Here is a 72,089-nt window from a genome sequence, read left to right on the forward strand (position 1 = left end):
AAGTGGCATGAAATAGCCTACCAAATTTGGAAATTTCGCTTGTAATTGTGAGTAAATAATATAATAATCATGTTATAGATACTTCTAGGTCATTATCCATAATAAGATGTTGACTAAGATCACAAATACGCTTGTAAATTCTTGAGAAGAAAACGGGGATCCAAGGTCAGGTTTGACTTAGATGGTCTTAGGACCAATTTTTCATGAGAGCAATCCTTGTAAGAACGTGCACAATGCACTATGTTGAGGCCTCAAAATATGTCCTATGCATCATTGTGGATCATGAAGGGGTAATGATAATCATGCCATTATTCAGTCACTAAACTTCTGGTTCCTGATAAACATACACTACTTCCATAGTTGTGCCATACAATTCATAAGAAAAAATGGGAGCTTTTGTTGAAAAAAAATGAATTGAATGATATACAATTCGATATAGTAATAAATTCAATTAACGAATTCATATTAACATAATAAAAATTGAAATGAACAAATTGAAAAAACACCATACTAAAAAAAGTCTGAGAAGTAAATAAATGAAGAGTCAAACTATTGGGAGATAACTCAACCGTTAATTGCTTACTAATAAGTTCAATGTGCGAGATGAAACTCAACCACTTATATATAATTGGATTGAATTATTTTCCATTTGTATCATAGAACAAGTCTCAAAACTCGACGTGGGTTATACCCACCGAGTTCAAAATTATGGGAGAGTTGTCAATTATCTCAACCATTTTTTGTTTATCTTGAATCGAAATTTGGTGAAGTACACCAAATATTTTGTAGTACGGAGAGTAATGCTCAATGCCTAGAAAGTTAGAAACAGCTGCAAAAAATAGTTTAAGTTGTCTATGCAATAAAAATCGTGGAATTTCAGGCTCTCGATTATTTAGAAGTAAAGAACAATAGGTTCATTTTTTGATATAATAGTCTGTACTCCAAGATGTACAATTTCATTCATATTCAAGAGACAAAATAATTTCTCATCAGTATCAGGAAAAACAGAACACTCAAGATGGGAAGTATCAACCGAGTTCGATATATTCATATAACCATTTAGTTATAGATACAATGAGATATAGGGCTGGTTTGGTATTTCTGTGCTTTGAAAAAAAGCTTCTGCTGTGCTGTGAAAATAAAGTAGCAGAGTGTTTGGTAAACTTTTTTGTAAAAGTGTTTTTGAAAAAAAAAAAAACAGTATTATAGTGTTTGGTAAACTTTTATGTAAAACAGATGTGAAAAAAAACCGATTTTTCAAAGCTGGGTTTTGCAGCTTCTTGTTTTTGGCTTTTTTTTACCCAAAACTGTGAAAAAAAAATGAAGTTGAATGTTTACTAAACACAAAAACATCTCCCAATTTTTTTTATACCAGTTTTTTTTAAAATCACCTCAGTATCAAACCAGGCCTAAGCTCCCAATTGTGTGAATATAAACTTTCTATTCGTATACTTATGGGGCTACATGCCTCTCATTCATATTGGACGGGAATTAAACATTGACGGATTAAGGTCCTATTCTTGCTATAGAGAGAGAGAGAGAGTGCAGGTCCTGATCTCATATAAATTCATCGTCATATATAATATAATGACCATATTGATTAATGCATAACCACTATATAAATAAAAGTAGATAAATTGTCACTTGCATTTAATGAAGATAATAATACAAAATAGACGAAAAGTCATAAACTTTTTTTTTTTTTTTTTTTGGTCAAAAAAGTCATAAACTCGTTTGACAATTAAAGAAAAATGGTGTAACCATTCATAGTGCAAGCCACAGTTTCCACGGAATAGCATGGCCCTGTAAGATACTAGATCTTCCACACATATTCAATACCCATTTAGGTTTATGAACACAATGAGCTTATCAATTGCTTTTCTTTTTTTTGTCAAAGGTTTACTTTATTTATAACACAACATATTACATAAGAGAAGGCTCAAATACAATAAACACACAAACAAAAAAAATGGACGTCCATAGTAACCCAACAACCCAAAACAAAGTTTTGAGCCCTAAACAGGAAGGACACCAAAGCAAACCCTAGCAGCTTCCTACCTCCGCCGTCAACCTACTTGACGAACGAACATCCCCTGCACCCAACTGAAATCCAAATAACTAGAGCCCCAAAGCTGGATGAAAAGAGAGCTACAACAAGACCCCAAAACAGAGCCCCCAAACTCCTCCACAACACACCACAGCAGTAGCCGCCACAAATCGAAGGAAGCCAGCAGGAAAAAACCCTCTAGCAACAGTGCCAACAAAGGCAAACATAAGGAAGGAGGTGGTGTGAACACCCGAGCCGAAGCTCTACTCACCTTTCGGAAGAAACGCTATAAATCGCTTTGAAAAAAAGTGGGAGCCAAATCTGACTGTGGAGCCGAAGAAGGGTGAAGCCGATCTGGAATGGGGAACGTGGGGGGAAAGAGGGGGAAAAGGTGGAAAGAAAAAAGGGGAAAAGGTGGAAAGAAGGAGAATAGGTGGAGAAGGTGGAAGAAAGACGAAAAGAAACAAAGGGTAAAAATGGAAGAAAGGAAGAAATGGGAGAAGGTGTAAAAGGGACTGAAGTCAAAGAAAGCAGATGCACAGGGGGTTAAGTGACAATCAGGCCGCAGGGGAAAATGGAAGATGAAGGAGGAGGAGAAGGAAAGAAAAGGAAAAAGGAGACAAGAGAAGAGAAGGACTGCCACCGACTCTGGCCATAGCTAGGGTCGGCGGCTGCGGGAAGAACGAACGGGAGGACACTCACACACCGGTGAGAAAAGCTCTCAGAATGAGAGAAAGTTTAATGCCTGATCTTTGTTTCTATGACCAGTGAACTTATCAATTGCTTAAACATTGTGGATACGAGGCTTTAAACCGATCACTCATCATTGTATAAGATTTGAAAATCAATAGACTAAAATTCAATCTAATTATATGTTGAGAGTTAGAGGGACTGTAGGTCCTCATCTCTTAAAAACTCATCATCTCATATTATTCATAAATTGAGGACCAACTCTTGTTGGCTCTTTGATCAATTTGATATTCTTTGTGATAACTGAATGGTCTAACAACATAAAATAAGCAGTAAATAAGAAAAATATGCCAATTTTATTTTTTCCGTCAGGAAATCATATGTATTCACAATCATAACAATAGATTGATCAACATATGTTGTAATCCATGGAGATCCATATTTCGTATGCAGTAAAAAACCAAAGAGTTTCGTGCATAAAAGTAGCAACGACAATATTAAAGTAACAACCCTATAGCCACATCACACACCGGTGTTTATAGATAAAAAATTACATCGTCGGAGTTGTGCATATCATTTGGGGTGTTAACTCTCTATTAATAAAGAAAAAAATAATCAAGAGACAGTTGTGTTGATAACGTGTTAGAAATAAAATATACAAAAAAAAAAGAATTAAGAGATAAGAGAGGGATTAAGGGGGAGAAAATCAGAATGTCATTTGCTTCTCATTAGACTGCCTATTTATAAGCATAGAATTTGCATAAAAAATTGTTCACATATTGATATATTATATATTGAATAAGAAAGTGAACAGCCACATATTATTATAACAACTTAAACTTTATTACCAAACCATCAATCCTCCTCTCAAGTAAAGATCCAAAATAATCATAATTTAATTACCCCCGTAACTTGGAAACTAAGACAATGTTTGAATGTGGGTATCATATATTACTACGTTTTTATTTTCTTTTAATTTTTATTAAGTTGAGCCAAACATAAGTTCAAGCACATTTAAAGAATAAGTTGAGTCAAGTCATTTAAAGGCTCAAGTTCGCTTTTAAACGTGTCGAGCTTAAAAACAAACTTGAGCTTGAGCTAGCGTCGATTACGAACTTTTGTTTGAGATTGAGCATGAAAATTTTTTCTAAAGTGTTTTTTATGGTACTTGCATGGATCAAAAGAGTTCGATATTATGATCACGTACAAAAAATTAATTTGAGTTCTGACTTTCAGTGTTGAACAAAAGAAATATTTGGTCCCACCTTCTTTCCATAAGCCCAATATCCAGGTATGATTATTTCATATTTCATACACTTCAAATTTGAAACAAGGTTGAGTACCAAATTAAGATGTAAAGAAAATAAAACATTTTTTTGAGATGAAATGGCAACATTTTATTGAAACTTTAAACAGTACAGTTGAGCCAAACATAATTTCAAGATCATTTAGACAACGAATTGAGTCGTTGTTCTGGCCCATTTACCAAAATCCACAAAAATCAAAGGAAAATTAATAAAAACGGTTTGAAAACTTTAAGTTTTAATCATAAGGACAAAATAAAGAGTAAAGTGAATAGTACCATGTTTGAATTTTTAGTGTAAAAATATGATTTTTCATTAAAGTGAACAGTATCACAAATTTTTCGTTAAAACTCCCAAAAATTAATTGCAATCCTCAGAATGTGAATAACCGCTCAATTACGTGGACCTCTACAAGAGCCTTATCCTTTCCTTTCTCTCCAACGTATATAAACGCCCATTTGAAATTTCTCAGCACAACGATACTTAAGAGGGACAATCGCAGTACAACCATGGAAAGCTTGAAGCTTTCACAGCCTTTGTGCAGTAGCCATGGCTGGAAATCTCTCGTTCCACTTCCCACTTCAAGAGTTTTGCCCAAATCAACTTTCCACATCTACCCAAATCGTAAATTGGGCCTTTCCACCGGTACTTTCTTCTCCAACTCTGCTTACTCTTTTGCTTTCAACTCACAGATTTCTTTATGCAATTACTGAGATTTCTGCTGTTATTTAGTTCTTACCAGAAAACCCAATTGGTTGAAATTTTCAATTCTTTATTTTTGTAGCTCGATTTGTGGTGCTACAAGCTCTCTTACTATGAATGTTTTCTTTTCTTTTTTTGTTAGTATTTTCTGGGTGCAAGACTGTCTTTTGACGTAAGATTTCTTTTTTGCACCCACTTAGTTTTTATTTGAAGTTCCTTTTGATTGAAATTTCCGATCAGATTTTACTTTTTCGTTTCGTTCAAAATCCCCTGATTGTTCATGGGTTTTGGTTGCCGCAAATTAGTTCTTGTTATACACCTTTAGATCCGCTACATTGGTTCGGGATGCTGTTTAACTTATGTCAACCATTGTATTTTCTTGACTTTCTTTTACATAAATATTTTGGATTTCGTATATGGAGAATTTTTGTTTTGTTAATTCGTTCGCATGAGATAACCCGGAAGCAAATTGGAATGACAATGAGTTGTTAGAATTGTTATAGTTATACAATTTTGGTATTAGGAGTGAATGTTACTCATATGGACCTGAATGTTGTAAACTGAAAACAATCCTTGTTCATCCATGATGAGAGGTCTCACTTTTATCTGGTTCTCTAGCAAGCCTTCTTGCAGCTTCACATCATAATTGTGCCAGATTTCGCTAATTTTATTTTGTTTTTATTGCATGATGTTAACTTGGCTGGTTCAGTGCTCTACATTGACTTCATGTTCATGCACTAGTTTCTGAACAGCCATGATTTTGGGAACTTTTTTTTACAGTCTTCATTACCACAGCAAACGTAGCCCTCTTCTCTTCCAATGTATTTCCCAGCAGGCATTGTGTTGTAACACAAGTTCGGAGCATGAAGTTTAGTACTAAAAGTACATCAGGTTGCTGTAACTAATTGGATACGTTTTGGTTGAAGAGCTTATTGATTATTGTTGAGATTTTATCTTCATAGGATATTGTTTTACTTGCATTACTTTTCAGCATCTGTTCAGTCTGCAACTGATGAACTGGTGGAGGGTAAGTCCAAAGATCTCTCTGTGAGTGGGGATTCCATACGCCGTCGGTTTCTTGATTTTTATGCTGCCCGTGGTCATAAGGTTCTTCCAAGTGCTTCTCTTGTGCCAGATGATCCCACAGTTCTACTAACGATTGCGGGAATGCTCCAATTTAAGCCCATATTCCTTGGTCAGGTATGATGCAGACTTTCTAGAAACCTGTCATGAGATAGTTATTTTATCCATTGAAATCATTACAGCGTCAATTGTGAAGGTAAAATTATCCATGAAGTAATTAAGGTGTTTATGAATATATTGTCTACACTCAAAATACATTTTAATGGCATCAAGGTCATTTAGAACCCCAAAGTTAGGGTAATTTTGACCTGCTATATTGTGATAGACATCATACACTACATCGGTTCATATTAGGTTTGTTTTTCTGTTATGTGGATTTTTTTTTTTTTTTTTTTTTTTTTCATTCTGATCATGCTGCTTTCCTTACATTTTTAAGGCGAAACCCTAGCTTTTCTAATGGTGCTCGCAGATTCTGTTCAGGTTCCTAGACAAGTTCCTCGTGCTACAACTGCACAGAGGTGCATACGTACAAATGATGTGGAGAATGTAGGCCGAACAACTCGACATCATACGTTCTTTGAGATGCTTGGAAATTTCAGTTTTGGGGATTACTTCAAGAAGGAGGCAATCCAATGGGCATGGGAGCTTTCAACTGTAGAGTATGCAAGAACTTAATGTTGTTTATTGCTCATTAATGTGAATTTATAAGTTCTGGTTATTGTTTTTAAGGATGATTGCTGTTCTCATTCTTTGAGTAGTAGTTAGCCATGATATTCTCACCTAATTCACTTTGTACATAATATATATATATATATATATATATATATATATATATATGGCAAAGACAACCTTACTGTTTTGCATATGAAAGCTCCAAAGAATCTTATCTAAACTCCTTGTCGTAAAAATTATCTTTCTTATTTGAGAAGGATATCCCTTTCGTGCTCTATAAAATAAGCCCAGTCCCATAAGAAACCGTACTTATCCCCTTTTCTTTTTAGTAGTAGTCCTATGGTTTCTTTTGTATTTCATTGATGCTTTACTTTTCATGGTTATGAATATTTTTATCAATCTATATTCTTGCTATTTTTGAAAATATAACTTCTGCAAAACCTGTTTATTTCTCTCAGATTTGGGTTACCAGCTGACAGATTGTGGATTAGTGTCTTTGAAGATGATAATGAAGCTTTTGAAATCTGGCATGACGAGGTTAGCCATTAATGAGGTCCCCCAATAATTGCTTTTACTTTTACAAATAACATTGTTTGGTTTTTTCTGCTCATCCATTCTCTCTTTTTTCGCTATACTTCCATGTGCATATTGCATTTATCTTAAACTGAGCCAGTGACAAATCTCCTACTGACTTTCAACATTTCACTGTTTGTGGCTGGCCTTTGTAATGTACACATGCATTTTTCACCTTTATGCCTACATCCAGTATCTTCTGATGAAATGGACATATTTCTGTCTCTGCAATATGCTTTTAGTATCAGAATCACAAATACCATATGAGACTTAGTGTTTTTTTGTTCTCTACTAACTGTTAAAGTGTATCTCTAGTTGTATAATTGATGTTACATCAAACAAATGTAAGAACATACAGTAATATATCATGGCTTTTGGTTCAGGTGGGCGTTCCTGTAGAGCGTATAAAGAGAATGGGTGAAGAGGACAACTTTTGGACTAGTGGAGTTACTGGTCCATGTGGTCCATGTTCTGAGATTTATTATGATTTCCATCCTGAGAGGGGCTATGCTGCCATTGTATGTATTTGGTTTTCAAAAATTTTCTTTGCAGGGGGGAAGTTTTAAATACTGAACTACTTTACAGCGGTGATTTTTCCTTCATTTACATTGCCATGACTTTATTTTTCAGGATCTGAATGATGATACGAGGTTTATAGAGTTTTACAATTTAGTTTTTATGGAATTCAACAAGAAGGATAATGGCTCGCTTGAACCCTTGAAACAGAAGAATATAGATACTGGGCTTGGCTTGGAGCGTATGGCTCGCATTCTGCAGAAGGTATCGGTTGATTTGCCGGTTTTGCATGATAATGTATATAAATTTCTTTGCAAAATTGGTACTTCTACTGTTGTGCAAGAAAACTAAAGGAGCAAGTCGTTAACCACAGCATGCATTGATTGCAACACCAGTATCAAATGAATTGGTTCAATATTTATCAATTAAGTCATGTTTTTCTTGCAGGTTTCAAACAACTATGAAACCGACTTGATCTATCCAATTATAGAGAAAACCTCAGAATTGGCAAAAGTACCGTATGGTCTAGCTGATGATCAATCAAAACTGAACCTCAAAGTATGCCCTAGTTTAGGAAACCATGTTCTGTTAAGTTTTTATTTCATCAAACACATTGGTAGGAATTCTCATGTAAGTTTTCTTATTTCAGATTATAGGAGATCACATGCGTGCAGTTGTATATCTCATATCAGATGGGGTTGTTCCATCAAATATTGGAAGAGGTTATGTCGTTCGACGGCTTATTAGAAGAGCCGTTCGTACTGGTAGGATGCTGGGTATAAAGGGAGATGGTCAGGGAAACCTTGAAGGAGCATTTTTACCAACCATTGCAGGAAAAGTAATCGAGTTGAGCACCTACATATATCCAGATTTGAAAAATAGAATACCCCGCATTCTTGAGGAGTTGAAAAGGGAAGAACTTAAATTTGTGCAGACATTGGAGAGAGGGGAAAAATATCTTGACCAAATGCTAGTTGACTCACTGTTAAGTGCAAGAGAAAGTGGGACTGCACCTTGCTTGTCAGGAAAAGATGCATTTCTTTTGTACGATACGTATGGATTTCCTGTTGAAATAACAGCAGAAGTGGCTGAAGAACGTGGTGTAAGTATAGATATGAATGGTTTTGATATTGAAATGGAAAACCAAAGGCGTCAATCCCAGGCTGCACATAGTGCTGTTAAACTTTCCATGGGAAATAGTGCAGATGTTACAAAAGATGTTGGGGACACCAAATTTCTTGGATACGAAACCCTTTCTGCAACAGCCGTAGTGGAAAGTCTTATAGTGAATGGGAGCCCTGTCCTACAGGTTTCTGAAGGAAGTGAAGTAGAAGTGTTGCTGAACCGGACACCATTTTATGCAGAATCAGGAGGTCAAATTGGAGATCATGGATTTTTATATATTCCACAAGGTGAAAACCAGTACAAGGCTGTTATGGAGATAATAGATGTCCAAAAATCTATGGGTAACATATTTGTTCATAAGGGTACGATCAAAGAGGGAGCTTTAGAAGTTGGCAGAGAAGTGGAAGCCGCAGTGGATGCAAGACTAAGACAGCGGGCTAAGGTACAAACCTACATGCAGGATTGGTTTTCCCTTTAATTATGAACTTTAAGCAAGCTTCAAAACTATAAGAGCTATCTATATATTCTGAGCTGAATTAATTGTAACTACGAAAGTCAAAATATATGGTATCTATTATTGGCATGCTCTAATCAATTAGAATAAATTCTATCAAAGCATTTTAGCTTGCAAACTGAGCTATGCTTAGCTCCCTACAGGTTCATCATACTGCTACTCATTTGCTGCAATCTGCACTCAAGAAAGTTATAGGTCAGGAGACATCACAAGCTGGTTCGTTGGTGGCTTTTGAGCGTCTAAGGTTTGATTTCAACTTCCACCGACCACTTACTGACAGCGAGCTTGCGGAAATTGAAAGTCTGGTTAATAAATGGGTTGGGGATGCAACACCGCTTCAAACTAAAGTGATGCCTCTTGCTGATGCCAAAGGAGCTGGGGCTATAGCAATGTTTGGTGAAAAATATGGTGAAGAGGTACGAAATCTGCTTCACACCTTCTCTTGATCCCTTAAACAGTGTGTTTATTCCAATACGTTGCAAAGTGAAATTTATTGGTGAGTTTGACCTGCTGCAGGTTCGTGTTGTAGAGGTTCCTGGAGTATCCATGGAACTTTGTGGTGGGACTCATGTGAGCAATACTTCTGAAATACGTGGATTCAAAATAATTTCAGAACAGGGTATTGCATCTGGAATCAGGCGTATAGAAGCTGTGGCAGGTGATGCCTTTATTGAATATGTCAATGCCAGAGATTATTACATGAAACAACTATGTTCCACCCTCAAAGTATGTTTCGTTTTATTTTTTTTAAATCTCGTTTTTGTCTCTTTTTTCTTTCCCTCACTTCTCTTTTACAATTTTCTAATGCTTTTTGGTCCTTAATAGCCCTTACGAATGGAGCAAGAATTTTTATTATGTAATGTTGCTTTTCTGAAGGTGAAAGCTGAAGAAGTAACAAACAGAGTAGATAATCTATTAGAGGAGTTACGGATGACAAGAAATGAAGCTTCTACCTTGCGGGAAAAAGCAGCAGTTTACAAAGCATCGATCATGGCAAGCAAAGCGATTTCTGTGGGAACTTCACAAAAAGTCAGGTACATATATGGGACGAATTTACTTGGGCATTGCAACTATATCTCCATTTATCTAATAAGCTCTATCTTTCTCAGGGACTTTAACTACTATTTTTATAGCTCTTTAACCTATTGGAATCACCAAACTTTAAACGTTCAGAAACTCGTGAATTAAACACTGCAATTTGCATTATAGCCTAAGAAATTTCATAATCCTGGGATTCTTAACATGTAAAAGTTCCTAAATAATTGAGTCCCCTCATTGGATTATTTACATATATTTCTTCCTCTTCATACTGGATATCCATGTGTTTTTTCAGATTATTTATTTATTTTGATCCTTGTTCTTTTGTGGAAATTTCATATCACAGTGTACTGGTTGAATCCATGGAAGACACTGATGCTGATTCACTAAAAAAAGCAGCCGAATATCTGATAGAGACGCTAGAAGATCCGGCAGCTGTCATTCTGGGCTCTTGTCCAGGTGATGAGAAGGTAAGCCTGGTTGCCGCATTCACCCCAGGAGTTGTCAATTTGGGAATACAGGCGGGGAAGTTCATAGGGCCCATAGCTAAGTTGTGTGGTGGTGGAGGGGGCGGAAGACCCAACTTTGCTCAGGCAGGAGGGCGGAAGCCTGAGAATTTGTCCAGTGCACTTGAAAAAGCTCGGTCCGAGATCATCTCAGTTCTATCTGAAAAGGCAAGTTAAAAAATCATTCATCAGGGTTCTAGTTGAAGGCTCCAAAGGAATATTGTTTGTCATACTGGTGGGGATATAAATACAGATTTACTGTTTTTTCCTTTCATGGAAAGGGGAAATTGTTAATATTGTAGAGCGTGGATAGCAAATAGGTCCATAAATCTCAGCCATCCAATTCCAGTTGTAAGTTGCACATTTGATTAGGAAATAAAAACCTATCTGAGATCGGCTTGATTTGTAACTTTTTGAGCATTAACGGGAGAGAACACTTTTTAACCGTTGGGTTTTCTCTTGGATCATGCTTACTTACGAGCAATGTTAATAGCATGATACAAAAGTAACCATCCGGTTCTCTCCCGTTATTTAACGTATAGTAACTTACTTTCTTATTTATTTTGTTTCTTCTAATTGATTCAAATATTTTGTTTCTTGGTTTGCACGTCAGAAGTGTGAACGTTAATAACAGACGCATATAACACAAACATAGCAAAAATTAATGTTTTGACATATCAAAAAACCAACTAATCAATTATCTTCTTTTAGATTCTTCAATCTCCCAAGTTACGAATTTCATTACGGTCTAGTTAGTTGTATTCCTCTTCGCTCATAAGTTAAAAATTTTAGATTTAAATTTCGTAAATGGCGAGTTTGATAATAAAAACCCTTTTGTAAATATATCTTTTTTTCCAAAAAATATATAATTTTATTCAAGAAAAAAAAACAAACTTTTAGTGATTTAACTAATAATTTTGTTTCCTGGTCCGCATATCAAAAGTGTTGACTTTTCAAACAAACAAACGAACAATAAAACAAACATTACAGTCTCACACACATATATACGAAGTCTCCCAATTACCAATCAAAACCAGAGTCACTCAGAAACCCTAAAAACAAAACTAACAGATGTGAAAAACCAACTAATCAATTATCTTCTTTTAGATTTTTCAATTTCTCAAGTTACGAATTTCATTACGGTCTAGTAAGTGGTATTCCTCATCACTTATAAGTTAAAGGTTTTAGGTTTGAATCTCGTAAGGTAGGTTCGATACCAATTTATTTTATGGTTTAACTAATAGGATGACCTTGGATAAAGTCCTTGTTTATCAATGTTCTTTGACTAAAACCTTGTTGATTTTCAATTTTTGAAATCTCTGAAATTAATGCAATAATGCATTTCTACGTAGGTTATTATAATTTTTAAATTAAAATTTGATATTTGTAGTTACTAATATTAATGAGATTTTAACTAAAATCCATGATGGTGGGATTGAAAATATTAAAAAATGAATTATACTTATATATAAAAAAGTATAATTTATCTTAATGACATGATTTGTCCTTAAGATCAATTATATTTAAATAAAACCCATGATTTGTCATTACTTATTTTAATGACATTTTACGTACAAAAAATTGGTAATTTGTATACGGTACATTTTACATTAAAAAAAATTGGTAAATACAATGGGTACATTTATATAAAATAACAATAAATACATTTCAGAGTAAAAATAAATAAATAAATAAAAATTCTTACATTAAAAAATGGGTACATTTTACATAAAAGCAAATGGTACTTAAAAAAAAGGGTACATTTTACATATAACAAAGTGGTACATTTTTAAAGACAAATAGGTACATTATTAATAAATAATGGGTACAAATAAAAGGTTAAAAAAAATATGAGTACAAATAAAAGTTTGAAAATATGAACAGAAAAGCAATTAATATATGGGTACAAACTAAAACTGAAAAGAAAATTGGTACAATTTAAAAAAAGGGTTGCAAATAAAAATTGACACACCCCGACTGGAGTCGAGGCATGCTGGGCGACACCTAAAGGTGACGTAACCAAAAAGAAAGTGATATGTAAAAATATGGATAAATTTAAACCAAAGCTAACATTTATTTAAACTAATAAAGAGAGTGCGCAGTAGTGGGAAGAACCTATAAAACATAAGTAGTCAGAGCATAGATGACGGTACAACATAAGTAAAGTAATCGAACTAGTTAAGGTACTTATTACACAACCAGAAATAAGCTCCTACATTTATTTAGGGATATGTCAGAACAGCCAGAGATTTCCTCGTACACCACAAAGAATTCATCTAACTAAGTCCTGGAGGGGCGAAAAACAGAAGGGTGAGTGGGCAAAAACAAAAGTTTATAAAACACAGTTATTTTCTGAACATACTAACCCCTTACCGTAAAACAAGTATAGTTTATAGAAAATCATACTACGTGTAAGTATGAAATCAAATGCAAACCAACAATAAATCTAGAAATACGCCAATCATAATATATCAACCGTAGCATAATAAAATCAAGTGCTCATCAATCTAGGCTAACACATGAGCTCATGCAGATAAGTTCAGCCATGAACAAAACTGGGTGTAATCATAATATACGCTTTAGTACTACAATTACGTGAAGACTGGCGCTAGGAGCATCACATACGAGTCCTAATTGCCTATTGCAACCTAGGACAGGACTGGCACCTACAATGGATCCAAGGTGAGCGTGCGGTGCGATGTGAACATACACGTGAAGCCTAGCCCTGGCTCGGGGCGAGTACTACAGTGGTGCAAGCATGCATAACGAGCAATTATATGGTATATGAACATGCCATGACAATATATAAATCTCAACAATATATTGGCATTTTTAAAATTAAATAAAACATGGCATGATATGCGTAAAATCAATCCAAAAGCATTTGTGGAAATTATAAAACTTTATATGTAATATATATAAAAAAATGCCCACTCACTAATTGACACACCCCGACCGAGATCAGGGCGTGCTGGCCGTAAAAAAAGTAACTTAATGTGCGCGTGCGGAAGCTATGAAGATAGTAATATAAAAGTACGAATAATTAAAAACTAACTAGCATACAAAGTACTAAAACAAGTGCTAGTGTATGTGAGACACAATTCAGAGCAAGTCTACAACAGTCCAAAAGGAAAAGATACGACATAAATACACCCGAAGGTGACCCTACAATGGTGAGTGTCTTTCAGAAATGCCGGGACGCCCTCTGGGAAAAACCACCGAACTTGCTATACCACTAGAACCTGGAAGGGCGCAAAAACAAAAGCGTGAGTGGGCAAAAACAAAGTTCTTTGAAAACTCTTTAGCAAAATACATTCTAACCCCTCGCCGTAAAACCTGTATACTTCCCAGAAAATGAACATATATACGTATGTATAGATATGTCAATCATGCTCCAAAATATGCCATTCATGCTCGAGAATATGCCACAACAGAATCTCACAATAAATGTAAGTGCTCAAGCATAACTCATAACAATAACATATAATCTGGCAGCCGGGAGTCACCTAACGTGACCTGTACGGCTGCATATAGAGCTCCAATCTCAACTCAATAACTGAATCTGCACACGAGTTGGAACCACCTAACGTGGTCTGTACGACAGGCTGGTGTAATATATATATATGTATGCTCTAGTGCTACGATCACGTGAAGCTGGGCGATAAATCGCGGGTCACCTACGAGTCGGAACCACCTAATGTGGTCTGTACGACAAGCCTAGGCACCTATTTTGGATCCAAGGCGAGCATGCGGTGCGGGTGAACATACACGTGAAGGCTATGCCCCAACTCTGGGCGGGAGCACTAACACCGGGGGTGCAGATTATGAGCTCTCTAAGCATCTCAAACTATTACTGCATAACAACATGAATACCGCTTACCTGGCACTTACCTGTGCGTCCACAGCACCAAATACACATATATAAATGTATGCCGCTACTAATGCATATGATGATGCATAAGTGATAATAATAAAGTGCATGACATAAATCAATTACTCTTTTTAATCTATTTCTGGGAATTTAGATGTATATAGGTATATACGGAAAACAAAAGCCCACTCACTGATAAGTGGAAGGGTCGTAGCCCCCCTGCCTCGAGTGTGTACGCTCGTCCTCGGAAAACGAATCACCTATACGCGAAAAAGCTACGAAAACGTTAATTTAAAAGCACATAACCAACTTCTCGTAATAACTTCTCATACATTGCTCAAATTGGACAATTGAATATACCAACGTGCTCTACACAACCTCAGGATCACACCCATATTTTTAAAATAATTTTTGGACCCCGCACGCGCCCCCACGCGCCGTCCTAGGCACGGACCTACGCGCCCCCACGCGCGGCCACGTGCCATGCACACTGACGGCGTCAACTGACGCCGTCAGGAATATTCCGTTAAACTTAACTGACGCCGTCAACTGCCGTTAGGAATATTCCGTTAAACTTAACGGAATATTCCCCTTTCTTCTCCGGCGAGCCTCCGGCGCCGGCGACGGCGCCGGAAAACTGGGAAATTTTCAAACTTAGTTTTCTCCTTCGTTTTTCAACCATTTTTCACGATCTTTATACCAAAATGAAGCTTAGGACTAGTAGAATCACGATAGGCTAGTTTCAAGGCCTAAAAATCACACGATCATACCTGCAACAACGATCCAAGTTCGGCCAACTTTACATCCAACGATCGTGACGTCCAAATTCACCCAACGAGCTCCTCCCAAGCTCCTGGGAACCTCACAAACACAACTACAAACTTAGAAATTCCAAAAACACACTAGTTTAAGTTTGCATGAACAGTGTTCAAAACGGATTACTTCGAATTTACGTGAAAACGGCTACATCCTTACCTGAAAATGGTACCACTGGACTCCTCTCAGCCTCACGAGCACAACTACACCCTTGGTTTCCTCGATTTGCTATGGTTTGAGTATGTTTGTGTGTGGTCCGTATGTTGAAGGAAGAAGAAGAAGAACTCGAGGAGAGATAGAGAGAGAGGGAGACAGAGAAGAGACAGGAAATGAGGGAATCAGGGAGAAAAAAAGAGGGTATGAGTGTGTGTGGTCCTACCACACCACACAACACAACACTAATGTGATAAAAACGAACTAGGGGTAAAATCGTAAATTCACATGTACGTTTCGTTAGTTTCGGGACGGGATGTTACAACCTACCCACCTTAATAGAATTTCGTCCCGAAATTCAAAACAACTAAATACACCCCTAATGGTCAAAGAACAATCTAGGATACAAATCCCTCATCCTATTTTCTGTCTCCCATGTCGTTTCTTCAACCGAGTGATTCCTCCACAAAACTTTCACCAAATTCACCGTTTTGTTCCTCAGAACCTTCTCTTTCCAATCTAAGATCGTTAACGGTTCCTCATCATACGTTAAATCTGGATTTATCTCTAACGGTTGAGGAGGTATCACATGCGACGAATCAGCAACATAATGTCGGAGCATAGACACGTGAAAAACGTTATGCACTTTAGCCAACTCCGGAGGTAACTCCAACCTGTAAGCTACCTCACCAACTCGTTCTGTGACTATGTACGGTCCGATGTACCTGGGACTCAACTTCCCCTTCTTTCCAAACCGCACAACACCTCTCCACGGTGAAAGCTTCAAAAATACCCAATCTCCGACCTCATACACTCTGTCCGTAGCATGCTGATCTGCTAAACTTTTCTGCCTGTCCTGAGCTGCTTTCAGGTTAGACCTAATTACTTGAACATTTTGAGTAGTCTCCTCGACAATCTCCGGACCCACTAAGACTCTTTCTCCAACCTCGGACCAACACAACGGAGTGCGACAAGATCTACCATACAAGGCTTCAAATGGCGTCATGCCAATGCTCGAATGGAAACTGTTGTTGTAAGCAAATTCCATCAAATCTAACCGCTGGTGCCAAGCATCACTGAACTGTAACACCGAAGCTCGCAGCATATCTTCCAAGGTCTGAATAGTTCTCTCTGACTGTCCGTCTGTCTGTGGATGATATGCTGTACTGTAAAGTAATCTCGTACCCAAAGCTTCTTGAAAAGCTACCCAAAACTTCGATGTGAATCGTGGATCACGATCCGAGACAATACTTACAGGGACACCATGGTACTTCACAACCTTTGAGATAAACAATTCCGCTAACCGGCTCAAAGAGTACTTCTCTCTCACTGGAATAAAATGTGCCGACTTAGTGAGCCGATCAACGATCACCCAAATGCCATCAAAGCCATTATGTGTACGCGGCAACTTGTACACAAAATCCATAGTGATATTTTCCCATTTCCACTCTGGAACGGGAAGCGGCTGCAACAATCCAAACGGCTTCTTTCTTTCTGCTTTAACCTGCTGACAAACAGCACAATTGCTCACATACTCAGCTATCTCCCTTTTTATACCCGGCCAATAGTAAAATGGTCGAATGGTATGATACATTTTAGTTGCCCCTGGGTGCATGGCATAAGCCGAGATATGTGCTTCATCGAGAATTTCCTTCTTCAAATCCGCACTACTAGGCACGAACATTCTACCCTCTAACATCAACATGCCATCAGAATCACGAACTCTGAGATCTCGCCTCCTTCCTTGATCTCGAGCTCGAATTAGTTCTTGAATCTGTTCATCAGCTACTTGAGCTTCAAGCACCCGATCAACCAAGATTGGCCTAACTTGAAAATTAGCAAGTAACGCCACTTCTCAATCTTCTGCTTCTAACCTTACTCCCGTAGCATGCAAGTCCACCAAAAGAGGAATACGACTAGCGTACAACGCATTGATACGGCCCTGTGACTTCATGCTAAGTGCGTCGGCCACTACGTTCGCACGACCAGGGTGATAATCAATCGTGCAATCATAATCACTGAGCAACTCCAACCACCTCCGTTGACGAAGATTAAGTTCCTTCTGGGTGAAGAGATACTGAAGACTCTTGTGATCTGTAAAGATCCTACACTTCTCTCCGTAAAGATAATGTCTCCACAACTTCAACGCAAAGATGATAGCAGCCAACTCCAAATCATGTGTAGGGTAATTCATCTCATGGGGTTTCAACTGCCGCGAAGCATAAGCAATCACCCTACCATGCTGCATCAATACACATCCCAGACCATTCAAGGAAGCATCGCTATAAACCTCGAAATCACCACTATCGTCCGGGAGTGCCAAAACAGGTGCATTAGTAAGACAATGCTTCAACTGCTGGAAACTCTGCTCACACTTATCATTCCACTCAAACTTAACGTCTTTCCTTGTTAACCTCGTCAGTGGCAAGGCAATTACCGAAAAATCCTTAACGAATCTCCGATAATATCCCGCCAAACCAATGAAACTTCTCACCTCAGTGACGGTTCGTGGTTGCTCCCAACTCTCCACAGCTGCAACCTTCTGAGGGTCAACCAGAATACCTTGAGCAGAAATGATGTGCCCCAAAAACGCGACTTGATCTAACCAGAATTGGCACTTGCTAAACTTAGCATACAATTGGTGTTCCCTCAACCTCTTCAACACCAAGGTAAGATGTCGGACATGCTCCGCTTTGGACTTAGAATACACCAGCATATCGTCAATGAAGACAATAACAAATCTATCCAAGTAAGGCTGGAATACCCGGTTCATTAAATCCATAAAAGCTGCTGGTGCATTCGTCAACCCAAACGGCATAACCAGAAACTCGTAATGACCGTAACGAGTCCTGAACGCCGTCTTAGGAACATCATCCCTACTAATCTTCAGCTGATAGTACCCTGACCTCAAGTCTATCTTAGAAAATACACAAGCACCTCTCAGTTGATCAAACAAATCGTCGATACGAGGCAATGGATAACGGTTTTTAATCGTCACCCGATTCAATTGCCTGTAGTCGATACACAGCCTCAAAGTCCCATCTTTCTTCCTCACAAACAACACTGGAGCGCCCCAAGGCGAAGTACTAGGCTGAATGAATCCCTTATCCACTAATTCCTGTAACTGCACTTTCAATTCCCTTAACTCAGCGGGAGCCATACGATAAGGAGTTAATGAAATAGGATTAGTACCTGGAAGTAACTCAATAGTGAACTCCACATCTCGATCTGGGGGTAAACCAGGTAAATCCTCAGGAAAAACATCAGGGAAGTGTCTGACCACTCTCACATCCTCAATTCTGCTAGGAACGGTCTCCTCTAGCACCACATGAGCTAGATATCCCTGACAACCTTTAGACAACAACTTCTTCGCTCGCAAAGCCGAAATAACGCCGTGTCTTACCCCACTCTGCTCACCCACAAAAGTAACCTCAGGTAATCCAGGACGGTGAAACGTAACTACTTTCCCGTAACAATCAATGTTGGCACGATAGAAGTGCAACCAATCTGTGCCCAAAATCACATCAAAATCGACAATATCTAACGGGATAAGATCAGCGGGCATAACAACACCCTCTACTATCACTGGACATCCTGGGTACATACAATCTACAACACATCTCTCTCCTCTAGGCATAGCGAATTCTAAATCGTACCCTAGAGGTGTGGGGCGAGGTTGCGTTACTTGAGCAAATGTATGAGAAATAAAGGAATGTGTAGCTCCACAATCAATTAAGACTCTAGCAAAATAACCAAGAATGTTTAACGTACCCATAATCAAGTCCGGGTTGTTCTGAGCATCCTGCAGGGAAATATTGTGAATACGCCCCTGGCCCTGCTGTCGTCCGCCGCGACCTCTGCTCGCTTGAACACCGCGACCTTGAGCTCCACGCCCCTGACTGGGCTGACCCAACTGTCTCGAAGACCCTGCACTACTAGTAGCATTCTCACCCTGCTGATACTGTCCTCCCTGGTACCACTGAGAACCACCTACTGGAGCTGGAGGATACGGCATGTAATTGCTGGGATACGGGGGATAACCACCCTGTGAATACGGGTCCTGGGGGTGCTGATACTGTCCCGGAGCATAAGGAATAGCATCACCCTGATAGTGGTAAGCACCACCTCTACCTGCTTGACCATAATTACTCGGACCCTGGATTTGCAGAATCGGTGCAGGTGGCGGCATAAAGGTCTGCTGCGGCTTCTGCTGCGGCTTCTGCTGCTGACCCTGGGGACAATTCACCGCTTTATGTCCCATCTGTCCACACGTGAAACAACCACCACTGCCATGTCTGCACTCGCCGAAATGTCGGTTATTACATCTACGGCAAAATGGAATTCGGTTTCGACCACCATCACCTTGTCTCTGGCCTCGAGCACCTCCATAAAACCTGCCTCCTCGTCCCTGTCCAGAGGTACTGAAACCACCACTAGACGAACTTGAACTAATACCACCCCTCTTGAAGTTTTGAGTCTGGCGAGGCCCAAGCGACACTTGACCTTTCCCTTTGTCATCTTTCTTTTCATCACTGTCGCTCGACATATTCTCAGAGTCCTCTATCCTCAATAGTATCTCGTAAAAATCCTGGTAGGACTCACAGTGAGTAGTAGTCGCCATAGAACGCCATCTCTTCCTAGTGCCTAAGCGGAAACGACGAAGCATCTCCGCCGGATTACCAGCGACATCAGGATAGTAACGAGACAAATCAGTGAACTTACGATAATACTCGTTAGCCGTCATCTTTCGCTGTTTCAACTCGGTGAATTCCTGTTTCTTACGATCAATATACTCAGGGGGTACAAACCTCCTTTGAAACACATCCTTGAAAACATTCCAATCAGTCCTCTGAGCTGGAGTCAACCTACGAAGCTCCTGTTCCCACCAGGCTGCAGACTCCATCTCCAGAAACCATGAGGTTGTCTCGACCCACCTCTCCATAGGAAGGTTCCCCTGGTTATGCAACACACGGAAAGTCTTCTCTATGTGTTCCAACCACCGTTCTGCGCCTTCGTGACCCTCACTACCTTTAAACTTATCCAACTTCAGATTATACATAGTCTCCAGAGGAGTCCTCTGGGGAGGGCGCATCACTGTCTGAAGGGCTGTAGCAATAACTTCCCCCAACTGAGTAAGATCGGGGAAACTAGGCTCATCAGAGCGACGTGGTTCCCGACGAGGCGGCATGATTCTGACAGAAGACACCAACTATTAGAATACTCACAAAGACACAGGACTGCCAAACCTAGGCTCGGGGCGAGTACTACAGTGGTGCAAGCATGCATAACGAGCAATTATATGGTATATGAACATGCCATGACAATATATAAATCTCAACAATATATTGGCAATTTTAAAATTAAATAAAACATGGCATGATATGCGTAAAATCAATCCAAAAGCATTTGTGGAAATTATAAAACTTTATATGTAATATATATAACAAAATGCCCACTCACTAATTGACACACCCCGACCGAGATCAGGGCGTGCTGGCCGTCACCCGAAGGTGACGTAGCCATGTGCGCGTGCGGAAGCTATGAAGATAGTAATATAAAAGTACGAATAATTAAAAACTAACTAGCATACAAAGTACTAAAACAAGTGCTAGTGTATGTGAGACACAATTCAGAGCAAGTCTACAACAGTCCAAAAGGAAAAGATACGACATAAATACACCCGAAGGTGACCCTACAATGGTGAGTGTCTGTCAGAAATGCCGGGACGCCCTCTGGGAAAAACCACCGAACTTGCTATACCACTAGAACCTGGAGGGGCGCAAAAACAAAAGCGTGAGTGGGCAAAAACAAAGTTCTTTGAAAACTCTTTAGCAAAATACATTCTAACCCCTCGCCGTAAAACCTGTATACTTCCCAGAAAATGAACATATATACGTATGTATAGATATGTCAATCATGCTCCAAAATATGCCATTCATGCTCGAGAATATGCCACAACAGAATCTCATAATAAATGTAAGTGCTCAAGCATAACTCATAACAATAACATATAATCTGGCAGCCGGGAGTCACCTAACGTGACATGTACGGCTGCATATAGAGCTCCAATCTCAACTCAATAACTGAATCTGCACACGAGTCGGAACCACCTAACGTGGTCTGTACGACAGGCTGGTGTAATATATATATATATATGTATGCTCTAGTGCTACGATCACGTGAAGCTGGGCGATAAATCGCGGGTCACCTACGAGTCGGAACCACCTAATGTGGTCTGTACGACAAGCCTAGGCACCTATCTTGGATCCAAGGCGAGCATGCGGTGCGGGTGAACATACACGTGAAGGCTATGCCCCAACTCTGGGCGGGAGCACTAACACCGGGGGTGCAGATTATGAGCTCTCTAAGCATCTCAAACTATTACTGCATAACAACATGAATACCGCTTACCTGGCACTTACCTGTGCGTCCACAGCACCAAATACACATATATAAATGTATGCCGCTACTAATGCATATGATGATGCATAAGTGATAATAATAAAGTGCATGGCATAAATCAATTACTCTTTTTAATCTATTTCTGGGAATTTAGATGTATATAGGTATATACGGAAAACAAAAGCCCACTCACTGATAAGTGGAAGGGTCGTAGCCCCCCTGCCTCGAGTGTGTACGCTCGTCCTCGGAAAACGAATCACCTATACGCGAAAAAGCTACGAAAACGTTAATTTAAAAGCACATAACCAACTTCTCGTAATAACTTCTCATACATTGCTCAAATTGGACAATTGAATATACCAACGTGCTCTACACAACCTCAGGATCACACCCATATTTTTAAAATAATTTTTGGACCCCGCACGCGCCCCCACGCGCCGTCCTAGGCACGGACCTACGCGCCCCCACGCGCGGCCACGTGCCATGCACACTGACGGCGTCAACTGACGCCGTCAGGAATATTCCGTTAAACTGACGGAATATTCTGTTAAACTTAACTGACGCCGTCAACTGCCGTTAGGAATATTTCGTTAAACTTAACGGAATATTCCCCTTTCTTCTCCGGCGAGCCTCCGGCGCCGGCGACGGCGCCGGAAAACTGGGAAATTTTCAAACTTAGTTTTCTCCTTCGTTTTTCAACCATTTTTCACGATCTTTATACCAAACTGAAGCTTAGGACTAGTAGAATCACGATAGGCTAGTTTCAAGGCCTAAAAATCACACGATCATACCTGCAACAACGATCCAAGTTCGGCCAACTTTACATCCAACGATCGTGACGTCCAAATTCACCCAACGAGCTACTCCCAAGCTCCTGGGAACCTCACAAACACAACTACAAGCTTAGAAATTCCAAAAACACACTAGTTTAAGTTTGCATGAACAGTGTTCAAAACGGATTACTTCGAATTTACGTGAAAACGGCTACATCCTTACCTGAAAATGGTACCACTGGACTCCTCTCAGCCTCACGAGCACAACTACACCCTTGGTTTCCTCGATTTGCTATGGTTTGAGTATGTTTGTGTGTGGTCCGTATGTTGAAGGAAGAAGAAGAAGAACTCGGGGAGAGAGAGAGAGAGACAGAGACAGAGAAGAGACAGGAAATGAGGGAATCAGGGAGAAAAAGAGAGGGTATGAGTATGTGTGGTCCTACCACACCACACAACACAACACTAATGTGATAAAAACGAACTACGGGTAAAATCGTAAATTCACATGTACATTTCGTTAGTTTCGGGACGGGATGTTACACTAATACCTAGTCGGATCGTAGCCTCCCTTGCTTGTCCTCGTACCTCCTCGGGGTAATTCTCTCCTATATGAGAAACAACCATACTAATTAATTAATTAGGACATACACTAAAAGGCTAGGAAAATCCCCCATAGTTTGCTCAAATGAAGGGTTTAAATATACGAAAGCATTCTACACGACGTCACGAACCCATGCACAATAACCACTTGCCGCCACGAGGTCGGACGCACCCTCACATGCTGCCAGGTCCCAGCCACACTTCAACGTCCCAAAACCGTGCTTCTACACGTTAGCTTGACTTCCAACTTAGGTTAGTGGCCACAAGGAGTTGAGTAGCTGCCTCCAAATCTCCTAAAACCTTGTAATACGAACTGGAAATCATCGGAGATTCCACCCCAGAGTCGGAGGTCCAAGTTGCTTCGAGTTAGAAACTCAAAACTCAACCATTCTAGGATTGGTTTGTACGGATAGACTCGTGGGATGAGAGAAGTACAATGATGGTGGTTTGAGGTCTGATCTATTAGATTTGATGATGGTGTTTATGTTGGAGAGAGAAAAGAGAGACTCGGCGTGAAGGAGAGAAGACGAAGATAGAAAGAGGGAAGACTTATGATTGGACAGAAGGAGGTCTTTAATTAGGTGAGAAGAAATGGGGAAAAATCTAAGTGGTAGTGAAGGTCACGAGACAAATTTTAAAGAGATGAGGTGATAAGATTTGGTACAATTTAAAATTACACAATCCGGCTCACCTTATCAAAAACAGTAGTTCTAACACTAAATAATTAATACACACATACACAATTCTACCTATCGTTAACGCACTTTAACTAAGCGTAACTTTTTCGTTACAAATCTGATTTGGGTCTAACTCGCGCTCACGCATTTGTAACAAGAGTACTATTTAATTATGATGATAAGAAAAATAAATTAAAGGCCGAATAACTACGTCCACATCAGGTTCCACTTTGCCAATAAGGGCATAATCGTCATTTTACACACTCGGGAAGAAAATTACATGGAAAATTAGAGACGGGTTGTCATACCGACCCGAAGTGTCTACTTGGACTCTGAATCAAGTCGTACTGGCCAACACCCAAAGGGTGATGAAGCCATAAAGTATAGTGATGTGGAAAATGTGAGTAAATTTAAACCTAATAGTGCCTAAATGTAAGAATACGCCAGTGAGCGGGAATGAACGCTCCACACACAACGTCAGAGCATAAGTAAAGTAAGGGCTAGTTTGGTATTGTTGTGCTTTAAAAAAAACTGCTTCTGCTGTGCTGTGAGAATAAGCAGCTGTGAAATGAAGCAGCAGAGTGTTTAGTAAACTTTTTTGTAAAAGTGCTTTTGAAAAAAAAAAAAAAAAAAAAAAAAATCATTATTATAGTGTTTGGTAAACTTTTATGTAAAAAAGATGTGAAAAAAAACCAGTTTTTCAAAGCTTGGTTTTGCAGCTTCTTGTTTTTGGCTTTTTTTCACCCAAAAATGTGAAAAAAAACTGAAGCTAAATGTTTACCAAACACAAAAACAACTCCCAGCTTTTTTTTATACCAGCTTTTTTCATAATCACCTCAGTACCAAACTAGGCCTAAGTATAATGGATTGAGAATTATATCATCGAAGGTAGCCTCCAATACCAAGATTTGACAAGAATCCTTGTCGATACGAAAGCTCAGCTACTAAAACTTGGAGGGGCGAAAACAACGGTGAGTGGGCCTAAAAATAAATTTTTGTAAAAGCCTTTTCGAAAACATAATAACCCCTCATTGTAAAAAAAGTATAGTTTCCAAAATATACATACTACGTATAGTATGAAATTACTTACCGTAGCCTACAATATCTCAAGAATTAGGTACGTCACAATGTTTCGTAAATAAACATCTAACGTTCGGTAATCACATAATCTTTCATAAACAAATAGATCATATTGAGTGCTCATCAACATATGCTGACACATGAGTTCATGCAAAGATATTCTGACATGAACAGGACTGGGTGTAATAATGATTTACACTATTGTACTACAATCAAGTGAAGACTGACGTTATGCACATCACATACGAGTCCTAATTGCCTATAACAATCTAGGACAGGGCTGGCACCTACAATGGATCCAAAGTGAGTGTGCAGTGTGATGTTAACATACACGTGAAGCCTGGCCTTGGCCCTGGCGAGTACTGACACCAGTGTAGCACACGATGAGCAGATAATATAAATATGATTGTGCAACGGTAAATTGATAATTCTAGTTGACATAATACTATTCATTAAATTGTTAATCATGGCCCTAACTGAGATCCCAAAATAGTTCGCATACATATGCATCCCGTAAAATTTAACATAATTTCATAAACTCTGTCATTTCGCTAATTCTTATAAATGATAGTATAATTTAGGTATACCTAGAAAATTCTTTATTAAGTATATATGTGGAAACTAAATAAATATATAATATTCAAAAGCAAAGATCCACTCACAGGTATTCGCGAGATCACATATGTTCGAGCTAGGAAAACCGGAGCATCCGATAGAAGTCGCATCTAAGCATAATATATTGGGACCTATTAGTAAAAACTCCACTAAAGAAATTAAATTTTAGGAAAAAAAAAAAAAAAAGGAGTGCAAATTTGGAATCAAGACGTCAAAATATGCTAAGGAGGGTCCCGGGCAAATTTTGTAAAAAGTCAACGATCAACCCTAAAAAGTCAACCGAGACACCTCGGTGGTCAACTACGTTAAACTTTGAAATTTCACTAAATGGATGTCAAAAACGGACTTGGGGCATCGAAATTAGCTTACGAGGGTTTATGAGAAATTTTCGAAAAAGTCAACAAAAGTCAATTAACATTCAACAATTAACTTTAACGAAATATTCCCTCCTCAAAAGGAATATTCTATTAAAGTTAACTGAATATTCTCGATCGCCGATTTGTGGAAAAATATGGACGAAAAGCTTCCACAACTTCGATTAGTCCGATTTCACAACTATTTTCAACACAAAATATATGGATTTGAAGCTCAGAGAGAGAAGAATAATTATATACCAAAATCACATCAAGCCGTGGTCGGGATCGACCTGAAATAGGCCTTCAACTCATGGCATCCCTTGCCAAAAAACTGGGTTTGTTAACCTCGCATCCTTTTTGCATCTAATCACGCCAAAACACTCGTGAAATGAGTTAATCTTCATCAAAAGGCAAGGGGAAGACAATTCGAATGGTCTAGAACTTTACCTTCTGTCAAGAATGGCGATAATTCGCTATGATTCGTTGGGAAAGACGATGAACAGTGACTATCACTGTTCACAGAGAAAGAGAAGTCAACCCTAGGTACGGCCCTTCGTTTCTAGTCATATGAGTAGATGATGATGATGGGGTGTGGACGTTGAACCGAAATATTTATTTTCGGGATATAATTTCCATGATAGGCCAAAATAAACTCTTGTTTATTTACTACCATTAATCACAATTCTTTATCTAAATTTATTAGTCACTCACAAAATCCATAACCAAAATTTGGTTACCAAAACATAAGATTTAAATTTTCAATTAAACACCAAATTTCTTTTCATCAATTCAATTTCCCAACAAAAGATTAATCTCAATTATGTAAGGCTGCATCTAACTCGTGTTAGACTGCCTACGTATCCTTGATGCGAGATCAAGCCTTTTGTAGTTCACCTTTCATTTATAATCCATTTCCAAAGACATTAAAGTAATGGAAATAACCAACATTGGGTTTAACAATTGAAACACATCAATTGGATACCAAATTCATATTTAGAATATCAAAATTTGCACAAAATGACAGCAATGGTCCACTGGCCATCGTCGTCGTGGCTGGCGATTTCTGGCGAACGGAAACCCCTAAATTCCGACCAACTCTAAAAATTACCAAATTTTACAGGAAAGTAGGGTTCAATGAGAGGAACAACTTTAATACTTGGGCTGAAGTCCAATTCGGTCGAGAAACACCTCAAATCGTCCTCGAACGACCGGAAACCCTTAAATTAGGTGTTCTTAATTCGACTCCAAAACAACTCTGACGTCCAAACCAATACTTGGGCTTTGTTCTTGGGGTTGAGGGGAGTATTGGTGGTGGTTTTTGAAGGACTTTGTTTCAAAAACGGCGGATCACCGCCAAGGAACCTTGGTGGCTCTGAAGGTTTCATAGTGAAAAGGGACCAAAACTCGTTTGTGTTTGGGTGTAATTGATGGACGGATCAATTGAGTTCGAAGAGAGGAGTAATTTGACACCGGCTCTGTCGTCAATGGTGGTCGAAATCGGAAAATCTGGCCGGTCGAGTCGGCAGGTCATAGAGGATCCGGTTCTCTCTCTTCCCTTTCCCCCTCGTTTCCCCTCATTTCCCCTTCCTAATTCGTCTATGTCCCTCCTTTTGCTCTCCTTTCTCTTATATCACAGCCGTCTATCTCTTCTTTTCTTCTCATCTCAGCCACACACGTGGCATAATCTCAATGCCCCAGAAATCTGGAGCCTTCTATATGAGGGCTAAATTACAAAAATATCTTTTTTTACGAAATTACAAAAATATCCCTAACTTTATGCGTTAATAACTCTTTCGTTAAAATTTTGTTTCACGAACTGTTTTCGCCCACGCGCTCGTAAGATCATCCTCTATCCAAAAATGTCAAGAAATCTGATAAAATATATGAGGATAAAATATGTCCTCGTATAATTACGTTAAGCCAACTAGGACCATTTTCGTCCTTTCCACTTATTGATATAATTTACGACTTAATATTTTTCTGAAACAAAACTTCAAAAAGTTCTCAATTAAATTTTTTATAACCATGAATCGATTTATTTTTTATTTTCTCCACATAACCATAAATTTAAATTTTCAGGGTATTACACGTCTCATTGGAGACAGCGGCAATGTGGTGGGTGTGTTTCCCGGAGAGGAAGGGTGAGTGAGAAAGTAACACAGAGCTGAGAGAAAGAGAGAGCCCAAGAGAGGTTTCCAGAGAGATCAAGGAGAAGGACACGCGGCAAGAAGGAAGTGGAGAGTTGTGAGGTGTGGGCCCCACAAGCCAAAATAAATTACTAAATTATTAAAATATCCACCAAAATAATTATATTATAATAGAATATTGATATAGAAGTAATATAATAATTATGAAAAATATATAAAATAATAAATAGTATTTTTACAAAAGTATTTTTCGGATTCGTAGTTTTGTAAAATCTCCACGTAACTCCGATTTCGATTCCACTTGCACCTACGCATTCATACTGTCGAGTACTTCGAGAATACGGTAAAATAGTAGCTCGTACACATCACAAAAAGATGGTCAACGAAAGTCAACAATCTCGCCTATAGGGGCATTTTCGTTAATTCACTTCTTTAAAAATATTAAAATGGTAAAATTAGGGATGAGTTGTTACAAAAATGGGTGCAAACTAAAAATAAAAATAAATGATACAAATTTAATCATAAATATAAATATATAAAATGTAACGTTTCTAACACTAAATGAATATATTTAGAAATAAAATTTAATTATATTGACATGTAGAATATTTTATTATTGAAATAATTAATGACGTTTATTAAAAATAAGGGACCTTGATTAAAAAAAAAATTGAAAAGAAATAAGGTTTTAATCAATGAGGTTGAAAAAAGAGGGTGAGAATCTAATTTCTCCTAACTAATAATTTTGTTTCTTGGTCCACAAGTCAATTTATTTTACTAATCCCTTTGTTATAAACATATCTTTGTATTTTTTTTTTCCAAAAATATATCTTTTTATTCAGGTAAAAACAAGCAAACAAACTTTTATCATATAACTAATAATTTTGTTTCTTGGTCCACAAGTCCGAAGTGACGATGTTTCAAACAGAGAGACATATAAAACAAACATAACAGGCACACACAGTGACACAGAGACACACATACTAAGTCTCCCAATTACCAATCAGAACCAGAGTCACTCAAACCCCAAACTCAAAACTAAACAGAGCAGAGAGCTGAAATTAAATGGAGGAGGATCTCCATCACCGTGTGAGTGGTGATTCCATACGACGCCGTTTCATATATATATATATATATGTGTGTGTGTGTGTGTGTGTGTGTGTGTGTGTGTGTGTGTATCCTTCAAATTTGATATCATAATAAAGTTATCATATGAGCTCTTCTATTTGTCGGAAATGTCATCCTATATTTTCCGGCGTAGTTTGTTCCTCCTTGTATCTTTGGGTTGTTCAAATTCATTTCTTGTTTTCAGATTTGGTCAACTAAAAGATACCATATCTTTTCTTTATTTATATTTCAATTTGTCTAAGCTGGTCAAGTCACGGACACCTCATAGATTAATAAAAATTTGACAAAAATATTACTAAATGAATTCATACTGACTAGTTCTTAATCAAGTGATATTTTTCTTATTAATGTGTAAGTTGAAATACTCTAAAATTTGTATATCTTCTGAAACTTTGTTTCAAAGGTTCCTAGACAAGTACCTCGTGCAGTAACTGCGCAAAGGTGCATACGCACAAACGATGTGGAGAACGTTTGTAGAACAGCTCGGCATCATACACTCTTTGAGATGCTTTGGGAATTTCAGTTTTGGAGATTACTTCAAGGAGGAAGCAATACCTTAGGCATGGGAGCTTTCAACTAAAGAGTATGCAACAAATTTTAATGTCTCCTTACACTGCATATTTTCATTTATTTATTTATTTGTCTAACTATAATTACTTACATGTACATTCTGCTTTGATCTTAAGCTCTGCCTTTCTTTTTCAAGTTAATACGCCTGTTTAATGTGAATAAGATTCTTGATCTTCAGGTGGGTGTTCCGGTTGAGCGTATAAAAAGAATGGGCGAAGATGACAACTTTTGGACTAGTGGAGTCACTGGTGTATTTTGATTTCCAACCAGAGAGGGGACATTCAGATGCTGTATGTAATTGGTTTTCCGTAAAATTTTGTTTTCGTTGGAAGGAAAGGTTTAAACTCTGAACTACTTTAAAGGCTTTTTTGTTTACTTACATTTTGGATGAATTTGTTTTTCAGGATCTCAATGATGACACCAGAGTTTTAGGGTTCTACAATCTAGTTTTCATGGAATTCAACAAGAAGGATGATGGTTCACTAGAGCCCTTAAACCAGAAGAATATAGATACCGGGCTTGGCCTCGAGCGTATGCCTCACATCCTTCAGGAGCTTCCGAACTACTATGAAACTGACTTGATCAGACCAATATAGAGAAGACCTCAGAAATTGTAAATGTGTCATATGACACAGCTGATGACTGCTCAAAATTGAATTTCAAAGTAAGCTCTCGTGTAAGATGCTGCAATTTCTATTAAATTTGTGTCAATAAACACATCGCCTCTCAAAATAAAATGTGGTTGATCATATAAATTTTTGTTTCAGATTGTAGGAGATCATTTACGCACAATTGTAAACCTGATATCAGATGGAGTTGTTCCATCAAATACTGGAAGAGGTTATGTCCCTCAATTCCTAATCAGAAGGTCTGTTCGCCGTGCTCGGTGGCTTGTTAAAAAGGGGGGTTCTCAGGGCAGCCTCAAAGGAGCAATTTTACCCGCCATTGCAGCAAAAGCAATAGAGATGAGCACCAACATCAATCCGGATGTAAAAGATAGAGCACCCCATAATCTTGAGGAGTTGAAAAGGGAAGAATTTAAATTTGTGAAGACATTGGAGAGAGGAGAAAAATTTCTTGAGCAAATGCTAGTTGAGGCATTATTAAATGCAAGAGAAAGTGGGACTATACCTTGCTTGTCCGGCAAGGATGCTTTTCTTTTGTATGATACATATGGGTTTCCTGTTGAAATAACAGCAGAAGTGGCTGAAGAACGTGGTGTAAGTATAGATATGAATGGTTTTCATACTGAAATGGAAAACCAACGTCGCCAATCTCAGGCTGCACATACTGATGTCAAACTTTCCATGGGAAATAGTGCTGATCTTACGAAAAATGTTCCTAACGCTGAATTTCTTGGCTACAATACGCTTTCTACAGCAGCAATAGTGGAAGGCCTTATAGTGAATGGGAACAAGGTCATGCAGGTTTCCGAAGGAAGTGATGCTGATATATGGTTGAACCAGACTCCATTTTATGCAGAATCAGGTAGTCAAATTGGAGATCACAGAACTTTATATATTCCAGAAGGTGAAAACCAACATAAGGTTGTTGTGGAGATAAAAGATGTCCAAAAATTCGGTAACATATTTATTCATAAGGGTACAATCAGAGAGGGAGTTCTACAGGTTGGTGAAGAAGTGGAAGCAACAGTTGATGCAAAACTAAGGCAACATGCTAAGGTATATACAAGATTTAACACTAGAAATTTCAGTGTATATGGATGTATTACGTGGTATTAAGCAATCAAGTATATAATATCATAACTGTTAAATTAGCTTGCACACTGAACATTGTTTTGGTATTCTGCAGGTTCATCCTACCGCCACACATTTGCTGCAATCTGCTCTTAAGAAAGTTTTAGGTCATGAAACTTCACAAGTTGGCTCATTGGTGGCTTTTGACCGTTTAAGATTCGATTTCAACTTCTGCCGGCTGCTTACTGACAGTGAGCTTGCTGAAATTGAAAGACTAGTAAATAACCGGGTTGCGGAAGCAATACTGCTTCAAACGAAAGTGATGCCTCTTTCTGAAGCAAAAGGTGCAGTGGGCATTGCAATGTTTGGAGGAAAATATGGTGAAGAGGTACGAGTAGATAGATGTATTCAAAGCATTTGATGAGACATTCTATATATTGCATACTTGATATTTCAAACTAAATTGGTTGATGAGTTTTTCGCTTAAGTGCGACATGTTGTATTGTAGGTACGTGTTGTAGAGGTTCCTGGTATATCCATGGAATTTTGCGGTGGGACTCATGTGAGCAACACTTCTGAAATATGCGGGTTTAAAATACTTTCTGAACTAGGTAAAGCATCCGGAATCAGGCGCATAGAAGCTGTGGCTGGTGAATCGTTTATGGAATATATCGATTCCAGAGATTATCATATGAAGCAGCTGTGCTCCACCCTCAATGTATGTTTTCTTTTACTGTTCTATGTTCTGTGAAGGGAAATGTTATTTTTTTTCTTTGTTTAGTTTACCATTGTGCATGCAAACAAGGTTTTGACCTTGAGAAAGCAACAAAGTGTTTACTATTGTGTATGTTGCCTTTGTGAAGGTGAAAGCTGAAGAAGCAAAAAATAGGGTAGAAAACCTCTTGGAGGAGTTACAGATGAGCAAAAATGAAGTTTCTACTTTGCGAGAAAAGATAGCAGTTCAGAAAGCATCAGTAATGGCAATCAAGGGAATTTCTGTGGGGAGTTCAAAAACAGTCGGGTAACTTATCTGCCTCCTCGTTTACCTTTTCTTTTTTTTTTCTTTTTTTTTTTCAATTAAATTGGAGGGAACCAATTCATGAACCTAGTCTAATTCTAACCCTATACCCCACCCTCCCTCACCGCATCAGTTAACCTTAAGACCATTTGCAACGGTTAGGTTAAAATCTAAATTTTAAATTTTAAATCCCCCAAGGCTTTTTAAATCATTGGGCTAAACTTTGGGTAAACCAAAAACTTGTGTTTTGGGCTAAATTCCGCCCAAAATACTAGCCAAGGTTATGCGGCTAGCTCACCAGTATGCATGAACGTGCCTGCGTGAAGACCATGCTCGGTGCACTAATGAACCCAACTCAAGTGCACGAGACAAAGCTGACAAAGCTACAGTGGGTGGGACCCATCACTGACAGCTTTGTCAGCAACCCAAACCGAGCCAAATGGCTAGTTTTGGTTGATCCAACGATCCATATCAAGTTATTATTTTTGAAACCTAAATTATAAATACATCAAACCATTGTGAAATCGATATATGATAAAATCTAATAGTAAAAAAATCTAACGGACCAAAATTAAATCCAACAGCTAAAACAATTAAAAGATCTAACGGCCTGAATGCGCTTACTCTTTAATAAGAAGCGACACAGGAAGATACAAGAGACCATTTAGTGCAAGAAAGGTTTGATTTTGATGTAATGAGAGAGGACCCAACAAATACACTCCAAATAGAAAGAAGTTCTTATGTGAGAAGCAATTGGAAATTATAAGAAGGAATGCTGCAAAGAATATCTTTAAGGATGATGACCCATCTAATGTCTATTACCCAGGTTCACCATAAATCCACCACCAAGGCAAGGACCAAGTCAACCAAATGATGATGAATATTATTAGTATTAGTAATTGTTGTAATTTTTATGTGGTAGTTTAATTATCATTCATAAATCTTTATTTAGTGTTTTAATTATCGTTCGTATTAGCAATTGTTGTAGTATTTAGTGCCATGACTTTCATGTTTCCTGAGGTAGGTTTAGTATTTTTCATTATTTATTGGAAATATATTAGGTTGTTCATAAAAATAAATTAGGAACATAAATTTTATTTATTGAAAAGTTACTGAAAAAATTATACTAAAATCATTCTTCAATAATCTCGACCTAACTTTCTAGGCTAAAAATTTGGGAATTTTAACGAAAAGCTCCTGGTACTGTTCACTTTAACGAAAAACCACATTTTTACACTAAAAAGTCAATCCTGGCACTATTCACTTTATCCTTTATTTTGTTCTTATCGTTGAAACTCAAAGTTTTCAAACCATTTTCATTAGTTTTCCTTAAATATTTAGGTGTAAACCCACACCATTGCACATGGTCTAAGACGGATTCGGATTCTCTGAGCTTATCTATATGGATCCAGCGGACTACATAATTGTGACCGTTGATCCAAATCGTCATGAATCCAAGTTTCTTTCCCAAATCAAAGTTATTTTCTTAGCTTCTTCTTTTGGTATTTCATTTCCTTCTCTTCACTTCTTTCTCTCTTTCCTGTTCGCCGTCTTTCTCCCATATGGAATGCTCCTCCGTCTCGAACTTCAACACCGTGTTCCAGCCGCCCAAGTGGTCTATAAGCCCCAAAACCCCCTCAACTGATTTTGAACGCGACTGCCTCATTGGCTCTAAGCCTCCGACGACTAGCTGCGCCAAGTCACTGGCCCATGCTTTCTAATTCGCCACCATGGTTGAAAAAAAAAAAAAAAAAACATCCATTTCCTCAAGCTCGACCGGGGTTTTTAACAAGAAAAGAAGAATCTCTATTAAAACAAAAATTAAATAATTGGGTTGTTGCATTTGGATCAAAATTCAAATTTTGGGTCATCAATTATTTGTCTTAAATGCTTCCATGTTAAGAGCGTTCTAATACATAGGAATTGTTGTTGTTGTTGAACGCAGACAGCCACATCAGAATTGAAATCTTTTGTGAAGAGCAACTTGTCGAGCAATTTAGCACTTCCAAAGGAAAGAGAAAGAAAAAGGGCCACGATTTGCATATAGAGAACCTTTGGTTTCATGACCGCACGATTTGGATCAATGGCCACGATTATGTGGTCCGCTGGATCCACATATATAAGCTCAGGAGAGGATCTGGATCCGTCTAAAACCATCTCCAAAAAAAAAATGTTAAATTTTAAACCTAAAATTTAAATTTGAACACTTTGACATTTTTTTTAAGTTTTACTCTCTACCCGATATGTCAAATTTTAAAACATAAAATAAAAATTGATATTTATATTTCATTGCATTGGGAATGAAAGAAAATGAATTAAAAGGTATAAAAATATTTAAGTATTACATTGGTAATGAAAAAAAAAAGAGCAATGCTTTAAATCAATAAAATTTAATAAAAAACATTTAATAATTTTTTTTTTTTTTTTGAAGGCGTTGTCAAATTTGGCAACAATGAAGAGAGATGTCTTTTCATGTCATGCCACATCAGATTTAGCTTCTTGGTTAGAAAATATTATTGCTGTCTTTTATTACGGTATTGCTGATTTAAATATTTTGACATCTCATTTGGAGATACTCTAAGAGCTTAATTATATCAAGCATATGTATCTTGAGCTTAAAAGTGCACATAGTTTTTTTTTTCAGATTTTTTTTTTTTTTTTTTTTTGCTGATATTGATTGTTTTTGCTTTTGGGGAAAAAAAAATTGTATCATGTCACAGAGTACTAGTTGAGTCCATGGATGATACGGACGCTGATTCGCTGAAAAAAGCCGCGGAATATCTTGTTGATACATTAGGAGATCCAGCGGCTGTGATTCTAGGCTCTTGTCGAGGGAATGAGAAGGTGAGTTTGGTTGCTGCATTCACCCCAGGGGTTGTCCAGTTGGGAATGCATATTGCTGGGTTTGCTACATATGTATTTACACATAAAACATCAACTATTTCGTATATTCATATAAAATATGTAAATTAATTAATAAAATCTTGTAAGGGTGTGGTTGGCTTGGCACACTCATTCATGGAAGTTTTATATATGTATATTTCTGTCCTTTATTGGCTATTAATTATTCTCTTAAAACAATGTATATAATTATGGGCTTCTCCATTTTCAAATCAAATCTCTTCCCAATCCTCCCATTTTATGGTGGATTGTCTCGTATCCAGAATTTTGGCAGCGCATGGTCCATACGGCATGACTTGACTTTGACTTAATTTTCATATTAATTTTTAGGATAAATTACATAAAACTATTTTAATTATCGATGAAACCACAATTTCATACTTCATGTTTTAAACATTGTAATGAATTTGTTGCAATGTCAGACATTTGTTAAATTTTCCGTTAATTTAACTGTTAAATAATGACGTGGCAGAAACGGAGCCCACTCATTTGCCACCCTGAATAAAAAAATTAATTAATTAATAATAAATTACTAATTCTTATTTAACAAAATAAAAATAAAAACTCTCTTCATTCCCCTAGAAATCGTCTCCTCCCCCACCTCCCTCCTCCGTCCCCCTTCTTCGTAATTCGTCCCCCTCACTCCCTCGTCCTCCTTCGCCCCCCTTCTTCCTCGTCCACCCGCCGCCTTCCAGTCCACCGATTCGGACCAACAAGTTCGTCATATCAGATCGGCACATATTCAATCTGTTCGACGGGAAAGATCCGGTGTTTTGACTCCCTCCCTGGTTCTTGTGGAGGTTGCAACAAAATGATCTGGCTACGACGTCGGCGAGCACATACGTGTCCTCTTCGGCATCAAAATCGGTCCGGTTTTCTTTGAAACGGCAGTGGATCGATTCGAATGATGTTTGGGAGAAATCGAATGGTGGTTGATGGAGAAGCGAACGGACGGAGACGGAAATGAGAAGGTGTAGAGGTTGACACGCATCGGGAAAGCGAATCTGTAGAAGTGGTGATCTTGGTATGAACCCAGAAAATGGGAAAAAGAAAGGAAAAAAGGGGAAAGAAAAAGAAAAAAATTGGACTGTAGTGAACTTCCATTCTTCAATTATTTTTATGGAGGATTTCGAAAATCCAGAGTTCTGGGCGAATTTTCAAATGGCCACTTCTTGAAGTTTTGAAATTTTAATTTCTGTAATTTATAAAAAAAATTCTAATTTCTTGAATTTTCTGGGTTTGCATTTGTGTTTTTCGTTTTGGGTTTTGTTTTTGTGGGGTTCGTTTTGGCTTTCTGGAAGTCTCCCTTTGCAATTTTGTTTGGTGGTTTTTCTTAGAAAAATTGTGAAGAACAAGAAATTGAAGAAATGGCTGTGGGGCGAAAGCCCCAGTCGGTGATGGGATTTGAAGAGAGGCAAAATGATAAGGGGATGGTTTCTAATGCTCAGTTTTGCGAAATCTTAGTGAACTTATGATGAAGAAATCAAATTAGTTTTATGTAAAAACTGTTGGAGCAAGATGAATTGGGTCTGGTTTTGGTTTGCCATCGCAACCCACTTATATGGGGTCTGGTTTTGGTTTGCCATCGAAACCCACCTGCGTTTTGCGATCGGCGGTGTATCAGTTGTTCCCGGAGGAGGATGAAAATTAGCTGTGTTTAAGGAGGACGAGGAACAAGGGGAGCGGAGGAAGGAGTGATGGGAGGAGGAACGGGGACGATTTCCAGAGAACGAGGAGCGCGTCTCAAACCACGTAACTGATCCAAAAAATTTTTTTTTAAGATGGGATATAAAACTGTGACTGACCCAATAATTGAGATAATTTTATATAATTTATCCTAATTTTTTATTCGAGTGAAAGTAATATATATATATAGGTCCAACAAAAAAAAAAATAATTTTATATGTGTTGCAGTCATATTTATAATAGGAATGTGATTGTGTATATCTTAGAAGATATGAGAAAATATCTTATATTCATATTAGGACTAGATTACCTATTAAATGTTGTAATCCCAAAGAGAAAAGTTTTTACCTATCCTACTACTATAAATAAAGGCATAATGAGGGGAATTAAACACACCTCACAATTAAATCAGTATCTCTTCTTTCTTATTGTGGCCGGCTCCCTTCTCTCTATCTAAACCCTAGATCGTTCAATCAAATAGGCCCACAACAATATGAACCTAAATCGTATATTTTTATGGGTTTAATTTTCTTACAACAATTTGATAACATTTGATTCAGCGATTTCCGCCGCATTGTAAATATAAAACCCGCCCATGTAATATGGAGATTTGCTCGGTTTTCTTCACATGGTTTGTGATATTCCGAAGTTGTACCCAAAAATTAGAAGCACCATTTTCTTTCATTTCAAGGTAAATTAAACACTGTTTGGTAACTTACAAGTTATTGCAAGATACGAGTCATATTATTTTTATAAAATTCACGGTGTGAGACGTGCAAAAGCAACTTGTTTTACCCAAAAAAAAAAAGGGTTTTTAAACAGACTAACTACAATTAATCGGTAAGAAAAATTGAACCGTTACATATACAGAGTCATTCTAGTTAGAGCAACTCCAGCTTTGGAGCCCTTCCCCCAGGCTATGCAATATTCAATCCACCTAATGAGCAGTAACTGCCCTTAATGAATAGTAATAGCCCTGGCAATAGCATTTGCATCTTCACCGTTACACTTCAATAGCCCTGGCAATAGGCAATAAAATATTAGTATTTTTTTTTTATAAAATAATACAAAATAATTTTAATTGTAATATCGGATAAGATTTTTAATCGTTCTCGTTGCGCTACGTGTTATTATCTGAAGTATTATTAAATAATACAAAATAATTTTATTTGTAATTTCGGATAAGGTTTTTAATCGTTGTCGTTGCCCCACTTGTCACAAAATCCAAAAAGACAATTATTGGGGATGGATTTCCGATAAATTTTTTAATCGTACTCATTATGCCACGTGTCATTATCCGAAAATACAATTATTGGTGATGGATTTCTGATAAGATTATTAACCAATCACGTTGCGCCACGTGTCATAATCTGTTCACAATCTTTGAGGATAGATTTCCATCAAATTTTTAACGAATGACGGCATGCCACGTGTCAGAATCTGTTCACAATCTTTGAGGATAGATTTCCATCAGATTTGTAACGAATGACGGCATGCCACGTGGCATTATGTACAACCTAATCCTTTCTGAATCCTCCATATAATCCACCATCCATCCTCACAAATCTCACACCAATTTTCTTAAGATCTCTATCATTATTCATAATTTCTGCTTCCTTCTTCAAAAAAATCTGTATCATTATTCATAGTTTCTGTTTCTTTCTTACAATGTCTTCTTTTTCCTCAATGATGATGTGGCAACTCGATCAGGAAGAGGAAGAATTATTTAACCAATTAGAAGCAATGTTCAATCACCAGGGGAAAAAATGAGAGGGAAGAGGATGAGGAGTGTAGAATGAGAGATGACGAAGTAAGAATGGGCAGAGCCTCACATTCCCGTCGAGTCGTCCAAGCTATGGCTCAGATCTGTATACCCAACCGTTCCTAAAACCTTGATAGAAGCAGGCAACGACGAGGTATGGAACTCTTGGATGATTATTTTGTTCCTAATAATGCATTCCCTGATACGTACTTTAGACTTCGTTTTAGAATGGAACAACATTTGTTCAACAAAATCATGATTGCTGTTTACAACCATGATTCTTAGTTTGTGCAAAAGAAAGATGTTTTTGGTGCTATGGGTCTACTGCTTGAGCAAAAAATTACTGCTGCCTTTCGGATGCTTGCATATGAAGCATCAGCAGACCAAGTGGATGAGATAATGAGGATGGGGAAATCAACCATTCTTAAGTCCCTGATGAGGTTTTACGGAGCAATCGAATCTATCTACACCGCTGAGTACCTCCGCAAACCTACAAACATGGACTTGGAACGGCTGTTGAAGAAGGCCGAGATGCGTGGTTTTCCTGGGATGATTGGAAGCATTGATTGTATGCACTGGACGTGGAAAAATTGTCCAAGTGCATGGCAAATCGCTTATAGGGACAAAAAATGAGCAAAAAGTATCATTCTGGAGGCAGTGGCATCTTTTGATACATGGATTTGGCATGCCTTTTTCAGAGTCCTGGGAGCTCAAAATGACATCAACGTCCTTACCCAATCCCAAGTGTTCAACGATGTCCTGCAAGGAAAGGCACCAAAAGTCACGTATGAGGTCAACGAACGTATGTACAACGGGCCATACTACCTAGCTGACGGCATTTACCCGCGATGGTCAACATTTGTCAAAACAGTGCCACTTCCGCGAAGTGCAAAGGAAAAACATTTTGCAAGCTGTCAAGAGGGGTGCAGGAAGGATGTGGAGCATTGTTTCGGTATCCTCCAAGCTCGTTGGGCGATCGTCAGAGGTGCTGCCAGATTGTTTGATATAGAGTCGTTTCGATCCATCATGATGACGTGCATCATTCTTCATAACATGATTGTGGAAGATGAGTACGATTATGAAGCCGTTGATGAATATGAGCCAGACACGATGAACAATTCAAGAACATGTATACATTGTGCTCATGACGCAACCGATGAGCCCGTGCAACATGAGCCATTACAAAGGGATGGACGTTACAATGAAAGGCTCATTCAATGATATACTGCATTTCAAATGCCAAACATGCACAATGCCCGACAAATTGACTTGATAAAGCATCAGTGGGCATTGAAACAAGCTGAAGATAATTAAGTTCATTTAGTGTGTTTTTTTGAATTTGGTATGTTTATGTTATTTTATTTGGTGTGTTTTATTATTTGGTATGTTTATGTAATTTTTTTAATGAGTTTTTAATTAATAATACAAACAATAAATAATAAATTACAACCCAAAGTGATTGGAAAATTATGGGCTCCGATTACAAAAAATACTCTATTCATCATCACTTAACCAATTTGTGGTGCTAGGATGATCTTCTCTTGTGGTACTAGGACCACCTTGGCTTGCTATCGCTTCTCTTGCACGCCTCCTTCGCACCACGTCCGCTTTCTCTGACTTCCAAAAAAATTTAGAATTTGGAGACTTCCCTTCTAAATGCGTGTTCATAATCTCACGATCTCGTTGAGCCCGTCTTTCTTCTCTAACATGTTCCCTTTCTTGCCTAAGTAGCTCTCTTTCTCTCTCATTAGCCTGAAATTCTTTCTTAATAGATGCAGCTTTTGCGTCCTCTCTAACCTTATCAGCCTCATATTTCGCCAGTTCCCTCGCCAAAGTCAATTCACCTTGGCGAGTAAGTTCTTCCATGAACTTTGCATAATCATTCTTGGAAGCACTCCCTTTTCTCTTTGAAGCCTTCTTACCTTGAGGCCTAATTGGATATCGGGTCGAACCCGACGCTTATTCAGGGAGAGGCGTTTTGGGCACTTCTTCTGCATCATCTTCATGAACATGCGAGACATGATCGGGTGTAGAGTGTAGAGGGGTGCTGTTCATGTGCACTTCTGGACCGACTGGCACAACTCTAAATTTAGGACAATCTTTGACAATATTCCAACATTCCCACCGGTTGAATGATTTATTTTTGCTTTTGGTTTTGACAGCATACCAAGCTTGTGCTTGAAGTTTCTACACAATGCGGGAGAATAAATAATTATAATGAAAATAAGTAACAAATAAATAATACAAACAACATAATTATAATGTAAGTAGGTAACAAACAAATAATACAAACAATAAATAATAAATTATGTAGGTAACAAATAAATAATACAAACAATAAATAATAAATTATGTAGGTAACAAATAAATAATACAAACAAATAATTATAATGTAAATTTGGGTATCAAATAAATAATATATTGTTACCTGACATGAGTAATTTTCCCCACTTCAAATATTACTACTAGCTTGTGCCAAGGCGTCTCTCCACGTACTAAACGATTGGCTAAGTAATTTCCAACGACTGGACATCGATTCTTTGGTTCTTTTCCTACCAATTTTCTCAAGATAATTGGTATGAATAAGACTCTACATTTCTCGCAACTGCATCTCATTACCCGTAAGCGAACTATGAGTAACTTCAACCTAGCTAGTATACAACGCAACATCTTCAATAAGCGACCAATTCGTACCTGCACCAGTGGTCATTTTGTTGAAAAAAAATGGATTCAAACTTTGAGACAAAGAAAGGAATGTGATTGAAAGTAGTTGAGAAAATATGAAATTGTTGTGTAAGGTAGATGATAACGATAAGGTATTTATAGAAAAGTAAAAACAATTTTTTTTTTTGAATTTTTTTGAATTTTTTACAATTTTTTTTTTAATTTTTATTCAATTAATTAATCTCTGCCGTTGGATATAAAAAAAATTTGAATTCCAACACTCCAGATTGTGCCACGTGCCACAACGGTAACTTTTCTTAATTTTAAAACTATTTTTTCACAACGGTAACTTTTCTTAATTTTAAAACAATTTTTTCTTTTATTTTTTTATTTATAAAGCATATTAATATCCACCGTTGATCTCAGATCGAACGGTGGATATTAAATAAGACTTTTTTATTTTTTTTGACCATTGAGATCGAACGGTCCAAATTAAATAACCATTGAGATCGAACGGATCGTGGGAAGCCATGTGGCTTCCCAACGGTAACTTAAAAAGTTCTTTTTTTTTTTTTTTTTTTTTTTTTTTCTGATTTTGTGTCGCTGACGCGCCCCCACGCATGAGTGGGGTGCACGCACCTGACAGAAAAAAAAACTTAAATACTGCCTGACGCCAGGCTGACGTTAGCGCTGACATCACATGGCCTCAGGCTCTCGGGCTAGCAATTCTCCACGGGCCCAGAGCTCGGGCCTCCACCTTCACTCGGGCTTGCCCATGCTGAAGCTGGTCCACGGGGCCTCGGGCCCCTGTTCTGTCCCCTGTCCCCCGAACATTTGCCCACGCTAGACTTGCTCTTAGAAGCACCGTTCTCATGCAACTGGGAGCAAATATAGCTTTGATGTGATGGTTGACATTGTAGTAGCATACAGCCAGAGTACTGGTGGAGCCACGTTAAGGGCTATCTGGGCTATAATCCAAGTAACTTTTGGTGAAAAAGAAAAATAAATTTTGACCTGTAATTTTTATTAATTTTTGAATGTAGCACATTATATATTTTTCACTAGTTCGAATTCTCTTAGTTCAATTATATAAAATTATATATTTTTCACTAATCCGAATTCTTTTGGCTCACCTTGTGAATGTTTTTTTTAGGCTAACTGATACTGTGAAGAATATAATATTAATTTTCTTTGTTTATAAAGATTTAAATCTTTAAGCTAACCTATCCGGTGAAAATTTTCTAACTCAGCCAAAAAGAGCCCATTGTTGTAGCCTGGTAGGTGACGATGAATGATGATGAAAAATGAAGCTGTTTCTTGAAAAGGATGGTTTCAAATGAATACTTTCAAGCATTTGACTTTGAAGAATGAGAAAGAAAACAGTGAAAGGCCAGTAATGCAAAACAAAAGAAACGTTGTAGTTAGCAACTTAATTAACATTTTAAGTCCTTGAAATTTGAAATTGAACCGTCATTTAATGTAATCTATTTAATGTTAAAATAAGTATATCTATAATGTATATTTATCATTTACTTATATTAGTACATACGAATTAAAAACTCTATGCACAAGACGGGGAACAACAGAAAAGTAATGAATAATTATTCATAACTTTTGAAAATTTTATATAGATTTTAAAGGAGTTTTTGAAGCTTTGGTATCATAATTCCTTCGTATTCATACATTGCTTCGTCCCTAACTACGTGATCATGTTACAATGCGATGAAATAATTTCTCTAAAACTTGTTAAGACATATCACACTCATTAATGCATCATGTTATTCTCAGTTTTCATCATCATCAAATCAATTAATCTACAAGAAAGAGGTCCCTTAATTCCCTTTGCTATATATTATTATATACATGAGTTAATATATGAGCTGTGATAGACTTGGCAACATTCATTTCTTGCTGGACAAGTGGGAGTTGCTTAGGCCTAAATTTGTTCTTATCTTTCTCCACTCACTCTAAAGGAATCAAAATCATCATATTCACCAAACCTTTATCTTCTCACACGTTTCTTTCCTTTATGTTCTTCCATTTCCTCTTTCTCCTTTTTTTTCTTTTGGATAAAATTTCCTTTTTATTTCTTTATTTGGGGGCCATGCATGCGCATAAGCATTTCTATGATCACAAAGAAAATGCCAAGCTTCCTCTCTCAATTACATCAACTTCTTGTTTCATTTGAGTCATTTGAATACCAAAAATAGACCCCAAGATGTTATAAAACCCAAAGAAACAAATTTATAAAAATGACACAAAATGCCTTAAACATGAGAAAATATTGTGTGCCACAACATGCACACAATCGATGACTTTATCTCTCGTCGCGTGTATACTCTCTTCACATTTATCCCTAAACTCTATGCAAATCCAGGTGCAAGAAACTAATATATATAAATATTATTTTAGAATTAATGTTTATTAGTATTTTTATACCATAATATCCTTTTCTTCCCATTTTCAAAAATATATGAGATCGAATATGGAGAATGGAAATAATTAGGAGAATTGTCCTAAAAGTTCAAAAAGTTTGTCCCCCCACAAAACTATAGGGTTCCACCAAGTGCATAGGCAGATAAATTCTCATGTTTACATACAACAAACAAAGACCAAAAAAAGTCGGTGCTATTTCCCTGTGTCCTGCATTTCAGCTATTGCTCGTCTCTTTCCTTGTTATCCTAGCCTTTCCCACTGCATCTCAGAATCCCAAATCAAATCCCAAATAAGAAAACTATAAAATAAAAAAAAAGTCCATGGTTTTGTTTAGCACATGCTGACCTGTCCTCCATTGTCCTGCACTCACCCGTTTTCTCTAATCTTTGTCTCTCCCTATAAATTCCATGGCTTTCTCTTCCTTTTCTCATAACTTTCTGAATTCTGATCAGCAATTTCAAAAACCAAAATGTCTTTGTTTATTTGCTTCCTCTTCTTCTTCCTAGTCTCCTCTGCAACTGCTTGTGATCGCTGTGTGAAGCAATCCAAGGCATCCTTTTTCTCTACATCCGCTGCACTTTCATGTAAGATCATGATCAATCATTAACCTCTCTTCTAATCTCTCTACCCTTTGTTTAAATTCAAATTTTGATTAAAACCCAGTTAATGATTTTGTGAATTAAGAAATGGGCTAATTTTGTTTTGTGGATTTGATGCAGCTGGGGCTTGTGGGTATGGCTCCTTGGCCATGGGATTTAGTGGTGGACACCTTGCAGCTGGTGTGCCTTCCCTTTTCAAAGGTGGAGCTGGTTGTGGTGCATGCTTTCAGGTACCAAATAAACTTTAGTCAACTTTCTTATTTTACATCAGGCCTAATAGTCTAAACTACTCTATCATGTGAAATGAACATTTGAAACTAGAGTGCAAGAAGTGTCGAACGCGCATTGTTTTAACCAACTCGCCTAACCAACGTCTGTTAATTTCTTGTTTAGGTGATTCAATTTCTATCTGCATTTTAATGATTTGGATTTTGTTGGCAGATGAGATGCAAGAACACAACTCTTTGCACAAAACAAGGGACTATAGTAACTTTGACTGATCTCAATCAAAGTAACCATACAGATTTTGTTCTGAGTGGCAGAGCTTTTGCGGCCATGGCTCAAAAGGGTTTGGACCAACACATTTTGAGACGTGGCATTCTGGATGTGGAGTATAAGAGGTAACCATATCCCAAAAGATTTAATCAGAAACTTCATTAATTTTTTTCTTAATTTAGTTAGTTGATCAAAATTGGTAGGCCAAAATTAGAATAAAAAACTATATCAAATTGGCTTATCCAGAAATTCATAAAGGTTTTGATCAACCGACCCCATTAAAAAAAAAAAAATTGTGTTGTGTACCAACATTTAAATAATAGGTCCTCCCAGACAAAAAATCCAGGCACATTTATGCTAGTAACGGTAAAAAAATGTACCCAAAATTAAAAGTATTTTATTATTTTACTGAAATTTTGTCCATCTCTTGTAACAGGGTGCCATGTGAATACAAGAACCAAAATTTATCTTTACGTGTGGAAGAATCAAGCCAGAAGCCACATTACTTAGCAGTAAAAATTTTGTACCAAGGTGGTCAGACAGAAATTGTAGCCATGGATGTTGCTCAGGTTAGCCAAAAATTTCACGTATTACAGCATTGCGATTCCACATTGTATTTATATTATCTAACCATACTTGTTAACATTGTGTGTGTGTGTCTTTCTTTAGGTTGGATCTTCAAATTGGAGTTTCCTAAGTCGAATCAACGGGGCAATTTGGGACACGAGTAGGGTTCCGGCGGGGGCGCTACAGTTCCGGTTCGTGGTGACGTCTGGGTATGATGGGAAGACGGTTTGGGCACCGAATGTTCTTCCGGTTAATTGGAAGCCTGGGATGATATATGACACAAAGGTTCAGATCACTGACACTGCGCAAGAGGGGTGCCCTCACTGTGATGATGGGAGCTGGATATGAGCTTAAAGGATGTTTGTCACTAGTTCACTAAATACACATACAGTTCAGTATACACCAAAAGTTAGATTTATTTGTCTACTTTTTTTTTACTAGAACTATTAACTTATGAGATGTAAATTTCATGTTGCCTTCAATAACATTTTATTTAGGCTGTTTTGCCAATTACCACCGAACTTTATGGTCATTTCAATTTTTTTTTTTTATGGTTATTTAAAATTTTTTAAAAAAATTACGCAGGAAAGCCTAAAGAGAGAGGCAGCCCAAAACAACAAAATAAAAGTACAACCCATAAGAGAAAATACAATGGATATATCCAAAAAACAATACAGCCCACAACAGCTTCCAAACAAAAAACCCCTAGACATGGAAAAGAAAAATTGTAGCTTCCACCAAATTAATCGCACCACCATCACAAAACCGCCTCCCAAGAAAAAAAAGCGCTAACAAACCAAATGGGCGAATGAAAAATAAAGGTGGACAAGCCACTCGCGCAAACAGCCTCCACCAAATTGTATACTAGTTGCAGTTCAAAAGCCACCAAACACCGGAGTGCATAGTCGAAAGAGATTTGTAGATGAGCCATCCTATGAGTCGGGTAGCATAGGTTGATGGTTGCAGCTTAGCTTAGTGAAGGGGAACAACGTATGAAGAGGATAGATGCATAATAAATTGAGGCAAAAGCTCAAAATAAAATCATTTAAGTTCATCTCCAATTAAAAAGGTTAAAAGTCTGTATGCTAAAAAATGGTCTGTTTTGATAAAAAAAACCAACCCCCAATGGAGAGTTGGGCCAAAAGTTTGTGGAACCCACTAGGCCAAATGTTGGCTAAAAAGCTATCAGATAGGCTAATTCCAGCAGAGTAGGATTCTCTCATCTCCTAATCTCTCTTCCCTTTCCTCATCTCCTATTTAAACTATTACGATTAAGTTACGTCAACATCTTGTTTTAAATTTTTTATATATATATAGAGAAAAAGACAAAAAAAGGAAGTGTGAGAGGAAGGGAGGGAAGGAGATGAAAATATGATGAAAGAGAATTCTACTCCAATTCCAGCCACCCACTCAACCCGTTTCTTGGAGCCCATTTGCCAGCCTATAATACAAATTCAAATCCAATGGTTGGATTTGAAGGGATCCAACAACAGGGAGAGAAACATCGGTGTGCTGACATCAGCATGCAACAAAGTTGGCATTGTCATCTAGCCGTTGGATTTTTTTTTTTCAAACAAAATTAAAAAAGAAATTTTAAAATTTCTATTTTTTCCCTATAATACCTATGGCATTTCTACACCCTATCTAACCTCATTTCATTCTAATTTTTTACATTTTATTCACCTCGAACACTCTTTTCATACACACCCCTCTCTAACCTCTTCCAATCTTCAAGACTTACAGGGTAACCTTATTTTAATATGATAGTTTAATTCAATTAACCAATAAAGTTAAAAATTTAAAAAAAAAAAAAAAAAAAAACTTAAAATGAATGAATTATTAAGGGGTATGTTTAGCTCATTCGGATGGAAATTGTATACAAATATAGCTTGACGTTGTTTATTTAAAAAAATTCTCATAATGCTATAATTCTAGATTGAGCTATGTTTAACCCCTTCAGTTAGATATGATCTAAAAATAATGGGGCCCCAACCAAAGAAAGGGTGGCCCGCCATGGCTTTTCCAAAGAAATATTGGAGCTAGTATGGGATGATAGTTGCTGTTATCTTGCAAAGTGTAAGACAACTTCGTTTTCTTAATATCACCTAGCCAAACTCCAATTACCAGAACCACCCCCACCGCCAAGAAACAAAAAAACCCCCAATTTGTGAATTTGAGTGGCACGAGACATGCCTAAAACAGTCAAAGTTGAAAACGAAACAGACATGGAAGCTCTGTAATGAGAGTTCTAAGTTATGGATGGATGGGTGGGAGCTGAAAGTTGAGGTTAGGTACGTAAATATCATCTCCAGATCTTTTTGGTGAGGATCTTGGAGATCCGTAAATCATGTTCGTTCATCGTACATCATACATCATGCGATCAATTTTTGTCAAGCATTGTTAGTATTTAATTTTAAATAAAAATATTTAAAATAATTTTTTACGATTAACAAATATGATTCACAAATTCTCGAGATCCTCACAAAGAGGATCCGGTTTGCGGAAGGACAATTGTAACCTATAGTTATCTTATATTTAAAAGAAAACTTCATTTTAATCCTTGGCAAAGATGACTTTTAGATTAAAACCATGAGTAAGATCAAAATATAATTTTAGTCCCTGGATACATTAATAACCTCATTTATTAATTATATTTTGATTTTTTTGGTTATTTCTCTTTTTCTTTCTACTTTTTAATGTATTAATTTTATTTCATTATAATTTTCATTTTCATTTCATTTATTGTAATATATTTTTTTGTAAACAATTAGATAAATTAATTTTTGTTATACAATATATTTCAATGCACTTTGTCTTCTTCATTTATGACACACCCCGACCGAAATCGAGGCATGCTGGGCGACACCTGAAGGTGACGTAACCAAAAGGAAGGTGATGTATAAAATATGGATAAATTTAAACCAAAGTTAGACTTTATTTATGCTAATAAAGTGAGTGCGCAGTAGTGGAAAGAACCCATAAAACATAAGTAGTTAAAGCATAGATGACAGTACAACGTAAGTAGAACAGTCAAATCTAGTTAAAGTACTTATTACACAACCGAAAATAAGCTCCTACATTTATTTGGGAGAACGTCAGAATCGCCAAAGTTCCCTCGTATGCCACATAGTATTTAGCTAACTAAGTCTTGGAGGAGCAAAAAATAGAAGGTGAGAGTGGGCAAAAACAAAGGTTTAAGAAACACATTTATTTTCTGAACATACTAACCCATCGCTGTAAAACATGTATAGTTTCTAGAAAATCATACTACATATAAGTATGAAAATCATAGGTCATTCAACAATAATTCAAGAAACACACAAATCGTAATATCTGAACCGTGGCATAAGGAAATCAAGTGCTCATCAATCTGTGCTAACACACGAGTTCATGTAGGGAAATTTTGGACATGAACATGGCTGGTTGTAATCATAATATACGCTCTAGTACTACAATCACGTGAAGACTGGCACTAGACGCATCACATACGAGTCCTAGTTGCCTATTATGACCTAGGACAAAACTGACACCTACAATGGATCCAAAGTGAGTGTGTGGTGTGATGTGAACATACATGTGAAGCTTCGCCCTGGCTCGGGGCGAGTATTACACCAGTGTGAGCATGCATGATGAGCATATAAAATGTATATGAACATCTCATGACAATTTATAAATCTCAACAATATAATAGCACTTTTAAAATGAAATAAAACATGGCATGATAGGCATACTATTAATCCAAAAGCATTTGTGGAAACTATAAAACTTTATATATAATATATATAAAAACAAATACCCACTCACTAATACGTAGTCGGGTCGTGGCCTCCTAACCTTGCTTGACCTCGTACCTCCTCGGGATAATTCTCTCCTATATGTGAAACAACTATAGTAATTAATTAATTAGGACATACACAAAAAGGCTAGGAAAATCCCCTATAATTTGCTGAAACGGAGGGTTTAAATATACGAAAACATTTTACGCGACGTCACGGACCCTTACATGTCGACCACGTGCCACCACGAAGCAGCATGCGCCCTCACTTGCCTCCACGGCCTGCCAACTTGCAGCCACGCGCAGGTTACACGCCAGCATAGGCTGGCAGATTCCAAGAGAATATTTCGTTAACTCTAATGGACGTACCTAACGACGTCAGTAACGGCGTGAGAATATTCCGTCAACTTTAACGGAATATACTCCTTCTTCTCTAATTTTCAGATCACCGTTGCCGCCGTCTGGTTCACCGGAATCTGGAAAAGTTGGCCGGATTTTTGTAAAAACTTTAAAACTTCATATCTTCCTTATTTCTCAACCATTTTCGACGTACTTTATATGAAAATGAAGCTTGGGAAGAGAAGAACAAGTTGGTACCTTTTGAAAGTCCAAAAAGTGGACGAAAATGGACTGAAAATGCCTCGAAGACCTCAGCCCTAATTTTAACGTCCCAAAGCTGCGTGTCTACACGTTGGCTTGACTTTAAAATTAGGCTAGGGATTATAGGGAGTTGTGTAGTTGCTTCTAAACCTTCCAAAACCTTGCAACTCGAACAGAAAGTTGCCGGATAACCTACACCCGAGTCAGAGGTCCATGTTGGAAGCTCAAAACTTGGTCATTTTTTAATCGACTCGTATGGATGAACTCGTGGGGTTGAGAGGAGTACAATGGTGGTGATTTGAAGTCCTATCTATGATGTTTGATGATGGTTCTTAATTGTTGTAGAGAGAAGAGAGACACGGCATGAGGGAGAGAATGAGAAGAAGAGAGAGACAATTTCTGATTGGACAATAGAGAGAGGGTTTCTGATTGGGTGAGAAAAGTGAGGAAAGAAAACTGATTAGTTGGTGAGATAAGGTCACGAGACCGGTTTTTAAAAGGGAAATGATTCAGATTTTGTACAATTTAAAAGTACATAAAATCTGGCTCACCTTATCAAAAATAGTGTTTCAACACTAAATAATTAGCACACATGTACACAATTTTACCTGTAGTTAATTTACTTTAACTAAGCGTAACTTCTTTACTACTCTGATTCAGGTCTAACTTGCGCTCACGCATTTGTAACATCGAGTACTATTTAATTACAATAATAGGAAAAATAAATTAAAAGCCGAATAACAACGTCCACGTTAGGTTCCAGTTTGACAACAAGGGCATAATCGTCATTTTACACACTTGGGAAGGAAATTACATGAAAAATTAGATACGGGTCGTCATAATTTAGGTGCATTAAATTCATTATAATACATTTCGGTGCATACATTTAGGTTGTCACATCCCATCTCAGGCTCGACTCCACTGTAGCACGATATTGTCCACTTTGGGCCCCGACCACGCCCTCACGGTTTTGTTTCTGGGAACTCACACGAGAACTTTCCAGTGGGTCACCCATCATGGGATTGCTCTCGCACGCTACTTGCTTAATTTCGGAGTTTCGATGAACTCCAAAGTTAGTGAGCTCCCAAAATGCCTTGTGCTAGGTAAAGATGGGAATATACATATAAGGCTTACAGGATCCACTTCCATGGGCGATGTTGGATGTTACATAGGTACACACATTTAGGTATATTAATTTAATATAATACTTTTCGATGCATATATTTCGGTACACATATTTAGGTATATTAATTTAATATAATACATTTCGGTGCATATATTTCGGTACATACATTTTGGTACTAACATTTAAATACATTAGTTTAATATAATACATTTTGGTACACACATTTCGGTACTAACATTTAGGTACATTAATTGAGTCTTTCAAGTTTGAAGAATGTTAAATAAAATTAATAAATTAAAATTTGTATATTAATAAATTTAAATATTTAATGGGAGATATTAATGCACATTAACTATTTCGAATTAAGGACATATTAAGAGATTATAATCAATACATTATCTAACACCATATTTATTTTAAATTTCATTCTTATTAAAGTTAAAAAAACCCCTATATTTAATGAGCGGTAGGTAGCAAAAAAATATTGATACTTATATGGCATCTTTGAATCAGTCAAATTAGGAAATATGATAATTAATTTCTCAAGTTCTACATCTTTTGGTCCTTTGTCAAACTTTCATAAACCTGAATCAGGAATGTATTTGGAATAAACAATATCAGGAATATCACATTTTTGTATTGTATTTGTGTACTACATAATATAGTGAGTGATGTGTACATACAATATTAATTAGTAAATTTATCTTATTAAGTGTTGATTATGCACATTGCTTACCACATCATGTATACAAATATAGTATAAAAATGTAATTTTCTTAGCATTGAATGCAGTATAAAAATGTAATTTCATTAGCATTACTTATTCAAAATAGTCTTCTTGATCATTCATGCTATAAGTAATTGCTTTTAAATGTTTCGAGTACTATGTCAAAGTCTAATAATAATAAGCGTATAATTCATCTTAATTGATTTGTGAGATTAGAATCCTCTCTTGGATTTTGCTCTTTTTTTTTTCGTTAATAAATTCATCACTTGGAAGTTTTGTGTATAGTTGAATCTTTGGATGCACTAAGACCATCTCTAATCTTGGGTTAAAACTTAAAATTTTAATCCAGAAAATTTAGGTTTTAACCCAAAAATAGTTTTTCTCTCTTAACCCTTGAGAATTAAATTTCTATTCTGAGATTATTAAAGAATGAATTTAGGATAAATTTTTTTTTTCTTAAAGTAACTTTAAAAAAATAAAGTAATGTAGACTATCCTAATTTGAACATTTTAACCTAAAAATATTTAAATTCCGATGAATATTGAAAAATTACTAAACTGACACTATGAAACTCGTGGAACACTATGAAAGAATATGAAACACACACACACACACACACACACACACACACACACACACACACACACACATATATATATATATATATATATTTATCACTTTAGCCGTTAGATTTAAATTTGGACCGTTTATTTATTTATTTACTTTTTACTGGTGGATTCGATTATATTAGATCTTAGATGCTGGATTAATTGAATTTATAAATATAAAACAAAAAAAATACACGGGCCAACCTTACTAACCCAGAAAGGAATCCTGACCTAAATTTGCCCCAAAAATGAGTTCTAAGTTAAAACTCATATTTGCCCTAAAGATTGGAACAAGTTGAGATAAATTTAGAATCTAAAATTTGAGTTTTACCCAATGGTTAGAATATGTCTAATACGCTAGAGGAGTTTAATTTCCAACTCTAAGTAAGCACCAACTATAACTATATTAGCATATAGTTTGTCCATACGCCTCCATTTTTCGATCACATATTTGTGATGGTTCATGACAGTAAAAGGCTTGATACGTAGTTGTGCAAAAGCCATCTATCTTTTCCAATTGATGTTTCTACCTTGAAAAGTTGGAGACGTAAACTGTAAACACCACAACGACTCCATCGTTCTAATTTTCCAGCCCATCCCTCTGTCTCATTCAGTAAAGGGCCCATCTTCTAGAACGTACAGAGAAGAGTTGGTTCATGTCCAGAAAAGAGTGATAATTTGACTAGAGCAACAGGAAATGGTCGAAATTCAACTATTTTTATGGGACAGCCCTCGAAGAATAAGACTTGAATCATCGTAATAAAAGGGTCCTACTCACTTGGAATATGAAATTCAGTTTCAACTTTGACGATGTACTTTATTTCTTTGTAGTATATATTTGGGAGCCTGGCTAGTGATAGGTATGTAGCGTAGGTTGGAAATCCTCTAATGTAATATTTTAGCTTGATATGTAGCTCAAATATGTTTAAAAAGTTCTCACCCTATATTAATTAGTTGATTGCCAATCCGCGTGTACTAATTAAGTATTAACATATACTCGCAATTATGGCTGAATTAGAAAATTATCACTATACAAACGTAAAACTAATATATTGTACTACACAGAGCTATGTGTGCCTTAAAACTTTCTTGAACTCATTTCATCAAATACCTAACACTTTCGGAAGACATTGAGATCAAATTTCAAATTACTCAAGATTGATAGAAGAAAAAATCTATTGTGACTCTGTCACTCTTGGAAAATCTAGCGGGAAATAGAGAACTGAACATGCATGTGATGATCTGTAATATGTGAGTGTTTTGATTTGAAGTTTCATGGACGCAAAAAGAAAAAAAAATTAAAAGAAACTTGAATTTTAACAAACGTAAAAGCAAATCAATCTATCTAATATGTGATGTTTTCTTGTCCAAAATGCATAACATGCACCAGCAAAGCTGCAAAACCGTGTACAAGTTACACGCACACCTGCAAAAAAACATTATCTTGTGTAAGATCATTCGAGAATTTAGTGTAACTGGCACATGAAAAAATAAAGTTGATATGAAATTACCATATGCATGGCTAATGCCATCAAACATTCCTTGCGAGGCAGTGATATGATAGGCTTTGGATTGGGCACATCGAACAATAACCTCAACTAGGCAGCTGCCTGCAAGTTAATCACACACAGTACGTAAAGGGATCGATTCATGCATGGAAAGACAGGTTGAAAGAGTTGGCGGTAAGGTTGATTGTCTGGACAGCTTTTGGAGAGCTCACTTCCCAGCGTTGATAAAGTGCTTTTTGAAAAGCACACCCATTATGGACGATTTAACGGCTGAAGAAAGATGGTTGCTGATTTTGCTCTCCAATCCAATCCCACAGCCAGAATTCACCCAGCCTATGCCTCCGTAACTCTAGCTATACTCAGATGGGTATTTACACGGATTTGGATCATCTTCTGAGCCCAAGGTGAGAATCATCCTGATCAAGAAATGTTAGCCGTTAGATGAAAATTCAATGGTTATAATTATTATAATTTTAAAAGAATTTTTTGTTTATAACCGTTGAATTTTCATCCAACGACTTACACTTCTTAATCAGGAGGATCCTCATCTCAGGAGAGGATCCAAATCCTATTTACACTACTACTGCTTTTTGGAGTTGGATCCCTCCCTTACTTTTATTCTTTCCTTTCTTTTTTTAATCTTTTATCACTCTGCAGATAATGTAAAGTAAAATAAAATGTTAATGTGATTTAATCTTAAACATTCAAATAAAAAGAGAGGAGAAAATCTAAATCCGTGTTTTTATACGCATTTTCTCACATCATACACAACCTATAGTTTCGTAACCGTTAATTAAACAATTAGAATAAAATTAACAGGTCAGGAATAACATAGAATATGCACAAGATAAAAAAAAATGGTGTGTTGAGATCACCATCCGGGTATTTAATCTGCACTTCTTTTTTTTCGGTTTTTTTTTTTTTTTTGAAAAACTATACAATATAATCATTTAACGAAGTTTAATGATATTAATGGCGTATGTTGATCTAGGATAATAAGCACAAGTACTCTAGTTTGATCTAGCTATGGTTCATTAATCGGTTGAACAAAAATTCAATCATCTACTTTTCTGCTGAGATAAAAGTTTGACATATATATATATATATATATATATGTTGTTATACTACTGTAGATCGATTAGCAGACAAGTTCATCTAGCCACTTGAGAAACGTAACCTAAGAAGAATCAATTCTGATGCTTATAAAGTTGTTATGTCATTTTAGAATCAAGGTAAGGTTTGATAAAATCTATTTAATTAAACACATTTTTTAGAGTTCAGTTTGGACTTGATAATTATTTTGTTATTCAATTGAAATTGGGAGTTATTTAAAACTTTTGGTGTTCTCAGAATTTTGTCGAAGTGTGATCTTCATAATCTATTTACCTACAACTTGAGATGTGTCACATACTCAATGTACAAAATAATCAATAAATTAATTTACGTTTAAATCCGTAATTCTGATTAGTTGAGGTTATTTCTAATTACTTAAATCCGTTAGGATATGAAGGCTTAACAAAAGCTTGTGAATAAAAAAAAATGAAAATGCAACAACTCGGCTATAGCCCAAAAAATGCAAAACGCCGACAAGAAGAAGAACAAGTTCCAAGTTCCCTAGGTAGCAATTGAAAACTGCAAAGAGAATAAAGGAAGCATTAAATTCAACAGAGCTAAGGAAGGTGGTACATTTGAATGATACACAGACATAGGAGGTAGGATATGGGGGAGTGGGCGAAGCTGCAGAAAAACATCATTGCGCCGCACTGCTTTGGCAAATGGCACCATCCCTTCCTTCTCGCCATCTCTTGCCCGCTGCAAAACCCATAAATCCCCAATTTAATTAAACGCGACGTTTGGATCGAGCATTGGTGTGCAAGCATTTACAACCCTTCCTGTCGACTCGCCGTTTGATTGTGCCATTGTTCTTACCCTCTTGAACACAGCGGATTCTAGTTAATACTGCCACTGCCACTAGAAACGTAGAGAGGTACTTAACTGCATGTTCTATTTATTCTAATTCATGCTGGCTACTATATCAATTATTGTAATTATTGTACCATGTTAGCAGAAGGTTACTTTGGCAACGGCACCTATGTATAGTTTGCATGCCCATTACATGCACAGTGCCACATTTAGTTGGAACGTGTTAGGAGTACGCTATCATGAATAATATTATGGCCAGTCGTTTGTTTATGGGTGAAATGAGGGATTTTTATTAACATTTAGTTGGAACGTGATAGAAGTATGTTATCATGAATAATATTATAGTCAGTCGTCTGTTTAAGGTGGAATGAGGAATTTCTATTATAGTGGGTTATAAAATATGTATTTTTGGCTTTTTAGCCATAAAGGTTTCTAAGATTGCTTTAACTTCTCACTTTTATTTCTGACATTTGAAATCAATAAAACTGGTGCCCAAGTTTGTCAATCGTCAACCATTTTGATCATTTTGTAAAAATTATTTATTAAATGAGAAAATAACATAAATGCCTTCAATTTTTGTCAAATCATTTTGGCCAATTATTTATTAAATTGCGGTATTTTTGTCATTTTGGTTCTTATTTTAATATTTTTTTTTTTAAAGAATGACCAAAATGATTGACAGTTGACAAACTCAGGAACCACTTCTATCGATTTCAAATCTCATAAACAAAAGTAAGAGTTATATCAATCTTAGAGACCATTTTGTCTCAAATGCATATATTTTTTGGACCATTAAGTGTGAGTTGCTCAATGATTTTGTTTTGTAATTTTTTTGGTTGGATTAAGCTTATTTTTGTTAAGTGGAGCGGACTTCCTAAAAATTAGCACGAAGATTTTGTTTATTAGAAAATAATATGCACTAGATTTTAGAGTCGTCCTATTCTAAGGGTAACTTCCAACTTGAGAAATGTTAAGGAAACTTTCTTAAAAATGAGACTCTTCATAAATAATATGACACGTCATATTTTTGGTATAGTGTTTTATAATATTGACACGAAATCTAACGTTAAAATGTAAGTTATCGAAAAATCCATAAAAACTCTCATTTTTGAGAGTGTCTCTGTAAAATTTCTCCTCCTAGATAGACCCCGTTGTGCTTTATATATGCATGTACTCCTCTCATAGTATTGACCCAATAACCGACGTCAAATTGCCGTGTGAGACTTGACTTAGATGGGTAAACACTTGCAATTTGGTGTTTAACTATATACAATTTCATTAAAAGTCTAAAACCAAAATATTATGCGTATATGCAACTTGTTTACTCACTTGCATTATTTAATATCTATAAAGGCATCTTTTTTTGGAGGAGGGAATTCCAGAGAAGATCCGGAGGTTCTTTAAACCAAAGACTAGAAAAATTAGAAAATAAGGCCAACTTGATCATTCTATGTGCCGCATAATTAGCAGTTTGACGAACACAGTGAACTCTAACAAATTCAAAACCCCGTAAACTCGACTTAATATCCTCAGTTAACAATCCATTAGCAGAGGTTTCACAGTTAAAGCTGCCAATAGCTTAAACAACCTGAAGTGCATCACACTCCAGGATAACTTGCTGCCAGTTTCTTTGAAATGCCAGCCAAAGACCCTCACGATCAGCTGGCTAGAATCTCAACTATTTTGGGATTAATCGGGTGCGGGATTTTCCAAACGAAACCTTCAGCTAGTTACTGGCATCGTCCCGAAAAGCAACATCGATTCCCCCAGATCATGTATTCGCACAAAAGGCTCCATCAACATTATTTAAAGGTATCTTATCTTCAACGAAAGACGTCAAATGTCTTAAAATGTGGAATTTGCAATTTTTGCTAGCCGAAAAACTCTTAATAGAGAGATGCACCTTGGCTGAAAACTATAAATAAAAATCTAAATATACATATTTTTTTACATCTTTTGATGTCTCTCACTGCAATGGAACTCTGAGCCACACCCTCTGAAAGCACAAAATAAGGTGTAAATATAATTTTTGCATCTCAAATTTCTATCTCTGACTATAAATTTAATATTAAGTGGAATATGATGTAAAACAATGTGAACTAAGTGCGTGCAATTCTTTTAATCGGTGGCTAGTTACCAATTATCTTATCCATAATGATTTAAATAGTGATGTTAACTGTCATGCAAAAAATTTAATTACGTATAACACTTGAACTTCTAAAAAAACGTGCAACAGCTTGCTTTCCAACCTCGTATGAAATTTCGACTTCTGGTTCGAAACACAGCTGGTGAAAAAGGTAGGCTGCTGTATGGTTCTTTTTACTTATGGGAGTGGAAATGGTTATTTAACTACGACTTTGTTAATTAACAATAAGTTTACCTTAAAATTAACAAGTCTACATGACATGCAAGTTGAATAATTAATGAGCTAATTATGTCTTTCTGGTGAATGCGGGTGTGCCAACTCACCACTGAACTCAATTGGTGAGTATAATGGATGTGGTAGCATTTACAACTTTTGACAATGAAAACCAAATAACTAAAAGTAGACTTCACACATATTCTCTATATTTGACAAAGTTTTCAACCAATCAATGATATTTACAAAAGAAACAATAGAACTATTAAAAGGGGTATCAAAAGATAGTCTCCATATCTACCTCTTTTGCATACTTGCATTTCGAAAAAAGATAGATTTTGATCTTCCTCTCCCACTCCACAACAACGACATCTAATATCAACATTTTTGATAAATTTTCTTACTCGTTTCCTAGTTTGAAGTCTGTCTTTAATTAATAACCAACTAAACTTTTTAACTTTCAAGGGTAAAGTTAGGCCATCTCCAACCGAATGAGGGCCAGAAAGCTCATTTTAGCCTAATAGACATTCAAGAAATTAATATTTTAATGAACAGTGCCAGACCATATTTTTTACTATCTCCAACCGATGAGCAAAAGGTCCTAAGCCAAACATAGCCATGTGACAAAAAAAACGATCTCTAACCAATGGGGCTAAAGGGTCATAGGCAAAACATAATTTATTATGTTAATTGAATTAATATGGTTACTTAAATTAAACTATCTCAATAAATTTTTGAGACGGAATCTCAGTAATTTTACGTCTCGGATTTTGAGTGCCACATGTTGATATGTGTCCAACTTTGTTGATTTCTTGTCAATATGGAATCTCAATAATTTTACGTCTCGAATTTCAAGTGCTACATGTCGATATATGAGTAGCTTTGCAGATTTTTTGTCGATAAGGAATCTCAATAATTTTATGTCTCGAATTTCGAGAGCCATGTGTCGATATGTGAGTAACTCTCTAGATTTCTTGTCGATATGTAATCTCAATAATTTTTGGGATATGATTTCGAGTGCCATGTGTCAAGATGTAATTGGTTGTGGGAATTTTAGATAGGATTTTTATTTGCGTGACACTTCTTATCTTTAGATTTCAATGTCCAAGAATAGGGTGGATATTGGGCTATAATTCACACACTTTCAGCTTTGCCCTCTCTTTCAATTCAAGTTTGCAATGGATTACAACTTCAGATTCCAATTGGGGGTCCTTATCTAATTTCAAATTGGAAGAAAAATGGCGCAGATGAGACGAAAAGATGAGTCCGATGAAGAAGATGAATCATGGTGCAACACATCATATATGGTAGCCCATGGCTGGAGTCATGGCGTGTGAGCCAACTGAGAAACAACCTCAATGGGGTAGCTTTATTGCTGGTCGCTCTTACAAACCACGAAACAGAGAGATGACGTATGACAATCTGATGAACAACTACTTCAACCCAAACTTGGTGTACACAGAAGAGGATTTCAGAGGTCGTTTCTGGATGAGGTGTCATGTCTTTGAGCGTTTAATTCATGATGTCCAACATGTCAATCTATACTTTCGACAGAAGATGGACAGAGCAAGCTGCCCTGGTTTCTCACCTCATCAGAAGGTTACTATTGCACTATGAATGCCGGCCTATGCCTCCCCAGCTGATGCGATGGATGATACATATGGTATGTCTGAGTCTACATGCCTTGATAATCTTGTTGAATTATGTCGCACAGTTGTTCAGCTTTACAAAGAAGAGTACCTTCGTGAACCAAATCAAGAAGATCTGGATTGGCTCATTCGCAAAGCTGAAGGCTGTGGATTTCCGGGCATGATAGGGTCTTAGATTGCATGCATTGGCAGTGGAATAACTGTCCCACTAAATGGTAAAAAGGCTTTAGCGGAAGATCGAGAAAGCCAACTATTGTGTTAGAGGCGGTTGCCTCGTTTGACACATGGATCTGACATGCTTTCTTTGGAGTCCCAGAATCCCAAAACGACATTACAATTCTTGGGCGTTCACCCATCTTCAATAACTTGACGGAGGGCAAATCACCTCAACTTGACTACTACATGAATGACCGTCAGTACAATATGGGGTATTACTTGGCATATGACATCTACCCAAAGTGAGCAACACTTGTCTAAGCAATTCTAAACCCTGTAGATAAAGCCTAAAGGTGGTTTACCTTGCACCAAGAGGCATACCAAAAAGATATTGAGAGAGCTTTCAATATTCTATAAGCACGGTGGAAGATCATCAAGGAACCAGCAATAGGGTGGAGTCGAGATAAATTGAACTCCATTATGATGTTGTGCATCATATTACACAACATGATTGTGGAGGATGAGCGCGATGGCTATATTGATGGAGAGTCTGATGATGACCAAGATGATCCAAATAGGTCAATGAGGGCTCTTGCAAAAATATATGATGGGCCTAATTTACCTTTCGATCCAAGAACTGGTAAAATCTTGTTAAACGAGAAGGAGGCGCAATAGGATGATACGTTCATGTGCCACAAACAAGTACCTACAATAGGATCTTGTTGCATATCTTTAGGCCAAAAGAAGCATAGAGTAGGCATTTAAGTAGTATGTTGTGAAATGTTTTTTTTTTTTTTTAATGTTGTTTAAGTTTAATGTTATTTTAATGTTGTTTAATGTGACATCAACTAGCTGGCATCATGCTGACACCAGGTAGCCATTGGGCTTGAATTATGGATCGGCCCACGGCTGGCTGGCTGGTTGGTTTAGGCTAGCTGGTTGGCTCGATTGTGCAATTGTGGCCCGGTGGGGCCCACGAGCCCTTTGGTCTAGCCTTCAGTTGGAGACGATTTTCATATCATTTCGGGCTATTTTCGGTAATTTTCACATTTTGTTCAAGAGCTTTTGTATGGTTGACCTGAATATCATTTTGAATCCAAGTAGCTGACTGAACTGTAAATATACCATTGGCATAGCTCCCCAAACAAAACAATCATGGGTTTTCTGTAAGGGGAAAGGGATGCTTCAAGTTTTCAATGTTATATTAACCTCCACAACCTAGTTAAGTTTGTTCTTATCCCAACAATTACAATAATAAACTCCAATTTTTACGCTCCAATCAAGTGAATCCCTCTGATTTTTAGGATTAAATGAAACAATGGGTAATGAAATATCCAATGATGGGTTCAGAACAAGATATCCTTGCCATCACCCACAATCCATCTCATCCCTTTAAGAATTATATTTTTAAATTAAGAATACATTTCCAGGCCAAAAAAATGATTTTGCTTAACTTTACTGTCTAAGAATTTTCCTGTCCTGGGTACTTCTTCTAGTTATCATCTTTTGTTAACACTTTCCAGCCTAACTTAGCTAAATATGAAGTATTAAAATGATCTAATCTCTTTATCACTAAACCTCTTAGACTATCTCCAATGGTTGGGCTAAAAGCCAAATTTTTTAGTCCGGAAAATTTAGCTTTTAACCCAGAAACAGTTTTTTTGCTCCAACCGTTTTAGCCTAAAATTTTAGTCCGGGATTATTGAAGAATGAACTTAGACTATTTTTTTTTGTTAAATTAAATTTAAAAAAAAAAAATAAATATGTAGACTATCGTAAATTAATTTTATGAACATTTTAATCTAAAAAAAATTTAAATTCCGATAAATATTGGATGGAGTCCACTCCGATTTCTGGGCTAAATTTTGGGGGGAATTTGACATTGGTTTAACATTTAGCATTTAGCCCAAAATTTCCTCTTGGGTTGGAGTGGGTTTGGGGGAAAATTTTGCAAGGTAATTTGGCTTTTAGCCCACCATTGAAGTTGGTCTTAGAAGAATAAACTTTATTCCAGGGCACTAAATTCATTATTTTTTCTTTTTTCTTCGAAAGAAATATCTGCACTCTTTGTTTAGCTTAGTAGTTAATTTATGGACATTTAAAATAGGACATAACATAATTTGGCATACAAGTGAGGTTAGATTTCGTAAGTGTAAGCCTGTCTGCCTTAGAAAAAGTATTAGTCTTCCACCCAACTACCTTCTTCTAACACTTCACTCCCATTGACAAGATCCTTCTAGTAAACAATATTAGGAATCCTAACGTACTTTTCAATAGTAGTTTTATGCTGAATTTGAAGTATTCCAACACTTTCGTTCCTTAACTAGGAACTAGCGTTATCTGTGAAAAATAAAAAGAGGATTTATGAAAACTAACCTGTTGGCCAAAAGCTTTAGCAAAAGAGTTAAGTATCCCCAAAATATTCATTTTCTTGATAGGATCCCCAAAATATTCCTAGCACTTTTGACAAAATTTTATTTTAAAAAGGCGACAACCGATGACAAACCACGATTATCCACTTCTTCCGAGCTCGAAGAGGCTATGAGAAATGGCCACAGCTAAGCAGACTCACCAAAATTTTTAGTAAACAATAAACAATCATCTATAAAAAATACATTTAACTAACATTTAATGAGATAAACTCATTAACTAATATGACATTTATATATTATTTGCCATATCAACTAATACATACTGTAGTACAAAAAATGCAATATTTCTTATATTTTCTAAATTAAAATATCTTCATTTTGGATATCCTAATTCCTAACTGTCTTTATGGGTCAATGAGTATCCAACTATACATAAATTCCGCTCGTTCTTAAAAATAAGATTTTAAAACCAATCACATCAATGAACGAAGCTCCAATTTTTGTTAATTAGCTAGACCAGCCTTTGTTTAATTCAATGGCCTAACCCATCTTCCATAACTAAAGTTGAACCATGTCAAGAAGCCACCTATTGATCTTGATTTGATGCAGACACTAGAGAGGGTCTGCACGATCATATACGCGCACAGTTATGATTGCGTGCATTAAAAACGATTCAGACAGAAAGGGGAGAAGGAGAGGAGACTACGCCACTACAACAATGTATTATATTTTTGCCTGGATTATTAGTTCCATGACGATATGATAGGTGGAAGATAGTTATATGGTAAAAAAATTAGAATTTAAATTATATGTTGAAATTTATTAGGATTTATGTTAAAAATTTAAAGTTTTGTCAAATTTATGTTAATTATTAGCACGTGAGCCATATATATTAGGCTAAAACGAAACTTCTATACACATGTTAGGTTAAAATGGAATTCTTCGTTAATTGTTAATAAGTGGGATTGGCTCATGTATTAATAATTAACATAAAATTGACGACATTTTTAATTTTGAGTATAAATCCTATCAAATTTTACAACATGGGTTATATTCTAACCACCAACTATTAATCCAAGCCTTTTTTTTTTTTTTTAATCAAATTAGAAACACATGTCATGTAATAGATTGCTCAACGTGTTATAAAAAAATATGTACCATTTATATTTACGGTATATTGATGAAAAAAATAAATTTATGTGTTTGTAGTTTAAATGAAATAATAAAACGTATTTAAGTATATAAAATGTTACTCCACACTCCACACAAGGGGAGATTTTTCTCTCTAAAGTGCTTAAATTACCCCCGAGACACGGAACTACCAAGTCTCTCCCATGAATTTAAGCCACGTGTCGAGTGATTACGGAACGGTCTGAATTGCACAGAGGCTTCCCTCTGTGTCTTTTTTGCCTTGCCCTTTTGTCTTACTTCGTCTCTATCCATTTGACAGAACAACACCACGGTATTCCCTTTTCCTTCCTTGATTTTTTTTTAAATTTGTTTTTCAAATTTTTTCAATGCAATTTTTTTTAGGGAGGGTCCTACAATTTCAGTCCTGCAGTCATATTTGTGTGGAGTCTACGGCTCTATATATAGTGGCTGTTTCCATATTACTTGGTACTCTACAATCCCTCCATATTTTTAACTCACTTTTGCCAAACTGTTTAACCCAAAAGCAAAAAAAAACCAGTAAAATTTTGTGGAGTTTGGAGATGGAAGAGAAGCTTTCGAGATCAAGATTCAAGAGGGTTTGTGTGTTTTGTGGCAGCAGTACTGGGAAGAGGAACTGCTACAAAGATGCTGCCATTGAATTAGCTGAAGAGCTGGTACTTTTCTTCTTCACCTTTCTCTCCAAACTCCAAAATTTTCAATTTTATTACTGGGGTTGCTCTATTTTCCATTTTAATCACTTTGGTTTGGTTTATTTTTCAATTTTATTACTTGGGTTGGCCTATTCTTTGGTTCTGAAATTTGGGCTTTTTATTTTTTATTTCTGAAGGTTTCAAGGAGGCTTGACCTTGTGTATGGTGGAGGGAGCATTGGGCTGATGGGTCTGGTTTCCCAGGCTGTTTATCATGGTGGAGGGAATGTTCTTGGGTACAATCACATCTCTAGATTTTCACTTTTTCTTGGGTTTCTCAAATGTTTTCTATTTCTTCTTAATTTATGTATTTTACATATGCATTTGCCTAATTATTTATATTTTTGCTTCACATTTGGGCAGGATCATACCAAGAACTTTAATGTGTAAAGAGGTGCAAAATCTAATCTCTCTCTTTTGGGTTTTTCTCAATCTCTTCTAGTTTGTGCAAATTTGTTTTCTTTTTTTCGGTACCGGTTCAAAGTTTAGCCTTTTTTTTTTGGTTTCAAGTGTGCAAATCTCTCTAAAAAAATGTATGCATGTTGGGTCTTTTGAGCCTCAGATTACAGGTGAAACAGTTGGAGAGGTAAGGCCAGTAGCCGACATGCACCAAAGGAAGGCAGAAATGGCCCGCCATTCCGATTGCTTCATTGCCCTACCAGGTCCCATCTCCCTCTCCCTCTCCCTCTCCCTCTCTTTCCCCACCCCCCTCTCTCTACAAAAAAAGTTTGCCCTTTTGATTAAATAAGCTAATCAGTGGATTTTCTTTTGTATTACTTTTGGTCCATCAGGTGGCTATGGAACTTTGGAGGAGTTGCTAGAAGTGATCACTTGGGCACAGCTTGGAATCCATGACAAACCTGTAAGAACACGCCAGAAGGGAGATTACTATTACTAGAAACTTTAGAACCAAGAGCCTTGGCCTTGAAAGTTTGAAGCTTTATTATATTAATTATTTTCGTTTTCTGCAAACAATTTTTTTGCAGGTGGGATTGCTGAATGTTGATGGATACTACAACTACCTCCTCACTTTTATTGACAAAGCCGTGGATGATGGCTTTATCAAGCCTTCCCAGCGCCACATCATAGTCTCTGCCCCCAATGCCAAAGAGCTTGTCCAAAAACTTGAGGTCTCATAATTTCTTTTCCCATTTCATTAAACACTTTGTATGCAGATATTCTATGATTCTTTCCAAAACTCAAAAATGAAAAAAAAAAAAAAGAACTGTCCAGAAAGAATCTTGATGATGAAATCACCCTTTTGGTGTCTGATTTTGTTTTGGGGTTTTGTTTGGTAGGAGTATGTGCCAGTGCATGATGGAGCCATAGCCAAAGCAAGGTGGGAGGTTGAGCAGCAGCAGCAGGTGGTGGTGGGGTTCAATGCAGGTGCAGCTGCAGCTGCTTTGCAGACAGAGGTAGCTTTGTAAAGGAGTTTTAGACAAATGGAAAGGAAGGGATGAATGTTAGGGAAAAAAGGTGTTGCTTTTTGGGTCTCTGATTTTGGTGATAATATAAGACCAGGCATACTATAATGGTATGATAAGGTTTGATTGACAAGGAGATAAAAAGGAAAGAACTACAACACTGACTGGTTGACTGCTCTCCAAATCTTTTTGTTGTTTTAATTTAGTTTTTAATGTCTTGTTAGTTATTAAGTTTCTGGGATATTAAGCTCTGGTTGTATTTTGTGATCCACTGGAATTATGTACAAAGATTATTATATAGAAAGAACAAGAAGCAAGATCCAAAAAATTTGCAGTAGCTGCAGCAGCTTTATTCTCTATTTTTTCATTGCTCTCTAGGGCATGCATGTTATTGCTGTTGCCGGTGTTGTAATTTCTCTCTCTCTCTCTTTTATTTTTCCCTGCAAATTTTAAGGTACTGTGGTGAGTGAGGGTGTGATGATTTAAACATTTTTGCATCATTTGGGGGACCTTGAGTTAGATGTGGCCCGTTTATGTTTGACAGGTGTGGGCCCCTCTATGCCCACCTTGTGTTTTGATTAGTGACCAGACTCTGTAGTATTCTCTTCAGCTTTTCATTTTTTTTTTAAATTTTCTTTTTGTTATATAAAATTTTATATTAAACATGAGTATTAGAGTTATATTAATCTCTTACATTTGTAATGTTTACTTAAAACATGCAATTCAAAACACCTTAAAACTCCTTATTAAAAGCCGCAGTTCAATTCTCAGAAGTGAGAAATCGAATTAACTGATTTTATAATTCATATTCAAATACGTAAATATATCATTAAAGTTGTGTGATGAGATAAATGCAAAATAAAACTTTTAAAAAGCTTCGCCTTTTTCTTTTTGGTCAATTATTTGGAAAAAAACAAAAGCTGGTAATGCAATAGTTTGGTAACATACTTTTGAATGTTAGTGTTTTATAATATTACCTAAATCACTTTGTTTTTGTGATGAACTTTGCAACATCCGGGGAGATAAAAGGTGATCAATTCTGTGACGTCCTTGATACGTGATGTAAGTGATGCTATTGCTATTAGATTTGTTGGCTGCCTGATCCAGTCAGCAAAACTCAAATGTTTTTTTATTATATACTTTTTTGGATTTTTATCACAAATAGTTGTTAAAATTGACCATCACCATCAAAATGATCATTGAAATTGAAAATCAATCAATATAGTCCCTGAAAATAGGTGTCACAAATCAATATGGTCATTCCGTCACAATTCTGTTAAAAAATTTGTTAAGTGCTGATGTGGCACATAAATGGGCTCCATAAGTCAATTTTTTGTCACAAATGGTCATTGAAATTGACCCATGACATCAAAATGATCCCTGAAATTGACACGCGACATCAAAATGGTCATTGAAGTTGAAAATTGATCAATGTAGTCCTCAAGTAAGTATCAAATCAATGTAGTTCTTCTGTCATAATTCTATAAAAAAATTCTATTATATGCTGATGTGATATATAAATAGGTTACACAAGTCTAATTAAATTAAAAAAATTACAAATAGGCTTAATAATTTAATATTTAATAAAAAATTGTCAACCCAAAAACCCAGTCCTACAATCACCTCTGATCCCAGTCCACATTTATATACCTCATTCGCTCTCTATTCTTTTTTTTTTTTTTAAAAAAAAAAAATCTCAATACATCCATCTTTACACACTTCGACATTTTTCACCGAATTGAACTTGGATCGAGATCCCTTTTGGTGACGGCTTGGCCCATTGGCAACGACTTCTAGGACATCACCGTTAACCTTTAGGCAATCAATATCCTCACTACCTTAATCTTGTAGAGCTTGTTCGGCGCTTTCCTAGTGATCTAGTGATGCAAAGAACGACGAGGTTTATCTTGAGATAATGAGGTTATAACCGAGAGGTATCCATTGTTGGTTGAAAACTATTTCCACACCCCCTCTTAGGCCTTGGTTAAGCCTTGTTCCTTTGAAAATTTATGGAATGGACTTCTCTTCGGAGTAGACCCTACTATAAGAAAAAAAAAGTCCATTGTGCAAAAAGGTATTTAGACAACTATTTTAATTAATTATTAAACTCACATCAGTACATAACAAATTTTTTTATAGAATTGTAACGAAATGACTACATTGATTAATTTGTAATTTCAGAGACCATTTTAATGGTGAGGGTCAATTTCGAGGATCATTTGTGATAAAAGTGTTTGGAAATAGCTTAATTGGTGACTCAAAGTATGAAATGTGTTATGATTGAGATGGGTTTAGAGTTTGATTTTTTTTTTTTTTCCATAAAACAAACAAAAATGACTATCACAATCAATTTGTATAAAAAGCAATAAAAATCACCATCATTTATAAATTATTATCCTTTATGTTTCAGTTTTAAATTCAGAGTACGAATCTCTTTAATAGTATTTTCACTAAACAAAGGAGTTTGAATTTAATTATCATTCATCACCTAAAAGAAAACACGTGCATTGGATGGAAACACAAACTTATGTGTTTATCAATTTCTGCGAGTTTCATGCAATATGATATCATGATAACCAAAACGACTCTCATGCAAGCCAAATACTATAATTACTATAAATGGATTGCACTCCAAATAATGACAACCTAGAGCTCTAATATGGATATATGCTTGCGAGTCGGATCTTTTTACAACACACTGGTGTATAAAACGCATTAGTGTTTAAACGGCTAAATTGGAATTTGTCAAAACCTAACCATACAAATCCAGTCTTTCAGCACATCAATACACTCCAATATATTATTGCATTTTCACAATTTTCACCGCCAGAAATCACACTCATCACATATTAAGCTCCTCTTAATAAGTTCTCATATATCGTAATAGTCAACGGAGGCAGTTGCAACATATATAATTGTGAAGCAAAATAAATCTTGTTTTTCAGATCCTTCATCAGCAAAATTTACTTGCATATCTCTCTTCTATTTTGTCATTATAAATAGACAGTTCGACCAGAAAATAGTATACAATGCAAAGCAGGAAAATTAACTACAAAACTGCAAGCAGCTTTTCTTCAAATTTGCAGGCAACTCCAATCCCAGCTGAATGGTCTCAAGGATTTGGAAACATTTTGGAACCGAGTGTTAATATATAGTCACTTGAACTACGTGCTTGGGCCAATGCCTAAGTCCTTTTACATGGAGAGGCTTCATTTGGTGTCTAGGATTTGATAGCTTTGATACTCTTGGTCGATTCCACAAACGTTGGACACTTTCACTGAGCCGTGTAAAGGTATAAAGGCACAGGGTCAATCCAATGGGTTGATGTGCAGCCAAGTGTCAATAGATTAATTTGATAAGCTTGTTATGAGTTTGCTTAATCTCTAAAACTTCTGTAATCTCTTTCTCTCTCTAAGTGTGAAACCTCCATTGTTAAAGCTTCAAGCTTCTCTTCTTACAAGCCGTAGAAGTATCTGCAGGACATCTATGATCATCCCGAGCTCCTTATGATCTCATCATCAGCACGAGGCAATCAAGTCATCATCACACTTAGCATGTAGTAGTCCCCAATCATTCGGCTCCAGGATGAACCATGCTTGTATAAATGTACCGTAACTGTATATATGTATACTCATACAACACTACCAAAACATGTCTTGCACTGCTCGGAAAATAGGAGAAAAAAATGCAGACTATGCATTTAATTACCCTTATATAGTAGTCTCGATTCTCTCGAACATCAAGCAATTCCATTTCAGTATCTTAAAACTGGAACAGATCCAAATCCACAGGCGTCTTCGTTACAGTATTGAAAGTTGTACAACGTTGCCTCATTAAATTTCTTCTGGAATTGATTTCATACATACTTTTTTCTTCTACAAAACTAGAGCTCAACAAGCACATCATGCCATGCGCCTTTGGAAATTATGAGGTTTCTATTTCCTTCCTTAATTAACTTACTCAACCACAGTATCTGAAGAAAAAAGTTGCTAATTCTAAATGCAATATTTGAAGAAGACACTAAGCTTTTTTCACAGTTATGGGGAGTCGCATTCTAGTTTCCATCCAAATTAACGTATGGCAATCTAAACACATATAACCATCCATACAGCAGAGTTTTATCCCAGCTACGCCAACAAAACTACCAAATGAAGATATTAAATCCACAAAAAAAATGAACTTTAACTCAGAATAAATATTGTAGTTACCAAAACCGCTACCGCCACTATCACACATAAAGCTCACTTGTATAACTACATCAGAAGTTAACTAATTAAGCCATAAAAACAACATTACCAGTTAAAAGATATTGTGTATCCACATATGAATTTGTAAAATCTTTGGATCGGTCTCAAGACCGATTTAAGGAATGATAGAAAAACGAAAAGGCATTGCTCAAATTTCAATGAATAGCAAGAATTTTAGAAATGAGATGAGCAATAAAATATAGCTTTGGGCTAGGATTATTCGGGGTCCTCTATTTTGACTCACATTGAGCGACTAACAGGTTAAAAACAACCTGCTGACTATTGCTCTATTTAGTATTAGGCTTAAAATCATTCTAGAGTACAAAGAAACATGAACAATAATCAATAGAAATCAGAGACAAAGACGATAACTTTATCAACAACCCAACGAGAGGTCTCAAAACCTCAACTTGGAACCAGTTAACGTAAAAAATTCGTAATATTTGGTCTAACGGTTGATGATCTTAATTTCGATTCAAATGGATGGGAGTTCAAATTTGATATTTAATTGGTTCACCTATCACGTTGGTCTTTCTTTTTGTAAAAGAAAGGAAATATAGTTGGTTGGTTAATACTTAGTGCTAATAGACTCTCTTAAAGGAATTTTACTTGGGGAGCTTCTCTTTTATAACTTACACACACCCGTAGTACATCATATGTTTTAACATTTTCACATAACATTGCATCACTAATTAGTTTGATGTCATGATGGTGTACTAGGAGTACTATAGGGAAGTCTCTCCTGTTCAAATTGCTCAACACACACACACACATACACACACAGATATATATATATATATATATATATATATATATATATATATATATTGACAAAGAACTAAGCATATGGTTTACTAAAACAAGTATGATAAGGTATAGAGCACCAGTGATTCAGTTAGTGTCTGTCCTTTGTCATATTATTGTGCTGCTGCTCTCGCAGACTTGCAGTCTGGTCATCATCTGTCGCTTGCCAAAAGCCAAAGGCAGCAATGATGTCTGCAAAGAGTGATTATGCATGCTCTTGTAAAAGCTTTGTCGTCTCAAGGCAGTCTGGAGAATATAGTACTGATGATATTCAACCCTAACGGCAACGGCAGGGTGGTGGCTCTAACAGAAGGGCGCGCGGGGACATTTCTGCTACTCACCACCCATATTAAGCATTGTTTGATATTCATATACTAGCAGATTACATGAATAAAATGATGCAATATTACATTATTAACAATGTGTACCTCGAGGTGCAGCACAATATAGGCTGCTTCCCAGTCCATGGTTGATGGTTTTGGTTTTTCACTATAACGATAGAAGTTTATATGTTTCTACATGATGTGGTAAATTGATATGGATAACTTAATATGTACACATCACTTATGACATCATGGATACGCCTAACATTATTGTTTAGATATATAGGAGCTATAAGCTCTAAAAGTGAAAAAGTAATTGAGAAGTCGGCTAAAATGATTATTTTAAGAACCATAGTCGATAAAAATGATCACCTCTTAGTATTTGATCAATATGTTATTGATATTTGATTGATACGTTATGATGAACATATCATCAATATTTGATGAAAATATCAACTTATTTAATCCTGATCAGTTTAACAATTACATTTATAACTGGATGATTTCAGCCAAATTCCCAAGTTTCTTTTATAAGCGAAGGCTTGGGCCCTCTGCTCACTTGAAAGCTTTTGTATCGGGCTTGGACTTAGGCCGAAAAACACGTGCAGACAACTTTTGCCGTTCAAGGTTGCTCAAGACCACTCTTATAAAAATGGCACTTTCCAGTTACCATTACAAGTCAATGCAATTGGCTCTCAAGTTTCATTATCTTTCCTTTTATGTTCAATTTTCAAAGGGATACTACTTTTATTTTCCCTTGGAAGGTTAATTCAGTTTTTCTCTTACAAATAACATTTTTTATTGTAAAAATTTCATAATTGGAATCGTTCTATTTTTTAACCTT

The 72,089-nt window shown here is 36.6% G+C and overlaps 4 protein-coding genes, 1 long non-coding RNA gene and 2 pseudogenes across 8 annotated transcripts; 6 read left to right on the top strand and 1 right to left on the bottom strand.

Annotated features, from left to right (window-relative positions):
• The first annotated feature begins 1,863 nt into the window (after nucleotides 1-1,863).
• On the top strand, nucleotides 1,864-2,828 carry LOC148693637 (uncharacterized). The gene is made up of 2 exons (XR_015952169.1): nucleotides 1,864-2,461; nucleotides 2,551-2,828. It is a non-coding gene; the product is annotated as an uncharacterized LOC148693637 (long non-coding RNA).
• A 1,639-nt stretch (nucleotides 2,829-4,467) lies between these two features.
• On the top strand, nucleotides 4,468-11,179 carry EMB1030 (Alanyl-tRNA synthetase, class IIc). 4 transcript variants are annotated; one of them, XM_068467444.2, is made up of 13 exons: nucleotides 4,468-4,686; nucleotides 5,524-5,634; nucleotides 5,735-5,943; nucleotides 6,307-6,485; nucleotides 6,957-7,035; nucleotides 7,455-7,589; nucleotides 7,702-7,851; nucleotides 8,035-8,145; nucleotides 8,237-9,154; nucleotides 9,370-9,642; nucleotides 9,743-9,952; nucleotides 10,103-10,260; nucleotides 10,611-11,179. In XM_068467444.2, the coding sequence occupies exons 1-13, from the start codon at nucleotides 4,551-4,553 to the stop codon at nucleotides 10,945-10,947; spliced, it is 3,006 nt and encodes a 1,001-aa protein (XP_068323545.2). In that variant the 5' UTR covers nucleotides 4,468-4,550; the 3' UTR covers nucleotides 10,948-11,179. The 4 variants fall into 4 exon arrangements, with proteins under 4 accessions (XP_068323545.2, XP_068323547.2, XP_068323546.2 ...); XM_068467446.2 differs by having other exon boundaries at nucleotides 4,481-4,686; nucleotides 6,296-6,485; XM_068467445.2 differs by having other exon boundaries at nucleotides 4,499-4,686; nucleotides 5,524-5,625.
• Nucleotides 11,180-27,540: 16,361 nt separating this feature from the next.
• Nucleotides 27,541-36,351, top strand: LOC137728270 (alanine--tRNA ligase, chloroplastic/mitochondrial-like; annotated as a pseudogene).
• A 2,986-nt stretch (nucleotides 36,352-39,337) lies between these two features.
• On the top strand, nucleotides 39,338-40,135 carry LOC148693638 (uncharacterized; the record flags this gene model as incomplete). The annotated part of the gene is made up of 2 exons (XM_088678073.1): nucleotides 39,338-39,630; nucleotides 39,727-40,135. Coding segments are annotated over exons 1-2 (702 nt in total), but the record flags the coding sequence as incomplete, so codon positions are not given.
• A 370-nt stretch (nucleotides 40,136-40,505) lies between these two features.
• On the bottom strand, nucleotides 40,506-42,560 carry LOC148693639 (uncharacterized; annotated as a pseudogene).
• Nucleotides 42,561-44,295: 1,735 nt separating this feature from the next.
• Nucleotides 44,296-46,304, top strand: LOC137729727 (expansin-like A1). Its single transcript, XM_068468737.2, has 5 exons — nucleotides 44,296-44,706; nucleotides 44,842-44,951; nucleotides 45,163-45,341; nucleotides 45,653-45,785; nucleotides 45,886-46,304. The coding sequence occupies exons 1-5, from the start codon at nucleotides 44,592-44,594 to the stop codon at nucleotides 46,129-46,131; spliced, it is 783 nt and encodes a 260-aa protein (XP_068324838.2). The 5' UTR covers nucleotides 44,296-44,591; the 3' UTR covers nucleotides 46,132-46,304.
• A 17,892-nt stretch (nucleotides 46,305-64,196) lies between these two features.
• Nucleotides 64,197-66,217, top strand: LOC137730074 (cytokinin riboside 5'-monophosphate phosphoribohydrolase LOG5-like). Its single transcript, XM_068469139.2, has 7 exons — nucleotides 64,197-64,412; nucleotides 64,586-64,683; nucleotides 64,811-64,841; nucleotides 65,010-65,109; nucleotides 65,239-65,309; nucleotides 65,434-65,577; nucleotides 65,746-66,217. The coding sequence occupies exons 1-7, from the start codon at nucleotides 64,299-64,301 to the stop codon at nucleotides 65,872-65,874; spliced, it is 687 nt and encodes a 228-aa protein (XP_068325240.2). The 5' UTR covers nucleotides 64,197-64,298; the 3' UTR covers nucleotides 65,875-66,217.
• Nucleotides 66,218-72,089: the final 5,872 nt, after the last annotated feature.

The sequence above is a fragment of the Pyrus communis genome, chromosome 10 (genome assembly GCF_041283825.1).
Source record: "Pyrus communis isolate YQ-2024b chromosome 10, ASM4128382v1, whole genome shotgun sequence".
NCBI lineage: Eukaryota > Viridiplantae > Streptophyta > Magnoliopsida > Rosales > Rosaceae > Pyrus > Pyrus communis.

Excerpts from the sequence above, each read along its gene's own strand:
- EMB1030 (XM_068467444.2), top strand. The coding sequence starts at position 4,551 with ATGGAAAGCTTGAAGCTTTCACAGCCTTTGTGCAGTAGCCATGGCTGG. Across the intron at positions 9,953-10,102 it reads AACTATGTTCCACCCTCAAA|GTGAAAGCTGAAGAAGTAAC; the intron begins GTATGTTTCGTT and ends GCTTTTCTGAAG. Across the intron at positions 10,261-10,610 it reads GGAACTTCACAAAAAGTCAG|TGTACTGGTTGAATCCATGG; the intron begins GTACATATATGG and ends TTCATATCACAG.
- LOC137729727 (XM_068468737.2), top strand. The coding sequence starts at position 44,592 with ATGTCTTTGTTTATTTGCTTCCTCTTCTTCTTCCTAGTCTCCTCTGCA. Across the intron at positions 45,342-45,652 it reads CTGGATGTGGAGTATAAGAG|GGTGCCATGTGAATACAAGA; the intron begins GTAACCATATCC and ends CTCTTGTAACAG. Across the intron at positions 45,786-45,885 it reads TAGCCATGGATGTTGCTCAG|GTTGGATCTTCAAATTGGAG; the intron begins GTTAGCCAAAAA and ends GTCTTTCTTTAG.
- LOC137730074 (XM_068469139.2), top strand. The coding sequence starts at position 64,299 with ATGGAAGAGAAGCTTTCGAGATCAAGATTCAAGAGGGTTTGTGTGTTT. Across the intron at positions 64,684-64,810 it reads GGTGGAGGGAATGTTCTTGG|GATCATACCAAGAACTTTAA; the intron begins GTACAATCACAT and ends ACATTTGGGCAG. Across the intron at positions 64,842-65,009 it reads GAACTTTAATGTGTAAAGAG|ATTACAGGTGAAACAGTTGG; the intron begins GTGCAAAATCTA and ends TTTGAGCCTCAG.